This window comes from Rhea pennata, chromosome 1, assembly GCF_028389875.1.
Source record: "Rhea pennata isolate bPtePen1 chromosome 1, bPtePen1.pri, whole genome shotgun sequence".
NCBI classification, from domain to species: Eukaryota; Metazoa; Chordata; class Aves; order Rheiformes; family Rheidae; genus Rhea; species Rhea pennata.
The window spans coordinates 35,551,738-35,623,826 of record NC_084663.1 but is presented as its reverse complement, the minus strand read 5'-3'; positions in this window follow the sequence as shown (position 1 = coordinate 35,623,826).

The following is a 72,089-nucleotide window of genomic DNA, read 5'->3' as shown; positions in this document are numbered from 1 at the left end:
GCACATAAGGCCATATTTTTTCTCCATTTTTCTGCTAATGTGAATTTGTTCCCAAGAATTTTTACAAAAGTCTGCAACAGAAAAGTTTAGCTATTATCTCAAGATGATACTGCTTTGTTTGGGTTTGATCTCATGCCTGTACACGTGAATAACAGATCTCTGGTTAACTTCAGTGGAGCAAGTGTGTGCCCTTTGTGAAGATACGACAGCACACTGAAATGAAATTTTACAAGTTACAGAATTCACGAATTTTATTCCACCAAAAGAAGCCTGACCTTTAAAACAGATAGAAAAGCATAAATATTAAATAACATTGATATTACTGAGTAATCATGGGGAAAACCAGTTAACATGGTTGTTACTTAGAGTTGGCCAAAAAATTCATTACATAAGAAAGGAGTTCAAAAAGTCTCAAATTCAAAGAAAGCTCGGGGAATCATGCTTGTCTGCGATATTCAGAAGTTAACTGTTTCAAACCGGAATCTTTCTGCATTTCTGTAGCATAATTCTGCATACAAGCACATTTACTTGTTTCTTTTAACGAAGTAAAGGCAAGCCCTTTCAGTACACCTGTTAGATTGAGAAGGAGAAAATATTCTGAATTTGCATAATGAATTAGACTGACAGCCAGACTCCTTGTTTTTACTGTTATACACTATATCATGAAGGAGGCTAATAAAACAATAGATAACTTAATAATTTACTACAGGAGATCCATGTCATGTTTTAAATATTATGATTTTCTCTGCTTAGAAACAAAGATTCTATGCAAAATTCTATGCATCAGAATTCATGATACTTAGAATCAAGATTTTCAAAAGTATGTTTTAGCTGGTACATCATCCCTTACATTGGAGTAGGATTTTGGTCTCAACATCTGCTGAAAAATCAGACTTCAGCATGTGAATCCAAAATCTTTAGCTATTCAAAACACTGCATTGGTAGACTTTTGGTAGATTTCTGTCTACCCTTCCAAATTGTACAATTTATTTAATGTTTATTCAACTCATTCACCTTTAGCCATTCAAATGTTAAGCAACTACTCTAAGCTACTCAGCTAAGTTTCTTCAACGGTCAGTGCATACAGAAACCTGTATCTTAGATATGTGTTTTACAATTAAAAAAAAATCCCCCAGAGAAGCTACCTTTATTATTGCCTATAAAGAAAAGCTAAATTTCATTTTAGAGTCCTAATGTAAAGGGCAATGAATTTCATCCCCACACTCTTTTGGGGTTAGTTACTCAAGAGAGACTGACAGCATGTTTCAACAGATAGAGATGAACTCTTTCAGGTAACTAATTTGTGAGATGATTCCAGGTCAGAAATCTTATACATACATTATATGTATAACTTACATACATATACATACATGCACATATTTACGTAAGCATATACACATAAATATACATACACATATATACATATGTACAAAAAACCACCCCTTCCAGATCGAAAGTAGCTTTGCCCCTAGAAAGGCAAAGCTCTGCTGTTACTGCCCATGCTGATATGTTTATATAAAGCTGGTTAATCGCTTTTAAAGATTGTACCTAAACACCTCACTCCATTTGTCTTCAAAGAGAAAAAAAAATGTAATGTACTTTTGTATTTCATCAATGAACTTTGCCAATTTCTCAAGCATAAGAAATTGTCCATAAATCAACTTTTCATGGCATTTCTGCAATTTAATTTCATTCTGAACGGGGCTTCTATATGCAGTGCAAAGATTTATTATCCAGCATAAAGATTAAAAATTTTGAAAATACTATACTTCAGCCCCCAAGAGTTCCAATGAAGATGAAATTTCTCAGATCTTTGAGAAACATCACAGGATCCATTATGCATGTCACAGCTACCTGGGAAAAATGGTATTAAAATATTTTCAATTAACATTGAAAGAAACGTAGCTCTTAGTGGAAGAAAAGGAGGCAGGAACCTAGATGTTAAAGTCTTCTAGCAGTCTACATGAATAATCATCTTGAGGGTATTATCTTATTGTTGGAACTCAGTGTGTGCAAAAATTCATATTTATAATCTAGAAAACATTCGCATAAGTTGGAATTGCCCAACAGCTATTGCTGCAAGTGAAGTCTGGCCCAGGAAAAGTTTCATCTGGTCAACCACACATTGGCAGGCCAGCTCACCCTAAGGCATTTTGTTCCACGTACCGCTAATACGTCTGTATGGAAGAGGAAGAGAAGGCAGCATCCAGATACAGGACTCCACTTTTGATTCATGTTTTCACACATGGAACAATCCAAAATGAACATCTGTATTAACCCAAAGGAAATCTTGACCAAATTTCTGCTCAGATATCTGAGCCATGGTCATTTCTGGCAAGACTTTTATTCTAACAACTGAAATTGAAACAAACATATAGCAAGCTGCACAGCACCAAAAAATGTAAAAAAAGAATTTTAAAAGGAGAATTTAAAATAAATTTATTTTAAATTTTAATTAATACAGTAATTTAATATTAAAATTAATAAATTAATTTTATTTTTTTAATAAAAGCATCATTTTGAAATGATGTTTTTATTGAACTACCAACACTTATGGTTGCTGCAGAGCCACATCAAGTAGGCTTAGGTGCAAACAGTCTAAAGACATTTGGCAACAGAAAATGACAGTGGTTTTATCTACATTTTCTGATATTGAAAAGAAGAGTAGACAGAATTTTTTCTCATGGATATTTAATCGGTAGCGCAATGTAATAATAAAGATAAAAATTACTAAAAGTATTTATATAACATGTTTTATTTATAGATAGAAATGGGTGCATAATAAGAAAATTTGATATTTTTGATATTCTGACATACAAGTAAGATATTTGCTGACTCTTGCAAAACTACTAAAATTAACAGTATGATCCATGTGTTCTGCATTCTTTCATGACAATATATACCATGCACTACAGACAGAAGTTGTGATCTGACATTCCCTGTTAAACTATTGGCCTACTTGGCACATTGTAAGCATTATGTCATTAAATAATCATAATCAAATGAAACTTCCATGAAAAGATAGATTTCCTATTTATCTTCATTTTTAATAGTAGTAAAATCAACTGTCCTGGCATTTAAGTTACACAAGGGTAAATCTAATTCATGTGCTTCTGTAGATAGCCTGAAAATCTTTCATCCTTTGTTTCAGTTAGAGTAGTGTAGCAGAACAAATTAATTATGATAATGTATATGTATGTAGGCACTTCAGAAACAGTATTTCACAACTGTGTTTTTAAATGTTAAAAAATACTGCTAAATAAATTACATTTATACTAGTAATGAGAAGTGAAAGTGGTCATTTGGATCTGAAACTAGGATTCATTAGTTATTAAAAGAGTAAAAAAAAAGGATTTTTAGAAAAAGTGTAGATAGGTAGACCTAACTTGCCTGGAGTTAACTGGAACAATAAACATATATAAATATGAGAGGGAATACTTGTTTTATCAGAAAAAAAGAAAACCTCAATCATCTCAAAGGGATATGCTACAAGAATGTAATACAACATAATGTGATATATTGCCAGAGAAAAATAAAATAGATAGTTGTCTTCTCTAGAGTCCCCTATTATCTGAAGTGGAAGTGAATCTCTGGAAAAAAATTACAGCGAAGAGCTGCAGAGTCTAAATATCTGATGAATTAGAAAATCAAAAAAAGAAATCAAAAGGCAGCTTTCCAAAGTATTTTTAAAGGTTTCTTTAACAGTGAATTATTAAAATTTAAGACAGGCACCTCACTTGGACCCTGTATGGATCAAAAGACAGCCCAAAACTTTCCATACAGAGTTGAGTCACACCTAACATCTAACTACTTGAGATCCTACGCTTATTAATGTGAAGCACCATAGCTTCAACTTTAGAAGCATTTACGTATACCTCCACACCCCCAAATAAATAATCAGAGCTTGTCACTACCGATTGCTTTAAACTTGCTGACAGATGCTGTTGTAATCAAAAACTATTTAAATCTTGCATTCTGAGCAAGATTCCTAGTACAGCATTTTCCAGCAAACACAAATATAAAATTCTGGACTTCTATGCGTCAGTGTCATTTTCTAAGTTTCTCGACACCAGCATGGCAAAATCTCAAAACACAATGTAATTTAATATTATCTAGAGAGCAGATTCAGCTTTTCTTGGTAATACCTTCTTTTGTGATAGGAGATTCTTATGGCACATACAAAAATAAATGCTCTGATCATAATTAGTCCGTATAAGACCTCCTCAGTGCTTTGTAAGCATATGGATTTGTACAAGAAGGACAAACATCTTTGTATACAAAGGAAGAATGATTTGTCTTATGCACTTTTCACAGGAAAAAAAGAGTAATAACAGAAGCACAGACTGTGACATTCTTGCCTTGTTCAGATAAAACCTACCCTCTCTTTTGTACTTCCTCGGTGAAGAGTACTTCCTTCACAGTACTGTCATCCTGTGCAAGACATTTCACTTCTAATCTTCAGTAAGAATTATCTTTTCAATGGTAAAATATATTTTTCATTTCATCATATGATCGCATCTTTCAAACCTCAAAATAAATAGATAAATAAATAAGTAATTAAACAAGGTTAACAACTTTAGTCTTGAAAATTTTACTGTAATAAAGTTTTATATATATTTGACACTGAAAAATGGAGCTCATACGGACAAAATTGTGAAGAACGTTCTTTACAACTATGTAGACTCTCCAGAAACATCATAAACAATATGTATGCATATGTTTATTAAACATCATAAACAATATGCATGCAGCTCAGGCATATGATGCTATATATATATATATATGTATGATATACATATATGTACACACCATATAGCTGAAGAAAATCTAGTGGTTATCAAAAAAAATTAAAAAAAAAAAAAGAATTAGAGAGCTGTCAAGAAAACTAGTCTATGGTGAATGAATGGAGAGAGCAGATTCTCCGGAGGGTGAGATGTCTTATCCTTAGATACCATACTACTTTGAATACCTCTCAATACATCTTTTGAGGCTTTTCTTACTCTGGACTGTTGGGGAAACCAACTTTTACAGAAAATAAATTGAACAATTTAAAAACCACTCTGAATGACTAGCTTAGACTGGAATTTTTAGATGCTTAAAGCTCGTTGAGGTGATCTTTACCTTTGATCTAATAATCATGTGAAGCATTTCAATGTGGTTTTAATGTCTCTAACTCAGCTTGCATTTTACATCCCCTGTTTATTGCTAATGTTGTCAGCTCTTTGCTGAGAGTTATTCCCTAGAGTAATAGAACACAAGCAGGTATTTTTTACAAATACTGTGAAAAAGAAGGTCACTGAGAGTCTGAATTCTGTATGTTCTGAGACTTGACTCAGATGAACTGATAATTTGCATCTGTTGTGATTCTTTAAATTTTATACTTTAGGCTTGACCCACACGTGCTTTAACATTCAAATTATGCTTGAATTATTAGCAACTGTTCGTATTCAGTGATCACTTTAACTAATTCTCAGCAGGCAGCCTTAAACTTTAGTGAACATTTATAGCTTCTTTGAGAATATTAAACAAGTCTATGCCACAGAAAGCAGCACATAATTAGCATGAAAGTAGATATTCTGAATGCACATTTTCAGATTATTTTTCCCGAACTGCAAGTAAATAAGTGGATCGACTCGAGCATTCAGGGAGTGCCTGGCATTCATCTAGCCCAATTTTACTGAACAAGGTGAAGGCTCTATTTGTTTTAGTAAGACTTTCCCAACTGATGAGCAATTTATGAACAAAGGCCATATACGCACTGTTTTATGCTGTGCCTCTGGTTCTGCAACCTCCATATCATTTTCACGTTGTCTTGAATTCCTGACACAAAATAACGAACCTAGGCTTATTTGCAGTCATTCTAAAGACAGTCCCTATCTTTTGGAGTTTTCCACTTACCTACAATCACCAATCATATTTGTTAACTATAAAGCTAACTTGCACATTCTGGATGCTGAAAAGAGAAAGGGAGCCCCAAACTACACAAGAAATTCTTTAGAGTAGTGAGAGGTGCAATATGTTTCTGGGTGGAGATGAAATCTTCTGAAGGTTTAGAAGTAGCCAGTCATGAAGTTAGCGTCACCAATCTTTTCTATACCACCGGCTTCAGGAATAATTTTAAAATACTATCCTAGTGATTAGGTGGATTTAGAGAGTTTAGAGAGTCCCTTTTATTTATTTTGATTCATAGCCAAGTTTCTAATCCTAAATGTCATCCTCAAAAGCGAAAGAAGATTCAAATCAGAATGCTGCAACTGAACCCTCTTGTAACCCATACAATGCATACGCAGCATTTTTCCCAGATACTCTAAACTTCAACAATGTTTGAGATCCAAAATTAATTCATAAAGAGGGATTGATTTAGTAGACTGAGGCCCATTTTTAAGAAGCATTTTCAAGGCACAATTGTTTAGAGTACATGCTATCATCTCTGCAGACAATGTCAGAAATTCCTCTTGGCTGAAAAGTGTCTGAATACCTGCTATGCTTACTTCAGAGTCAAAAAGGGCAACTGGGTAAAATGAAGCCTGGGAAGATACAGCACTAAAGGATACATTAAGAAAGCAGCTAAAAGTTCTCTTGCACAAATCCAGTAGATCTACCAGGATTTGAAATAATGAATATCTATAGAAAAATAGTCTTTTCCATACAAATGGTAATAGCAATATTGGGTGTTGCAGTCACAATCAAGGGAAAACGAAAGAAGATTTAAAGGAAGTAAATCTCTGTAATAGTGTATCATGCTTCTGAGCAGAAAGTGTAAGAGAGTAAGATGGCCTGCAGATGGCAACATTAATGTTGTATGATGGACACGTTTTGCACTACACAGTATAGGTTAGACTTTGATTTTTGTATGTATTGTTAAAAAATGCATATCTAGACAAATCCTTCACACTGCTAATCTCTTACAGCCTGAGCTGTGTAAAATGAGTCCTTTTATTTTACCAGAGCTTCTTCTGTCTGCTCTTAAAAATCCTCATCTCTCTTCCAATGAAGCTTTGCTAAAGGCAAGTTTTTTTTTATTTTGTTTTGTTTTTTTTTTCCAGATAGTAAGATAGATGGTGGTGAATGCCATAAAGGAATCTACAGATATAATAATGAAAATATAATAGTGAATAAATAATGAAGGTATTAAGAAAGCACCTTTTTACAAGGGCTATTATGCATATTTAGAAAGAATATTGCCTCTTCTAGAAGTAAGGTAATTCCTTTTACAACAGCCAAATGCCTACATATTTGTTCTACATTTTCTAGCAATAATGCAGGTAGGAATTTCCTTTAAGCCAAGGCTAAGGACAGGTAGGTTTGTGATAATAGACCGGAGTATTTTACAAGAAAATTAACAGTTTGTTCAGTACATAAAATATAATTTGTCTCAAATTTATAAAATAATCACCATCACCAGTTTCACACTAAGATTGTGGGACAGAAAGCTAAACCAAATTATAATCAGTTTGTGTGCTGGGGATCACAACTTGAAAATATGGAATCATCTTTGCTCTGTAGATTAAAAGAAACTTCTACAAGAAAGAAAGAAACATAAATGGACATAGAACAAATTTTATATGTTAATATTTTAAATGTCACAATAAAATTTATTTACCATGCATTGCCTCTTGAAACAACTAAGGACAGCAACATTTCCTCAGACAGATATACGAGGTGCTGTTCTCCTTTTCATCATGTGTAACAGGTGAGAAAGGGGTGGTTCGGGAAGCAACGTGGGGATATGAATGCAACATCAAAGGTCAGTTTTATGTTAGAGGAAAAGATCGGTTCAGTAACCTGCATGGGTGGGTGGTTCCTTCTCAAATCAAGGTTCTGTTCAAGTATTTTAAAGACATTATCTTGTGATAGAGTGTTTTCTGGGATTTATAGGTCAAAAAACACAAGTCTTTTCTTGCTAGAAATAGAATACCAAGTCTATAAGCTTGGTTGTAGTATCGGATCCACTTCATTTCTGTGCTAAGACAGTTTTCTTAAGTCATTCAAGTTTGATCTGCACAGCCGCTGCTTCAGTTATTAGTGTGCTATAAAGGAACTCTCTCTGGGATAGTTCGCTCCAGGACTGCTCTGAAAGGCAGCGCAGATGAGACTGCATACTATGCACTCCTCCAATATAGTCCTGGTTGACTTTTTACTTTTGGATCCCCTTATGCACATATCAGGTCCTGTAACACATATCTTTCATTTCATGCTGCAAAAATGCTTCTCTAGTGAGCTGCAACACAGTCCATGATGACATTCAAAGCAGACAAAAAAATCATCATTTTGTCATCAACTGTGATTATTGCAATCAACTCTGTCTCTACTGATAGCCTAAGATGACTAGATTTTCCAGCCTCTCTCTCTTTCTCCTTCCAAAGCATGACCAATGTTCTTTAGTTAGAAAAAAAAATGTTTTCCCACTGTAAAACTTATGCAGCACTCTCTAGATACCTGTCTCTTCTTTTGACTCTGTTCTACAAATAATATAAAGGACCTCTGGCTTTGAATACTGGAAACTGCTTCCATCAAAAAAGATGGAAACTCACATTTAAAAAATCATATGTTTCTTTATAAGTTCAGGTGATTGAAATTTTTAAGAAGAATACTTTTCCTTTTTTTCTTTTTGGAGGGTTTGGGTTTTTTTGAAATGAATTTTTCGGTGACATGAAGTAGACATATATAGTGCTTTGGGGCTTTAATTTCCAACTTGAGTCAGCATGGAAGAAGTTTTTTTAATATCTTCAAAACATAGCTATGAGTTTCTACAGGATGTGGGGAGATAATAAGAAAGGAATTCTAAATCTTCTACCAGTAAAGTAATGAAAAGGGTCAGACAAACTTGTGCTAATGAAAACCAGTAGTACTAATAAACTCATTTAGTGTCCATCACTATGGATACAAATACTTAGGTTGTGTTATGTATGCAATCTTTTTTTCACAAATTTGTCTACTTTATGAAATTGTCTATATTTTTGTCATTTGTAACACTCTATTGCAACAACTTTTACTGTTTTACTAAAGTGTAAAAAAAGTTGCCTTTTTTTGTTTCAAGATCTGGTCCCTAGTGAGTTCATCTGATGCTCTTATTTATCTTTTCCAAACTACTCATGACTTTATTGACCTCTAACATATTGTTCCATTCTGTTTAGACAAAAAACTATTCCATAGATCACATTGTTACTTCTATTATATTCTAATTTAACCATATTTTGCTTAAGAATAGAAGGAGAGACAGAACTGCAACAAGTTTATGTACTACCCTAGAGTTCTTTATTTTGATGTCTATTCCTTTACTACCCTAGAGATGTTCTTTATTTTGATGTCTATTCCTTTACTAATCATTCCTAATACTACATTTGTCATTTTGACCTCTTCTCCAAACTGAAGTTGTGTTTTCATAGAGCTGGTTACAGAGTCTAGAAGTGCTTTCCTGAACACTAATAACTTATTTAGATTCTCTCATTCTTTATATTCATAGAGATTGCTTTTCCTCTGCCCATTACTCTGCATTTATCACTACTGAATTTCATCTGTTACTGCTCAAGTATTGTGAACTTCTGTAACTTTTCACAGAAAGAGTTTACTTTTACTGTCCTGCATAATTTGCTATCAGTAAACTTTTTCACATCACTGCTCACCTCTTTTCTAGGTCACTTTGAGTATGTGGAATATATGTGCAAGTAAGAAAATGTGCTGTGCAATGAGTTTGAAAAACCAGCTAGTCTGGTCTCCTCCAGTTTTTATCTTATCTGCACTACTGCAGACATTTCATCATCCAAGTACTGTGCAGGACTTGGAGAGAGACAAAGGCTAATTATTCAATGCATTGGGAGTGTGAGGGCAGCTGGGTGGTACTATAGCCAGAATGAATACATGCAAAAAGTCTTCTAGCATTTCTGGTAGAAGTAGTTGCTCTTTAAAGTTAGATCAGCTGGAGTTAGTAGCCAAAAAAATCCTTGATTAGTGATAGCATTATGATGGTGTGGCTTCCCTTCATTAATAACCATTTTCTTTCCGTATAGAATGAACTTTGTTTTTTTTTCTCTATGCCCCTACTGCTCAATATTATGCCTAAAAGTTTTTTTCTTTTTCTTAACGTCATAGTTAAATTAAATGCTTTAATCATAGTTAAAACATTATCTCTGAGAAAAGTGAAATAAGCTGTGTGATCTCTGTCAAAGGTCTGGGGCTTGTTTGTTTGTTTGTTTTTGGATTGCTGATTGCTGTTTTTTGAAAATTATCAGAACCTCAAAATAGGTAGCAATTTCTTGGCAGTTGTTCCTAAATTGAGGATCATGACGTTGGAAATGTCAGTAGATATAAGCAGAGTCCCTGCAAAAGAACCAGAGAAATGCTAATCGACAGGCAGACAGAATGTTGGAAGGCAAACAGAAGAAAAAGGTTTAGGAACTGCATAATACAACCTCATTTCTGATACCTTTAAGTATTAAATACTTTAAAGAAGAAGGAAAGATCTTATTTATAAAAAAATAGGCATAAACATCCATATTGCTCTCTGATCTCAGGTACATTTACCTGGCATAAATAATAGTGTTTTTTTTTTCCCTTAGTCCTTTGCTTAGTTCATAATTGCACAGCTTTTTAGTTGAATGCAGTGTGTGAGCAGTTTTATTGTCCATGTAGATACTCATCCATTCATGTACCTCTTGAAGTGATATAAACACGACGGAATGCGTTCTTTGATGAGAAGACAAAAATTGATCATATAGAGCTTTGATCTAACATGATGACAATTCAAGGTGCTATTAAAGTAAAACCATGGAGAATTTTTCAATCTGGATTTTATACGAAATTTTATGCTGTTTATTACTGAATGGAACTTACTGAAGGGTCTTCTTCAAAATCATCTATTTCTATCTCCAAATCAGTTAAAATCCTGTATTGTAATTTTCCTTTTCAGATATGTTCCTCATTTATATTATAAAACTTCGCTTTCTAGTTTGCTCTTGATAGTGAGGCTATAAAAAGTTCTGTAACTAGAAGTAACAGAGCTCTACTTTGGTTAAGCCGAGTAAGAGGCAGAGGAAGAGCTATCTCCTTTGTAAAACTGGGCATTGGTAGTGGTGAGAAGTCCACTGCATCTAAGCTAATCTATTAATTTCTTTATAATATCAATTGTATAATGACCAAATAGCAATTACTTAATCTATTTACCTTTAGTGTGGCTTTGTATGATTTTGTGGTGTAATACCTATTGCCTTAGTTGTTTTGAGGGAGGATTTGTAAGTAAGGGATAACAATAACCAGCAGTTATTCTTTTGTAGAATTAACTGTATGTGATCCTAGAATAAAAATGTAGTGCAGAGCGGTGCAGATGGGGAATGATATCAGAGGCCTTGGCAGTGTCAGCACAGAATGAAACCAATAGCAAGGCTTTAAGCAAATTATAAGTGATCAATTACTAGTATTTAAAGCAGCTTCGGAAGTTGGTAAAAATAGTTTTAAGGAAAAAAAAAATAGAGAACAAGGAACAAGAACCCAATATACGTAAAATATAGCATATGTAGAAAAATTAGATGTAACATGAAAAACAAAAATAGCACCAAAGGGACTCTATCATAAAGGAGAAGAAACTCCCAACAACATCGTATTCCTGGTGAAGGACTTGGGATGTTTATAATTTACCTTAAAATCATACCACCTGCTTCAAGTGAAGATTAGCACTATCAGCCTTAGGACTCAGAGAAGCACTGGAAGGGTGAGTGTAACCCCAGAAATAGGATTCAATACTTGAAATTTTGTGTATATCATTTCTAACTGTTCTATTAAAGACACCTTGGTCTGTAATAATTATGTAATTTGGATTACAAGTGTTAGTGTCATTGTAACTAATTTTTTGAATAGGTCGGTTATATTTTAAACAATTTTTTTGGCTTCATATAAGAGGAGTGTTACTTTAGTCTACAGAAACTGCAGAATGTAGTTGATGTGGTGCCTACCTTTGATTGCAATTTGGATGCAACAGCTAGAAACAGCAATGAACTTTAGTCCTTGCATTTATTATATATATGAAAAAGGATATGAAGGAATTTGTTCCCAAAATCCGAAAATGGTGTTGCCAATTTCTGTAAAGTAGCAAGATTGTATGAAGGAGGGTTCTGGCTTACATTAGTGGAGGAAAAATTTTCACAAAAGGTTTTTTTTTTTTTTTAGTTGAGGAAATACTGGAAAAATTTTAGGAATTAATCTCATAAAAATCATACTTTGGGTAAACAAAGTTGTTGGCTTTCTCATCAAAGGAGACTTCTGTTGCAGCTCAGGAGTAGGACCTAACAAGTAGAAAGCTGTGCATGGGAGGAGAGCAGCGAATGATTCCTGTTATAATGGTAGACTCTAGCTCTTCCATCAAATATTTCTGAGAACTGCAGGAAATTAAGATGTACTGTAGCCAAATTCCAGCTATTTCTCTATGTAAGCCCCTGTTGGACCATAATTCTTAATGTAGTGCAAAAGAAATTGACGTTTCTCCCATCTGCTCCTGATCAATGTCATCAAAAGGCAGTCAAAAATTAGAGTAAAAATTAGAAAAGAAAAAAAAAAATCTTTCCTTGTAGAATTCTATTTACTTTTTGAGATTGCTAATAGACACACATGCCCACACACTAGGGCACTGTGGGGATCCAGAGAGGTTGTTCCTGGAGTTGAACCAATCAAGATCTGCTTTGTACCATGTATTTCCACATTACTTGGAAAAAATGAGCTTTAGCAAGAATACAGGTGTGCTTGCCATAGGAATGTGATATATATTCAGCATCTTTGATTTTTTTTTTTTTCTATTTACTTATAGATTCCCACTATCTAGATATGCTGATACCCTTGGAGCAGATAAGAGGGATTTAGTGTGAGATGTCTATTCTGGATCCATTCTTTATTTTTAAGACTGTTAACTTGAATGGACATTCACTAGCCACACAGGCTAGCTGCGTCATGGATTTCAAGATGGGGAAGTCTTAAAGTATATATAGACCTTGGCAACAGTCCAGTTTGAAAGAGTTGAAAATTCTAAAGTTAGAATTATTTAGCAGCTATAGAAAGACTGTCATAAGGGTTATATGTCCAATCAAAAATAATCACAACTTTGAGAATTATATACACTCCTAAAGAAATAAATAAAGAAATAAGTATATCAGACAATTAAATAACCCCATAAGGTATGAAAAATATTTACAAATAGTTGATTAGGAAGGAAGGAAAGCAAAGGAAGGGGAAAGGGGAAAAGGAGAAGGAGGAGAAAAAGGAGAAAGAGAAGGAAAAGAAAAGGGAAAGGGAAAAGGAAAAGGAAAAAAGGGAGCTTGAGGATCTCACAAATAAAAGTTTTAAGATGGCAAGAAAAAGATTTTTACTTTAGTTTTTGTTCTTCGACTGCACAATCATAGAAACTATTCCTGAGATGGATGGAGAATGAAATAAAAATACAGGTAGCAGAGCCTTCATATCCCTGTTAGCATCATTGTCAGAGGGTAATACTGTAGTCCCAAGCTCTTGCATGGCAGCTGCACCCCCATGATGGTGGTAGAGAGAAGTGTCAGCAGGAGCTATGACCCAGACTCCTAGATGTTGTTTCTTAATATCCCAAATGCACCACAATATGGAGTCAGTAATCAAGTCAGAGTCTATTCCTAATCCTCATCACCACTGTTTGTGTATCGTCTTTATATATTAATTATTTTGTCTGTCTCTTCTCTTTAGTACTAGGGAAACATCTGAAGATCACCTGAAAAGGAGATATTAAATCAATTTCATTTATCAAAAGCACAATAAGCTGTTGTGGGCTTCTTAGAACTAAAGCTCTCCACCTGATTTCTGCAATCCTCTATGTCTTGTGTGCTTCTACCAAAAAAAAAAAAAAAATTAGTTTTCTTTTGTTACCCATTGAACTTATTAACGGAAGCATGGACAAACTGTGAGTCACACTGTGACATGAACAGGGAGGAAATTGCTTGAAAGGAAATCACTTATAATGAAATAAACTCACCTGAGATGAAATAAAAGCCCTAATGTACTTCAGAGCATTTCTAAGGAATAATATTCAATTGATGCAGAAGAATGAATCAAGCTATGGTACAAAGAAGATTTACATACAGAAACTGTTCAGAAAAGATATTTTGCATTATGCTTTCCTCCACATTCTGATATTCATCTTTTTGTTCACAGTACAAATTCTGATGTCATAAGGTTTTGAATGTTACCTTCTCAGTGATGCATTCTCCAATGGAATAAAGACTTAACAGTAGAGAACTGGCCAGAACTGGGAAGAGGCTGCCAAGATTTGAATGAGTTGTCCTCATTTTAATAAAATTCTATAATTTCTTAATCTTTGCAGTGTGTCTACAGATGGAAATTTTTCAAGTTTGTGTTATCTGATTGAACAGCACTGTCAGAATGTCAGAAATTCCACAGAGGATTTAAATTGCTAACTTGTGCCCTCGGTGAATTTCTGCCGTCACTCCAAGTAGAATGGAGAAATAAATTGCTTAAAAAGAATTACGGAATGGCATCTAAATAAAAGTCTTAATTTTTTCACTGTTTTTTCTAGTTCTATTCCTCTGATTGCAGTGAACAGCTCAAGTACAGTATATTCCTATCACATTTAGAAACCAATATCTAAATCAAAATTTAATGGACTGTTCCTGTACAGATAGAAAAGATCTATGAGATATAAAAGATTGTATTCATCTGAAGAGAAGGAAATGAATTTGTCTAGTCAAAAGGTGTTGCAAGAAAGGCACAGGAATTGAAACTGATATAAAAGCGCCATGTAGACTACAGAAAACACTTTTATTAATAATATCAGTGTAGTGTAAGTAGACATAACAATTATTTCATCTTCAGCCATATGTGATTGAGATACACATTTTATTAAAACAACAGTTTTATTACTGTCTTTAAAAACAATGCAGCTTATAAGTAAAACATTCAGAAAATTGTGTTTTTCAACACCATAATACCTAATGCTAAAATAGTTTGTTAGTATTTAGAATAAACAAAAAAAAAAAAAATTCTAACTCAAAACCACTTTTGGCATTTGAATCTCTGTTAGTCTCTGTTTGTCTCTGTTCAGAAGCTCCATACAAAGCCTTAAAGCCATTAGCAAGAGAGTACAATATTGCAACATTATGCTGCTATATTAAAGGCTCCTCAGACGGCGCAGCTTACAGAGTTTGACTCCTGCACAAATAGCTGTTCCAGCCATCTTTGCTCTGAGCCCGATTCAGAAGATAGAAAAGCAAAAATGTGGAGCCTAGAAAGACAAAGGCCTGAGCTTCCTGTGATCGTCTGTAATATGTGGTATTCTCTCCCCCTGACCTGAGCCAGAAATCTCTGCTGTCAGCTTTGTGATAGTACCAGGCTGGAGCAGGGAACCAGAGAGTACATCCAGGAAAATGCAACCCTCCCCTACTGTGTGGGAGTACATACAGCACCAAATGTGCCTCCGTCTGCCGTTTTGCGTGAAAAAATAAGGACACCTTTTATACAGGTAACGGGATTTGAGGATAAAAGTATTCCAGCAAATAAAGCTGCAATGCATTATAATACTAGTAAAGGGTAAAATTTTCCAAAGCCTGGGAGAATGCACAAATAAACAAAATGCAAAAATGAATTTACTGTTTGTTTTTAAAATTATCTGCCCACTCAGTCTATCTGAGAGTTCAGTCCTCGCAGACATTGTTAGGATTCCCCCTTTCACATATAAATCCTGTCCAACCCGCTCTGATCGACCAATAAACCTCTACAATGGGAGAAGGCTCAGAGGAGAGGGGCAAGGCTGAGATGCCCATGAAGCTCAGGAATAGTGTAGGGCATGAGTCATTAACCACAGCTGTGGCACAGAAAGCTGATTTTATCTCAACACAAAGGGGACCAGATGATGGTCTTTTCTTTAGATAAACAGCTATGTCAGTTGAGTGCATCTGAAACTACATCCCAGTAGAAGTAGATCAAGTATATCCATCCGTGTAGAAGTAGATGGAAGTACATCCTTCGTCTGAGACTACACTACTACACTCCAGTTGAGTGCATCAACTGATGTAAATGTTTCTTCTCCAGTTTATCAAAGAATGTGAATGCCTCCCTGAGTTAGCCAGAGCAGCATGAGGGGAAGTGTATATGTGGCTCTGCACAAAGCAGAGTATAAAAATCAAACAACTAACAAAAGAATTTTGAAGAGAGCAAGAGACTTGAGCTGGCTTCAACCCCCAACGCCATCCATCCTGCCCAGCATCATGATGTTGAGCATATTGTAGAGATCAGTAATGGGAATCACATTGGTATTGTGATTGAATCGTATATTGCAATTGCTATATTTTGCTAAATGTATACATTTGTATTGTGATTTCAATATATTGCTATATCACTCTGCTGAATCAAAAATCCCGTGTAGCATCAAATATCTCCGAAGTACATTTTCATATTAAACATTTCACTCTCCATGTGTGGAATATCTAAAAGAAACCTGGTCAGAGAATACTGGGCTCTCACATCCACCAAGTACATAGTCTCTTAAAGATTTAGAAAACACAAACAATTTTTTTTATTATCCATATCAGCCTCACACAGCACAGCACAGCACAGTTCCCATCAACATTCATGCAACCAGTTCTGATATAACAATCCTTCTGCAGTGCTACTTGCACTTGTCGTGGTTAAAATTGAGGTAATTGTTTTTCGTGTTCCCCTCATATGATTTTGACACAACGATGATAATTTAAAATATATCCAGCTTCTAAAATGCAAGCCAGTAAGTGTGGAGAGCTACCTTCTCAGGAATAAACGAATATGCTCTTTAATACTTAGTCCTTCATCTGAGACCTATATTTGTGAATGGTTAAGGTGTGTGATGCTTTTAAGTGTATTAAAAAAAAAAGCCAGTCATGATGTACTTTGTCCTATTAGCCACTTGGCCTCAGTCATCTCACATTTGTGAAAGTTTGGTTAAAGTTGGGTGTCTAAATGCTTTTGAGAATTGCAGCCTTCTTCATTAGGCTAAAAAGTATGATCATAATGTTATCTCTTCATTTGTCCATTTATTTTTGGAGATATATGTATTTATACACAAAGAACTGAAAAGATTTCACAGCATAATCAAAAAAAAAAGATGAAAATGGAATGGAAATCAGGAATGGAATAAAACTGTAAATAAAGTTGAAATATCAGACTTTCAGAAACTTACATGGAATTTAAAAAGTCAATACACAAGATTGCTGAAATGTACCTTTATTCTTTGAGAATTCCTAACTCTCCATGATTAGGGAATCTGTGTCAGTGAGTTCCTCTTTACAGTCCCATAACAAGCTCTAAGAGAACGAAGAGATGTTTACAGGTGTTTTGGACTCTGACAAAGAAGTAAATTTACACTAGCTTGGAAAAGACCTCATATATTTTTTCTCTTTCACTCATTAGTATCACCATGAATAGCAAATTTGAAAGCTATAAATAACCATATTTGAAGCTGTAGAACCACAGTAACTTTGAAAGAGTTACTTGAGGTGCAAAAATTCAATGAAATACAAAGACTTTCTTATATTAACTTTAATAAAGCTCTCACTAGGCTCAAAATCTTTGAGAGTTTTAAAAAACCAGATAATATGTTTCCAGTTGCATTTTTTTAAAAGCTCTTGCAGGCTTATTAATATATAGATTCACATACCCATTCATATAATTTGAGGGTCCTATAAACCCAATCTGAGACCAAAGCATATGCAAATTCTAATCTTCAAGTATTCCATCAAATAATTCTCAAATATGATGAAGTTTGCAACTGCTGTACTAATAAATATGAATAACCAGTCAGTGACCACATATCACATGCAAAGTTTTATAACTCCTCAATATTTCTACCATTGTGTCATGAATCATCATTCATTCAAAAACTCAGACATGCATTGTTTGACATTTATTATACACTTATTGTGCATTTATTATGTTATTCTGAGGTTTAAAATGTTCCAGAACCCACAGAAGGAACACCGCCTTGTAATTTAGTGGCCAGCTGAGCTCTAATCTCAAGCAATAATGTGGAACATAACTGAAGCCCAAAACTCAAAATGATGCATAGGACCTACTTCACCGGATTTCCATCAGTGGTTCATGTGGGACACTGGTATGTCATTCCAGGGGCCCTTGAGGCTGGCGTGGGCACCGTGTGAGCACTGGGACAATGACCAACTGGCATCTCCCTGCCTGGTCCAACTCTCCTCGTGGTGGGTCTACGCAGTTACTCAGAGTATTGGTTTTGTTGAGACGAGAGTTACTGAGCCAAAAAATGTGATGCAGAACTCACTCCCTGCTCCTTCTGTGGACCATGGGATAGAAGAAAAGAATAGCTCTTTTTTTTTCCTTTTTTTCTTTCTTTCTTTCTTTTTTTTTCCAGTGAAAGGAGCGTCTAGGGTAAAGGTAAACTGGACAAATGAGAGTGAATGAGATGGCTTTTGTATTTTTAGCAGGACATGGATGTTGCTTAAAAAGAAGTAGAAGAGGATGATACCATGCTGCTCACAGGTGTTAACATTGAGCTAGAAATGACTTTGTTCATGACTGAAAAAAAACAAACAGAAAACAATTTAGAGTTGCCTGATGGAGAAGCTGATATTCTACATTTGTGTTCTAACAGAAGTACCTTGGTGTGGTTTGTGATGTGTTTACAAAGAAGGATAGCAATGCTTTTGGAAAACCATCTCTATGTCCTAAAAAAGATAACATCAGTTATGATCAGAGTTGATCCAAGTGCAAACATTTTGAAAAAATCAATATATTTTAGAACTTTTTGGGGAAAATAGATGCAAGGATGACAAGATTAAGAAAAAAAGGTTCTTTTTTTTTCTGTTTTTTTCCCTATTTCTACTCTTTCATAGCTAGTCTCAAAATGAAAAATGAAGAAAAAGATATAGAGCTGTAGAAAGACAGAAGGTGATTAAAAAAGAAAAGAGAAGTATTTCTGGAGAAGTATGTCACTAAAATTATGAAAATATACAAAGAATGAACGTCTAGTTCTTTCAAATAGAATAGCAGTAATTTAAAAATATTCATACTTCCCTCTGATTTTCTTTTTTAGACAGATATATTTAAGCTAATCGGAAACTCTTTTAGATCAGTACCACTTACTAGATATTCTTGCCTCTGCTCATGACCATCTTGAGCCCAATACCCACTTTCTGATGAAGAAATTGTCCAATAAAATGGCAAATACAGTTTCACCCTGCCTCCTGCTTGTGACATTGCACATACCAAGATATTTGTCTAGGATCTCCTTCTCAAAATATGATGTTGGGAAGCAAAGCTGGAACATGGTTTTGTCTTACGTCGACCACCATATGCTCTTTAGGGCTGTCCCTGTGGGAGCACCTGTTTCTAGCAGAGGTGGTGATAGCTTTCATCAATGGTCATATCAGTAAAAAATTGTGAGGAAATGACAAGTGTCAGTGAAATGCTGAGTTTAATAAATATAGAAAATCAGGTCTCCTAACAAGGCACTTTCCCATTCTTTAATGAATTTAGAAGTGGTATTTATTGATTTCATATAACATTTTGTTGAGCATCTCTAAGAAAATCAGTAAAATTTATTATAGAAATAGAAATTTTAGTCAGCTCTGAGCTATTTCTGTTTCCAGGACTGTGCTTTATACAGTTTGCTGTTTTTGAACATTTCAAAAGCAGAATTTAGCAATTTTTCAGGTTTCATTTAGTAATCATTCTATACTTTTAAGTATTGATGAATGACTGTTTATCATCCCATTATGAAATAATGTACCTGTACACTTTCATTTTATAGCTGTTCTACTACTACAAGTATCTCCCTAAAAAATGTCACAAGAAAAATGTATAGGAAATAAATGATTTTATGGGAGCTTTACAGTGACTATTCACTCATAGTTAGCAGAATGTGCCCCTAGGAAAAAAAAAGAGAATAATTCTCAAGATCTTCTTTACAGATAAGAATAAAAAAAGTTATTGTAATCCCTTTCAGAAGCACCTTATTGTATTGTAAAAATCCAGATATTACAGGAGCTGGGACAAAAGAATGTGGGTGGGTGTTTTACATGTCTTCTGAATGGTACAAATGAATGTGTTGACAGAGCACAAATACTCAGGAAGATTTCAGAGTAAATAACAAATGCACAGACTACCTGTGCTACTTTTGCTCGTGAAATGAGTTGCACTATGGGAAGAAAAGATAAAGTCTGTAGTATTTCAGTCTTCATGAAATTATACGGGCAGTCCTGTGAACTGAAGGGTATGAAATTACATTACAATCTCACTTTGTTTTAAAATGAATAATATAGTAAAAGTTGGGGTATTCGTTTTCATATTCAGTTTTCATAAAATGTGAATCAAAAAATTTCTCTCTATACCTACTGCATGTTGAAGAAACAGATGATGCCAGATAAAAACATATCCTGCAATTTATTATTGTTACGATTATTTAACAGTGACTATATGCAGTTTTTCATAACCCTTTAATTTCCTTTAGCACCTTTACTTTTTCCATGAAAACTTTGTCCCAGACAAGTCAAAATCCAGGGAGGTGCATAGAATATCCAACATGGCCATGGTATTTCAGTATCTTCAGTGGAAAAAGAAATCACTAACAGAGTGAAAAACAGGTGTCAAGACTCATGTCTCTCTCTGCTTTGCGAAATAAAGTTAATGTAGGTTTTGAAAATAATATATTTTCAGTAGTTACAGTTCATTATAAAATAAATAATAAATTAACAACAACTAGGGAAATATAATATATGCAAATATACAAGAAAAGATAGAGATATATAGTAAATCATCCTACGTTTCCCATACGCTGACGATGCAGAACATTCTTCAGATGTTTAGAGCATAATGGTTATAATATGTTGACAGATACATGGATGGAAAAGATATATACTAGTTATAGAAATAAAAATAACTGAAAACAGAATTCGTCTGCGTATCAGGACAGGGGGCAGGTTTAGATCAGTTGATTTAGGCGTTGTGCTACCAATGATAAGGCTGTGGGCCCAATCCCCATATGGGCTACACTGAGGGTTGGACTAGATGACCTCCAGAAGTCCCTTCCAACCTTACTATTCTATGATCTGAAGAATTTAGAGTTTATTAAGACTAAAGAACCTTAAAATTGAGGTAATACATTCATTTTACAGATGTCCTTACAACAGAAACACAGTTCAACCAAACTGCAAAACTTAATCACAAATTACCTTAAATCATCTAAGAAAGACTTAAAACCATCATAATGTGATCATCAGATTACTGATAGCTGGTTGGCCCCTGTGCCAATTCCTAGTCCACAGTGCTGTCCAACGTTAGTAAGAAGAGATATTTAAGAAAATTTATGAGAAATGGAATCGGTAAGGTTGGAATGGTCCTCTGGAGATCATCTAGTCCAATCCTCAAGCAAGTGGCCCGTATGGGGATCAAACCCACAACCTTGGCATTATTAGCACCATGCTCTAACCAACTGAGCTAAACCCCTTGCAGTATTTTAGTTTTCTCAAGGTTTACAGAAGATGAACTGAGCAAGAAAAGTTGCATACTACTTATAATTAGTTAATTAGATAGCTACATATTTTAGCCCAGAAAATGAAAGTAGTATTCCAGCTTGCCTAACATAACAAATGATATATATCTCAGTCAACGTATATACACAAAAAAAGTCCATCTCCAATCTCGCATGTCTTACTGGTGGCTTTTACTTGTAAGTTCTATTACTTTTTAGCACAGGAAGTCTTGCCTCATCCCATCCCCCCAACACACATACAGTTTGAACATTGCAGATTTGGCTTATCTTTGTTCTGATTTATGATTTAAATTCCTCAAAGCCTGCTGTTGGGCTGGAAAAAAGTCTGCTAATAGGAAAGGAGCCTGTCAACTGAAAGAAAAGAGAAGAAAAGACTGCAGCATGAAGAAGTCTTTTGCAAGTGGTTAGGTTAAGAGAGCTGTGAAGTGAACTGGAAAAGAAAAACAGTGATAATTACGGTGCAAAAGTTGAAGTTTTCTGAATGTGACATTCTTATGGCTTGCCAGAAGCAGAATAAAACACTCAAGTCGTAGGGGATTGTCCCAGAAGATTTATCAGCTATGACATGTTACCTTAAAGAGAAAAGGCTGCCTTCTTAGTATGAATCAAAGTCAGAAAAATAAAAGCATTTAAGACCACTTAACTCATAAGCATTTAAACTATCTTTGTTCATTGTCTACTTGAATACATAGTGCTAAAAGAAAAAGCTCATTTATGATACAACTTACTTAGAGTATGTGGATCTTTGTCTCCATCCATAGGAAATGTTTAATGATAATTTCTGGGGAAGGTGGGAGGAAGGAAAGCAAAATTCTATAATCGTCTGCTAACCTGAGGAAATAACATTTAATTGTAACTGTAAGCTGTAAATATGTTGAATTTGTGTCAAAAATGTATGCCGCATCTATGGCTTTTATTACTGACACACAAAATGCCTTACTTTTCAAAGGCTTGCTGGTGCATAGATATTATACTTCCAAGCCACATGAAGAATGTCTCCCCAATTTCTAATGTAGTTTAGACCACCTCACTCTCTCTTTACAGTTGTATTTTATTCCTTCAGGATATTTCTTCTTCTCTTTAACTACAATTAGATTTAAACAATTGCTTGAGAAATATTTCTTTCACATCTTGGCCAGAAGCTTGGGAAAGGAAATATTCAGTATTACACTTTTGACAGGGTTAAGGTATGATGCCTTACAGTTTTCCAAGTTTGGACATAGTATCATTGTCAAGGCTATTTGATACCTACAAAATAACAACAAAGCAAATAGACCCACAAATACTGATTGGCTATGAGTTCCTTTGCTTTGCAGCATAAGAGCTCTAGTGTGTGTATATATATAAATATATATATATATATTATCGTGATGCTTTGTAAATTCTAATTTAAAAAGATCCCAGGTCATGATATTAGTTCTATATTTAAGGATATTCCCTAGGCAAATGTGGTTTCTTAGAGTTTTCTGTGTTCTTCAAGGACTGACAGCAAGCTGTTGTCACAGGAGTTTCCAGAATGAGGTAACTACTCAGATCCCTCAAGCCCCTTCCATGAAGGACTGAACCGAAATATTCAGAACTTGTTTTTGGTTCTGTTGCACCACTTTCAAGTAAACAAAAGGAAAAAAAGGATTCAACTACAAGACACAAGATGATGCTGAAATGTTATTATCCCTTTCCTTCTGAGTCTTACAGCACATGTGGGAGCCTTAGCGTGTTTGTCCCTGAAGTAATGAACCTCAGTGCGTGTGCCAATTCTTTTCCAGCCAACTCCTACAATAAATTAAAGGTGAACCATCAGTCGTGGTCTTCACACTTCTTGACACCCTCAACTCCTTCAGGATCTTAATACCTCCAACTCAAAACCCTGCTATTCCCTTCCTATGTCCTGTTTGCAGAAATACTGCCCGTGTTATGTCGTCCGTCCCTCAAGGGTAGCACTCAAGTCTGTCCCAGGACATGGGGCACTTTCTTCCAGCAAACAGGGCAAAACATGGCCATCCGAGGATATACTCTGTGTACGGCTCACCTCTTCGTTCAGCACTGCCTTTACCTGCGGGCAGCAGGGGAAGGAAACGTTGACAGGAACAAAGAAATATGGCCTTGCTAAAAACAGACTTTTTGCACATGAAGCCAGTAGACTAGAAACAGTTTACTCAGTTTCTCTACCTATAAATGGTGATTGTTGTACTCCTTAATGTGTAATGTTCTTTGCAACCTACCAGTTAAATATGGTAGGTATTCCCAAAATATATAAGGAAGATTAAGGATGCATTACTGTGAATTAGAATAGTACAAAGCTGTTACACATCCATATAATTGACTAGTATAGAGGGCATTCCTTCCCATAAGAAATAATAATAGTAATAATAGCAATAGATAAAAGCATTCTATACATAGAGATTTTTATTTCTTATTAATTCTAGGTATATACATCCTTTATATGATTCCATTTACTTTCTGCAAGAACGACCTGTTTATAGACAGGATAAGCTATATAATAAGTGTCATCATACTATAGCATATTGGTGGTTTAGCTACTAATATTAAAAGCAATTCTAAATCGGTCAGCTTGTAAAATGTTATTTTCATTAATGTAACAGTGCCCTCTATGTTCCAGAGATTGCACTGAGGGTAATAACTTTCTTTGCATACTTAATGAAATTTACTTTTTAATTTTGATTTTTTTTTGTTTATTTTTAAGAAAGGGTGAAATTGCTAAATTACCTTCTTAATGTCTTTTTTTTACTGTCACTATCCATAAAACCATAAACAAGAAATGAAGTAGAATTTTAAATTTGAATTTGTTAATCTCATTGCAAATAGTCACAGATCATTTCTGACATTAAAGAAAAATAAAGATAGAAATGTTTTTGTGGAAAAAAGGATGTGAAAACATTTTTAAACCCTACAATTAACATTTAAAGGACTCAGAAGTTATAGCATATTTGTTTTTGATACAAGACCATAACGAGTGGGTTTATTGCACACGTAAAAGTCTTCAAGACACTTCATGGTAAAAGTGAAGCATATATGAATTATGAGGCACCCAGTTGTACATACCCCCATGACCACTAATTATTTAATATACAGCTTTGGTCAGATTTTACTAAGAAAAGTAAAAACGGGAAAAGTTTCTTCAGATTAGAGTTAACTTGTTAACCCAGGAACTCTGCCTGAATCTTCTCTAACATGAAGAAGAAGCAACCACCGTACCATTTGAGGAGAGACAGTTAATCCAAAAAACTTGCAGATGGAGTGGGGTCCTGCCTTCAAGACATTCTTTATTGCTGAAGGACAGAAGAGCTCTCTGATACATAGAGTGAGATGGAAAGTATCAGAGAAGCAAGTATATGATCTGGAAATGATCCTTTCAACATCAGAGAAGATCTATGAAAACAAACGTATCATGAATGACAAGATGACACAGATCCTATGAAGAAAAGGATGAGCTGTAACTTAGTGCCAAGTAGAAAAAAAAAAAATTGTGACTGAGCAGGTAAGACTACCAAAAGGATTTAAACTTACCGGTTTATCATCTATGCAGTAAGCTACTATCAAAGAACCAGGCTCAGAAAGAGTGCTGCAGATAGCCACTGGTGACATAGACCTGATGGATAGTTTTGGATATTAAGCATCAAATGACAAATCTCCTTAAGAAAGTTGGAGTTTATCTTCAATAACTCCCTTTAATTGCAAGACTGATGAGACTTCTGTTCTCTAAAATCACTGGTAATAATACATGGGCACTGTTAAAAGGAATATTACATCAGAATACAGAGCTAATTCTAGGTGTTCAAGATGTTGGCAGAATTTTTAGGTAGAAAATTTTCTTAGAGGTTATTTTTGTCCTATGAAAGAAAAAGCAGGAAGCCTGAACGTAAACTGCTGAAACTAGATGTAAACTGCTGTCTATGCCACAACTGTCAAGCTTGTTTGGCTGAAGAGAAGTTATTATGGAGCTGTAATGACAGACTATCTTCCAGCGCAGAAGGAGACTATATAAGCATGATTTCTGGCATCTCCTTAACGAAGAGACTAATCTTTGCTGAAGACAGGTTAGAGCAGTCTGTAGCTGAAACAACTTTTGAGAAGATTTCCACACCATTAATTTTCACCGTTTAATAAATCTAGGCATTAGGCTCTGTACAATATCATAAAGTTAAAGATGTTAAATGGATCAAGAATTGGTTAACTGACATATTAAAAGTAAGCCATCAGCAGTTAATCATCACTATACAGGAGAGTGGGGCTCCACAGGGAACAGTGCAATGCCCAATGAGATACAATATTTTTATCAGAGATAGGGAAATAATTATCTAATCACCAGCAATAAAATGTGTGGCAGGCATAAAATTTATCACAATGGTAAATAATAATAATCATATGGAGGCCTTGAAGAGTAATCTGGATAGCTTTACAAGCTGATCATATTCACATGAGGTATTTTTAATACAGTCAGATACTAAGCCATTAATTTAAGAATGGAGGCTACAGCTGCAGAATATTTTTTTTTTCTTGAAAAGCAGAGATTGAAAAGAACCTAACAATCATAGTGGGAAGATAACCAGCTTTCAGAACAATGCTGTAGCAATGTGAAGTTGTCTGCTTTTTGGAAAAGGAAAAGTTAATAACAGCACGTAGCTAATTTTACTTTCGCTGAGAGTGTTTTTAGGATATTCCATATAATTCTGATGTCTAGATTTTTTGAAATAAGGATGAAAGACTGGGGAAGGCTAATGAGAAAAGATCAACAAAAATGATTTAAGAGTTGGAGAAAGTACCTTAAGGTGAAATACAGAACATATCAAAAAGAAGATTGTAAGGTGATTTGATTGTAAGGTGATACTTACAGTGTGTAAGTATCTTCACGGAAAAGGATATATTAGGTACTACAGAGCGCTTTCGTCTAGTTGAAGACATCATAACAAGAACCAGAAGCTGGAAATTGAAACTAGATATTCACACTGAAAATTAGGTGTACATTTTTATCAATTGTGGAAAAAATTGATCAATTCTAGTGATAGGTTTTTTGCATCTCTTGATGGCTTCAAATCAAGACTGGAAGATTTTCTAAGAGTCTATTATATCTTGATCTAGCCAAATAAAGAAAGAATCTGCTTAACCTAAGGCATCCAGCTGAAATTTAAGGGCAAGAAATATTAAAGGAATCAAATAAAATTGTCTCATTTGATTAGAGGTCTTATTAATCTGTATCTTAGATTTAAATTGATAAATTCTACTTGATATTATTGCTTGGAAATCCAGTATAGAGTCATTTTGCACTGTACTGCAAATTTGCTTTTTAGGTGATCAACTGATAGTATGTTGCTTCAGCAGTGTCCTGCAGGATGTTACCACACTGTCAAGAGATATGCTTACTCCCACCAAAGGAAAGGAAAATATTTCCTTCCTCTTAATTTGATGGTTGGATTTTAGCTACTGCTTTGCCCTTCTTCACATGCACTGTCACTTCAGGGTCTATTCTTCTCAGAATCTTGATTTCTGGTTGCTTCTGAGCTTAAAATTCCTTTGTCTCTGCTATTTTCCACTGGAAAGTGAAATATAAATGAATTTTTCAGTCTCAATATTTCTTTGACTATTGAATTTTTTCCTTATTAAGTAAGTTATTGACACTTTCTGTTGTTTTGCCATCCATCAGCTTGCACGTCATTAACTCTAAAGGAGCATGAAAGAGCTGTTTAGAGCTGAAGAGGAAAAGTAAAAAAAATGGACTAGTCAGAAGTATCCCCAAAGGCAAAATATCCAGACTTTCAGCTGTGACTTCTCAGCAGATTTGGAAATATAATTCTCCAATAAAGAAAAGTTTTATACTGGAAAATGGTCCATCAAGGTAATTTTTCAAAGTGGTGCTTGCCACATGTGCTGCTGGCTACACTGGACTCCTCTCTTATATTTGGTTTTTTTTTGTTGTTTTTTTTTTTTCCCCCCGAGAAAACTTCTGGAAATCTTAGGTTTATCTCAATGTAGATCAGCAAACTCCTTTTGTGAGTGTATGAAGTGGGAGACTGTTCAGTTCTGCTCTTCAGTCTAGCCTTGGTGACAAGGTGTTCTGTCAGGACTGAAAAGAGGGAGATCAAAAGTCATTTATCTATTTGAAGAATAGTTGTACAGAGTGCTGTGAGGTAAGGCAGGCCATGTAGGATGAGCCAGAAGAAGGTGACAGGCACATACTTTGAACTGATGAATGGAAAATTAAATAATGCTTTGCTCTGAACAACTTGGTTCAAAGCCATTTTAATAGGACAGTTTCACAGATTTTTCAGAGTCAATCCAGACTGGATCTCCTAACACAGTGTCATCTGTTGACCTGGGATCCGTAACCCTGGACTCAATTTAGGGTGGGCAGGCTGCAAATCCATTTCTAGAAGGTACTATTGTGATACTTAATGCCTAAATGAGTGACCTGAGCAAGAACTGTAATTCAATTAGTCTGGTATGTGTGATATTTTCTGCATACCTTTCTTTCATAACAATCTAGAAAATAAATTTCGTAAAGGTGTTCTAGAATAATATTTCAAAAGATGTTGAAGTCTCTCATTCCTGCTTCTCCCTCCAAGTATCACACTTCACTTTTCAGTAGGAGTTCTAAACATCCACTGTAAAGGTTGTTCTTGCAACAGAATTATAGTAAACTGATTTGTAAGGCACTTTAAGAAGCCATCTAGCCCCTCCAGGACTCCTGCAGCAAGCTCAGCTCTCACTTATTCACTGTGACATTTCTAAGAAATCTCTGTTTGCAGAAATTCCACAAACACCTTAAGTAATCCTTTCTGTTGCTTAACTATCCATATGCTCAGGAAGTTTTTCTGTGGACTGACCTAAATTTCATTTTATGAAATTTAATTTTATGAAATTTAAATTGAATTTAAATTTCATAATTAAATTGAATTTCATTTTATGAAATTTAAGCTATTTTTTTGTCTGATGCATCAGAGACATGGAATACCTTCTTTCTGTAGCAGCACTTTACATGTCTGAAGATTGCTATCTTTTTCTTGATTAGTCTTCTCTGAATAAGCAATCCCAGCCCTTTCAGTTTTTCTCGATATCTTCTTTCAGATTTCAGTGCTTCTATTAGGTAATTTAGTTGGTCAAAGCTCATGTTAAACTATGACACGCAAAACTATGCCTTGAAGTGTGATGCAGTTCCTCATAGGCATGCTAGAACAGTACAGAACAAAAAGGCACTGCTGTTTATGACATTCAGCCTGATATTTGTCTTTTTTGCAACATATTAATGCTTATGTTCATATGACTCATGCTAATCCTTTTCATAGAAGTATCCTTTTTTATAGAACTAATCTTTTTTTTTTTTTTTTTTTTTTTTTTTTTTAATAAAATTAAAACCAAAGAAAGAAAAACAAAAAGGGCTTGTCGAAGGTCACTTACTGGAGAAAGGTCTTGAATCCTAGTCTAGTTCTGTAGCCAGTTGTTCATGCTGTTTTGGAATATGTTTAGTTTCGTTTTCTTTTCAGAATATGTTATTGACATGCATCCTTACAGTCTGCTTTTCTAGCTGTAAAATACTCTGCTAGACCTGACTGCCTCAGAGACACAGCTTGGCAGACATCACATCCTGCCTTCTCTCCTGCCTCGTACTAATCTCGTTGTGTGTTACTCCAGGTCATTCCTAGGGAGCTAGTAAACAATCATTCAGTTTTTTCCTCAAATATCAGATTACAAAGATTAAATACTAAAAAGGTTTCATCTAGCAGAAAGACCACCCAGAATTGTAGTTTATGTCTGGATACAGCATAAGTGAATTCTGTCAATAGTTCTACATTGAAAATATATAGGAATGACATAAAGGCTACTAGAAGTCTAATGTTGCAAGCTAACATAATTTTTGCTGTTGACTTTAATGAGACCTCTGCTCTACTTTATTTTTCCGCCCCTTAATTTGCTTTAAGATCATTTATACGTAGATATATAAGAGAAAGAAGTTCAGAGTCTTGGGAAAAGGTGTTTAACATTTATGAAGTGTCATCTATTATAATCCCATGATTTTTTGTCAGTACCTTCCTTTCTTCAGAGCTACTCTCTACTATTCTAGCCTAACCCAAGGAAACAAAATAGATGAAAAGCCTGACAGTGTTTGCTAGACAACTGCAATATCTCATCTATTTAAATGTCATTTATTAAATTACAGTGGATGGGGTTTTTTTCATATTACAGAGGGTACAGGGGAGAGAGAAAAGAGCAAGAAACTACAAGAGAATTTCATCTGACTGGAAAATTCTGGGATTTTTTTTTTCTTCATTCCCTTACATTAGTTAATGACTGTTTGCACATTTGGGTAAGAAATCATCAGCTTTTATGGAAGTTTAAGTAAAAAAGATTAAATATTTCTAAGACAGAGTTAGGGAACAGGGAAAAATTCCGGTCCCAACCAGAGCAATACTTTTGAAAAGATTTTAGCACTGTGATTAGGGTGCTACTTTGGGATGTAAGAGATTAAGTCATTGCCTAAGATTAGACATTAAGTGCCAGTTTAGATGCTCCAGATGACCTTTATATGTGCCTACCACAGCCTGGGGAAGGAGTTGGGAGGAAGCCAAGCAGAGACTGAAATCAGAATGGATGTGCAGCAGAAAAATATGAGCAAAAAGCCTTGCCATACTGACCCTGGCAGGGTACCCTTTTTACTAGGCATAGCTAGTCTCCTATTTGCGAAAACATAAAGATCTCCAGCGAGAAAGATTGCACTTCAGAATAGTCGGATGGCAAGATATGAATGTAGAATAGATGTCTCCAACTTTAAATCATACAGAGAAGGAACTAGAAGCTCTGTTTCTCATGGCCAAAATACTGTGCTGATAATGGCTGTCCTCCAGAATCCTGCAGTTTCTCTCTTTATTTTATCCACTCTAATTTCAGTTTCAAAAGGTTTTGATTTAATTCTAATGTCAAACAAGAAAAGGCTTTGAACAGCCAGAAAACTGTTTTGCAATGGAAAAGCTGTTTACCAATCTACTCAAAATTAAAAATGTTATGGCTACCTGGCAAATTTGACTGACAAAGGATGAATGCTAAGAGAAATGTACAGTATACATTTAAAAAATACTAGCTATATTAAATCAACTACAGGTTTATTTTATAGGTCTTTATAGTGTCAAGACTATCAATAAGTAACACTGTGATATTCTGTTAGGAAGAAACCACATTGAACTGTAATTATTAACACCTACAACGACGGTATGTTAGTATCTCAGAAACTTTGCTGCTATTGAGTTTTCTGCAAAAATACAGTCCCTGAACAGAGCTTTGAAGAGCTCATGATCTAAACAGATTAGAGTGGAAATGGAAAAGTAGCCTGATAGATGGGACAAAGCTTTGTGCTACTGAAAAAAAAAAAAAAAAAAAAAAAAAAAAAGATCACAACATTTGTTATATATTGTCTAATTCTACTTGTGCAGATGGATGCTGCACAGGCAGTTTCTGTGGCTGTGCCACGCGCACTGTTTCAGCACTGGTGCTTTTTTGATTCCATTCTTCCTCCTTCTCTTCTTTGTGGAATATATGTCCTATGTCTAAAAGCTTCCTCTGGCTGATTAGTATCATATTTCGCATCATCTCAATACCTTTTAGTAACAGCCAGCCTGATGAAGCTGCTTCAGCAGTGAACTTACTTCAGTCTGTCTGCATATATATTATTTTGGATTGTTTTTATGTCTGATTTCATTTTAATGTTTACTGCAATGTTTATAACATGCCTTTGTTTTATCTCTGTTTCAGTTGTGTTCAATGTTCCGTTCCATGTAATATCAGTCTAATTATCTGTGAATTTCATGAATATGCTCTTTGTTCTTTTAGATCATTGAAGATTTGAAATAAGATGAGACATCACTTGTTTCTTCCAGTATAAACATTGCAGTAACTTCACATTTTACCATTCTTCATTAGCTTTTGTTTATATTTCTTCAACCAGTATGCACTTCAAGTGAAAGTACCAGAGGGCTTTTATCTGGGTATATAATGTTATATATTTTGTAATATTTACTCACTGTCAGGTATGTTGATATTAAAATACTCGGCATTATTTATACTTAAATTTATTATAGTCAAATACTTCAGGGTGAAACTAAGATTGCTATTTCATGACAACGCTACTTTAGTGTAATAAGAAATGTATTGTATTTTATCCACACCAGATATAATAGCAGCAAAGCATGTGCATACCACATTCATGTACTAATTTCAAATATCACTCTGTAAATCTATCCAGCTGCATGAAGGTATATTACAGTTACACTATTCTTATTGATATAATTGTTATAGGATTATTATTGCCACAGAAGGAAACATTTTCAGCTCAGATGATCTTAATCTGCCGGTGTTTTTTATGCTCTGTGCAGATAATTTTCCACCCTTACGTGTTTTTTCGCAATTTAGTATTCTGAAGGCACAATCACTACACACTTACACACTAACACGTACAGATTACACACAAAGATGTAGAAGCGAGTTTTATATGTAGATATAGCTCTGCGTATTTGTGTGTTTTTCTAAATTTAGATTTTTTTTGTGTGCACGTCTGAATATTTATATTTAAGATGTATAATATATACTTATGTATAGATAATATATATTTGAACATTTGTTTAGAATATTTTGCTAATTTGTACATATGCATGAAGCCTGAGATTTAGTATTATGCTGACTTCCAAGTAAAAGCTTCAGCAATTCCCAGTGTGGCCATTCAAAATCCTACTTGTTACCTTTTTTACATGCATGACACAATTACAAATACCAACTCTAATTCCATCACATTTCCTGAATTCTTATTACTTTTGCATTTCCAAACAATTTCATTATACTTTTAGGAAGCTAATAAAATAAAATCACCAACCCAAATGTCACCTCTAATTTATTTGCTTTTAAGGACAATTTAAAGAATCAGAGAAAAAAGTCTGATAAGATTTATTAGCAATTATGGAGTTTATCTTAGCAGAAGAACTATGAAAGGGTTTTATTTCTACCTAAATAAGAAAAGAAAAGCTGATGCCACAGGAATGGGTATGTTATATTGTTCAACAAGAGACTACAATGAGGCTAAAAGACGAGGAGAGATCCCAGAAGAGCACAGGCAACCTCATTTTTCATTGTCATACCTTATTAGAGCTAAATGGCATAAATTTAAGAGTAATGTGGATTTTTTTGTGTAGATATGCATTCTCACACAGACGTTTTGTTGTGAGATCAACTTGAGGCTTAGCAGCGCCTGAGAATTTCTAGTATCAAAAATTCCAAGTTGTTTTAAATAATAAAAAATGAGAAAAATCCCAAATTGCTAGTCCTATTGCTTGGACAAATATGTAGAAATACATTAAACAGCAGGAACAGGGAAGGAAAGTATAGAGGTGTGTGTACAAATGCAGAACAGAAGTCAATAGGCAACTGGAAAATGATATAGTTTGAATTTTTGGTTTCAATCACCATATTTCCTTCTCAATGAGTGTTTGAAATTAATTGAAATTAGCAACTAGACTATAACACATAATAACATTAAATATCACTAAACAAGCTTCTAGACTATTACTGCAAAAATATGCCAAATTGCTGAAAAATAGTACTTTCGTACATTAAACACAAAAATCACAATTCAAATGAAAAACTTGCATATTTTTGAATCATATTAGCAGTCCATTTAAATTAAAAAAGCAGAATTTTGAAGAAGGTAAATTACATTACAATACAATCAAGGTAGGTCGCAAGTAGGTTCTACTGGGGAGGTTTTCTCAGAAAGGAAAATAATCAGAAAACCTTAGATGTCTAAGAATAAGTGCTGGTCCCCAGTTGCTTCAGCCCTAAATATCTCAGCCACCTTCACATTTCATTGTTATTTAGCTTAGACGGCTTCCACTTACTGATGTGATGATAGTTACTGTGCTCAGGCTTGCACAAAGTGAAAACTCCAGTTACTAGCAGAACATCTGGTAAGCTGCTTTTCCAGTATTAATGCTTCAGTGCCCAATCAGCCCTTTGAATCATATGAGCATAATTTTTTTTGGATCAGAACCCTACAGACAGATCTATTGTGGCTGTAGGATCCGTGCGTTAACTAACACAGCAATAAAAAGCAGATAGTAATAGGTAACATCAGAATGGTGATGTATAACCATGCGTTCTCTCATATACACTACCTGTTGAGTCTTTGGTATTTATTAACTGTTCTTAATACAGTTTGACAAATGATCAAGTCAGAGCACTGAAATTGAAGTGGTGGGATGAAAAAAAGAGAGGTCTCTCATGTAGGACCACCTCAAGAGGCTTTTAAGTTGTAAGAAAGGGAGATTATTAGCACCTCGGTTTATTACTGGAATAACAAGTTTACTTATATATCTAAAGTCTCAGATAGTATTTTCATATTTAAGATACTTATTCCAAGTTTCACTACCTTGTAAAAATCAAACCAGCTAATCAGAAGGAAGGTAAAGAAAAGCAATCAAAATGAGTAAATGATTAGTAATGACTAACCTGTCTAATTACTGAGTATTGTTAAATCATTATTTTGAGATTTAGAGACGATAGTGTTATACAAATGCAAAACTGTTTATGACTCTGGAGTATGCATTTGATTCATAACTGCTTACCATTCTTGCGTAATATACACTTTTACCAAAGATCAGAGTTCATTTGCATGCTGATGACTTCCCAGTAGTGATTTACTGGTCTGTTTACAGAGCACCCCATCCAGGTATCATTAAAATTAAAATAAGGAAGAAAGTATAATTACTTTAATAGCACTTGAGTGATCTGCTAACTGACAAGGAGCAGTTCCACATGTTTAAAGTCTTTTACTGCATTTCCAAGATCAGCAGAGATGCCTATGTAGCTTACTTCCAGCAAAGAGGCCCTCTCACTGCCTCCTCCCTTGCTCTTGCCTGCATGGTTCCTCTTGTGTTATATGGCTTGTAGGACCTTTCACTGAGCCAATTCTCCTTATCAGCTTGGTGAAAAGAGTGCTCTACAGTTTTACTAGCTTTTTTTTTTTTTTTTTTTTTTTTTTTTTTTGAGCTATTGAAATGAAGTAACTTACAAAAACCTCAGATGAAAGTCAAGGTGCAAAGACTGCAGACAAGACAGAGGAAGAGAGAAGAAAGGTGGGGGGGAACTCCCTCTTTTTGCATTTTTGATCTGCTCAGGTAGTTTACTCCAGCTAGTGAAATCGATCCTATAGGCAGAATTTCCAGTTACCAATGCTTTGGAGCCAAAGCTGAGTTACGTTTCCTTCTTACATTTTTCCATCCCATCAGTGGTGTTGATTCAGAGATGTGTGCTCATGTTGTAAATTAGATACAAGAAGAAAAAACGTTGTGGTGCAATGATGATTAAATCTGTCTTGAATTCTTCAGCAAGACTTCTATGCCACATAAGCAAAGTGCTCATTTAATAAAACTAACTTTTCCAGTTCAGATTTACTCAAGAACTATCCGTGGGTGATCTCGGTACAAGATGGACACTGCGTCCATCTTTTTGAAACCATCACTAAACTGGTTTATAAATCCTGAAAAATCTCCTTATTTCCTGTTTGTTCAACAGTAATGTAATTGTGAATGCATCTAGGAGGCACACTTCCTGGAAGTCTATAAATCTATAATCAGTGAATTTGACTGATCTGGTTCAGCACACAGCAGCACATAAACAGCAAACAGAAAATGCAATAACCTATGCTGGGGACAAGGAAAAGGCTCAGGATGAGCAGAAGGAGGAAAGAAATATCTTACATTGGTTTTAATGTGATGTTGTACTACTATGCGTTATATTCTGGCCATACATCCTTTCCTAGATCTAAGTTGCCTTATGGCCATCTCCAGCTGCTTACCACTGCCTCTGTCCATCCTGGGAGAATTTACTATTCCTCTGATGTGCCAGCTGTGCTGCTGCAAATACAGCTCCAGAGTGTTCTGTCTTAGGCAAATCTTTTATTTAAACTGTTTAGCTTAATCTAGCTCACTTTGACCACAGTTTTGACACAAGCAGCTCTTCTGGGAAATTTAAGGGAGTGATAATCACCAGCAAGGATGAACAGCTGGGAAAGCACCTCTTCCACCAGTTTGTAAAGCACACCTCTTCCTGCATGCTTCAAGGTTAATGTAGCAGTTGTGGTGATTACTGCACTACAATAAGCAGCTTGGTAGGTACCTGGTATGTGTGTGAAGGTGAAGAAACTTTTTCTTCTCTGGTGATCCTGGCAGGTTTGATTCAGACTGAGTACTGAGGAACTGAACAGTGAGAACAGCTTTGGGGTCCGTGAATAAATACTCTGTGTAAAGGCATTGCTAAGGTTGTTACCAAATTGACAAATTGAAATATATGTCAGTGCACTTATTCATCAAGCCAACAGATCAGAGAGAGACAATCTTTATCCAGAAAAAGAAAAGATTGACTAATATATCAATAAGTTATCTATTTTTCTAGCTTGGAAGGCTGAAAGTATATGCTTCTGTTTTTGAACAAGTCAGGTTCTCAAGTTTCAGCAAAAAATATCTGTGGCCTAGAAGCTTCAGTTTTGCTCAAATTCCAAACAAAAAGAGCACTATTGAATAAGTCAGGAAAAGAGAGCATTTATCATTCTTTCTCATGAAATCATAAAGCTGAATGAGACCTCAGGAGTTTATTTAGTCCATGCCCTTCCTCAGAAAGAGTTAATTGTATCTAGATCATTCACATTTGTCTGATCTGTTCTTCTAGATATTTGGATAAATTCTCTAAACTCTCTAGGCAGTCTTTTCTGGTTCAATGATATCATATTGTTAGAAAGGTGTGTGGCACAGGGTTGCTCCAAAATGTATCATCAAACAATTCTAAAAGGGGAGAAGAAGAAAAAAATATTTGGAGACTGAGTAACAAAAACAAGTAAATATAATTTTATATTTGCATCTTTTCTTTTGCTGGGCATAGACTTTTAGCCATCTGTAGACAATAATAATTTTCTAAGTATTGCCAATTTCTCAAGAAGCTGAGGAAATTGGAAGGGTTTTCCTTTTCTCACATTTGTATTCATTCAAGTACTGTCATTAAAAAGTTTTGACAATGAGATGAACCAAATAAAGGCTTAGCACTACAAGGCTTTAGAATGCACAAAAGTAGTTTCTGCCCTATACATTCAGAAGCACCTAGAATTCAGCTATTTTATTTCATCTTTTCTCCTTTTTTTTTTTTTTTTTCCTGTAGAGCTCTAATAAATCCTTCTTTTGTTCACTTAGAAATCAACATGACTTTGGCTGTGAGCTAGGAATGCTCTTCCATAGTGTTCTGAGAGGAACTGATCTGCGTCCTCATAAGAAGCAGAATAACACATCCAGATATAAAGGCAAAACAAAAAACCCCATCAGAGCATTTGTAATAAACTCAAATTCTCTTTCTTTCAAAGACCCTATTGATTTTTAGATATTTCCTTTGGATGATAAGAGATTACTGTGCTCTATTGGGCAGCAGACCAAAGCCTTCATCCTGAGAATGGAGTAACTCAGACATCATTTTTTTTGTGGCTTGATTCATAGCAGAAGGTCTCACGTCAGATCCTTCTGAGACAAAGGGATCATGGACCTGACTTTCTAGTTCATTTCTCTTGAACTAGTACATTAATGAAGAAAGTGAAAAGTGTGTGAATTTATTTTCCATTGGATGTGATTATCAAGACATATACATGCATAAATTTATGTTTTCCCCAAGCTGAAAGCTTCAGTTCCAGTTAAAAAAGACAGACTATATCTTTTAAAAGAATTCTGAAAGGTATTTGATTTGTTTCAGTGTGGGACAAAATTAAATGTTGGAAATTAAAGTTGCAAAAAGTAAGTGTATTAAGAATATAATTAAAATTATATAATAATCAAATAATTAAATAATATTTCTAAAAGTATTATAAGTAGCACAGCAAGAAGCCTATAATTACCATAGTTTTATATAGTAAATTGGGTAAATTTAAAACATTTGACATAAAAAGAGAAAAAAATGCTAGGTATATGTGAGAAGCAACAATTCAGGTTCCCAGATTCCAGCAAAAACTGGTTAGCTGCTGCTGAGTCAGCATTCAAAGCAAAAGACAAAATTTTGTAGAGGATCCAGTGCCTTTGACAACATGTCATTGCAGACACAGGAAATGATTCACCAGGGGTTAAATTCACCAAGTTTCACAGTCTGTAGCAAAAACAGTGCTCTCAATACCCAACTTATGTATGCTGAAACTGTAATTTTTTACCATTACATCTTGTAAAACCCTATCCTCACTAAACCTGGTTCATCCTCTCACATTTTTTAATGTGCACAAACCATTACAAGACTGAATCTCTCAAAGCATGCTCTGCTTTAAGTATGTAGAAGATGGCTGAAGAGAGTGATTTCCCAATTCCTTGCCACTCTAGAAAGGCCAGCTCATAGGCTGGCCCATATTATTGCTTCTCGTATTCAAATCAATAGGAAGATGCTTTCATTTAAGAGAAACTACAAAATAAGAAGAGATGAGACACTGTATGAGGGAGAAAGAGGAAACATTGGGAAATGAAGCACAACCATATAGGAGAAGTGCATAGAGCGCTGACAGGGCAGAAGAAAGAGTTTAGAATCAAAAGCAAAAGCTTGTGAGCTGGGAGAACATGGTGAAGAGTTAAGATTAGCAATGGAGGGTAAACTACTGGCAGAAGTTGTGATTGGTATGAAAACAGCAAAAAATGTACAATGAGTGGCAGTAAACACAGTAGTTCTGTAGCTGCTAGAAAATACTTCCTGCTGGATGAACCCATTATTTTCATATTTCAGCGTTTCTTTGTTATCTAAAAAAAAAAAAAAAAAAAAAAAAAGAGAGAAGCTCACCACAAGGAGTGTCTACTCTCCAGCTTTCTCTACTTGCTACAATGGGTAATATTTTGTGACAGAACTTTTTTCCTCATATGGAAGAAAGCTACAGAAAGATTATCTACTTCATCTGAAACATCCCAGAATGTACACTGAAATCATTTGTCAAGAAAAAAAAGTAAGTGAAGAAAGGAGAAGTAAAATATAACACTAAAATTAATCAGATTTTATGTTTTGAGTTAAAATAAACCTCATACGTCGAATGAAACACTCTAAGCGTACTCTTCACCATCTAAATGATATTAATTTTGTTAGAAAATAGTGGAAGAATTTAATTTTGGACAATACAGTTGGTTTCAAGTCTGAGGTTAAACAATAAACCAAGAAAAGACTAAAATAATCGTCTCAAACTAGTCTTGTGCTGGGTTAAATCCTGAATTACTTTCAGAGTTGAAAGATTGGTGTTGACTGCTGTATCATCCTGACTATGTCACAGTTGCCAGTGCAATTTTAAGTCACCTCATTTATGATGATTTCTGCTTGTGTAATGTCATGGTTCCTTTCTAACAGGGTTCCTGGTTTGTCAAAGACCCAGAGAAGGCCTTGAAGATATGGAGGAGTATAATAGCTTCTGACCTGTGAGTAAGGCACTCACTAAGGCCAGTAATCTATGCGTACTGTACTAGAAAATAATATATTTTTAATAATCCTCTCCTCTTCAATCTGATTTACATTATACATGAATATAGCAATCTACAGATCAGTCAAAGACTAACAGAATAACTTGCTGTCCTCTTCCAAAGCAGTATCAGAAAAAGACATTTGTTGATTAATTTTCTTACTTGCAGTCATTAGCATTTGAAATATGGAGAGAAAAGCTGGGAAGATGGGATGAGAGTATCAGGTGATGGAATGGTAATAATCATATTCTCCAAAAGATGTCCAGATGTCCAGTTTTATGGCTTTTTTATTAATACAATGAATTTCTTTCTAGAAAATCTTGGAAAAATAAGGCCATAAGGTATTTCAAGTTTATAATATAATCTATATTTAAAAATTATGGAGATTCCTACCTCCTCAACTTCTTCCTGAGGTATGTTAGTCATCTAATGAAGGCATTATCCATTAATTTACTAGACGATCACGATCTGCGAGGAGCGTTCTCTTGTTCCCCCTTTCTTTATCTCTTTTAGTAGAAGAAATTTCTTATACCTTCTCTGTGGTCTGTATCTAACTCTTATTCCAGCTCCCAAAGACTCTCAAGGTGAAGATAAGAGTACCTTTTCCTGAGAAGAGCACCAGGGATCTTCCTTAAAATATAAACATAGAAGAAAGGAATTAGTTCTGTACAGACAGTAACAGCTCAGGTTTACAACCTGAGAATCCAGGTTGCTTCCTTTCAGAGTAACATAATGATCAAGCAGACAAATTGACTTCAGATAGATACATGCTCTATCTAATTTCTTCACACTGTCCAGTTATCCCTGTGGATTTATTAAATGACATTAATATGCAGCTAAGTAGGAAGAAAAAGAAATGTTTCTGTATGTAAGATTCAGATAGTGTATCTGAGAATTCTGTATTTTAAACATCATTTTTCTAAGGAGAGGGTGGAGTATGTGCAGTGCATGAGACAGCATAATTGAACGTGAAACTGAAAAAGGAAAAGCTTACATCTGACTTTTTTTCTTAGCATTAATAATAATTAGGTGATGAAATTGTGCTTAGGGAGAAAGTTGAGGTACAGTTGCTACAATTGTTTGACAGAGAACTACATTAAGTTTTAGGAATATATATATGCATTTATATCCATGTACGTGTGTGTGGATATGCACAGGTGTATATAGCTCTAGGAGACAGACTAGCAGTGAAAAAAAATCCTGCTGTGTTCAAAATGATTGAAACTGTTGACCAAGAGGCCTTTTCCAGTCCTATCAGCTGAATGATTCTATGATAAAGAATAAAAATACAAATAACAAGTACATACAATATGTTGCTTATGCAAAATCCAGCCTCAGAACTCATTAGCATATTTGCAGTCCTTATTTGAACAGACTATTGTAAATTGCATTTTTTAAAATAGTTTGCATAGATTCAAAAGAAAAATAGCACAGAAAAAAGGAAGTTGTCAACATCAAGTAAGAGAAACCTTTCTATAAAAACCTGAAAGTGATTGCAAGCGGGAAAAATGTCTCTTTTCCCAGAAGATTCCTTAGAATAAGAAGAAAAATAAAATATGCTTCTGAAATTGAGAGAAATGAGGATGATTTCACATAAATATGAGTCATATCATGACAAAAATTATGTGGATGTGACAGAAAAATAAAATATTTTTTTTGTTTAACTTTTTAATACTAAGACTGCAGGAAGATGAAGTTACCAATTTTTTTTCTGTTAATGAAAAAGCTATTTAAACTTAAAATCTTGATGAAAAATATGTATGCATGTACATCTGTTATTATTCACATACTATCCTTATTACTACCTATATTTTACTCGGTAAAGGCTGAGTATTTAAAACTCTGCATATATTGCATTTATCACTTCCAAGAGGAGGTACTGTTTTTACAGGGAGGATAGCACTGATATACAGCCTTTGCATGTGATGAAGGCTGTCTCTAGGCATCTCCCCCTGCTAAGATGTTTCAATTTGGAGTTCAGGTTTAGAAAAAAGTTAATAACCCCAGTGAATCCCAGATGCTTCTCTGTGATGGGAAAGGACTTCACCAGCAATTATAAGGCACTGTACAATTGTTCCGCCTTCTGTAGGACCAAAGCGCTTATCTGATTGAATCTGAAATCATGAACCTGCCAAAAGCTAGAATTGCTGGGACTTTTGTAGAGAGTACTGCAAATATCAGTGTGACAGAGAGCTGCCCATGTGCAGCTGTGCTGAAAGGTTCTAGAAATGGAATATAACATTACTATTATTTCTATAAATTTACATGCAGATACCCAAATGACCAGTTGTGAAAAATCTGGAAAATTTTTGAGAAATCTAGATTTCTCTGAGAAATTTGGGTTTTTCTAGAAATTAAAAATTATTTTCATGCAAAATGAAGGCTAGGACTTACTGTACAATCATCCTAGTTTACTACATCTGAGTATATTGTACAGGATAGCTTGACACAAGAGATAAGTTGAATCAGTGTGATTAGAGGTTTCCATGAGAAAAGAAATCACAGATAACTGGGGACATTATACAGAATAAGAAGACAACATCAGAAATGAGAAGCATCAAAATCAGTAAAAAAATTCTGACTACAAACAGAAAAATAGGTATATTTGCCTGTATCCCATACAACAACATAGTCATAAATGAGGAAAACATGGCTTCCATTTCCAGATGATATTTTTCTTGCTCTGAGTTCAAGGTCTGTACAAGTTCCCACCTGCAAGTGCTCTGAGATCTTTCTTGGGACTTTGTCTATAAAACTTAGGTAAGAAGGTGAGATTCTTATCTAGGTTGTCCTTTAGAGGTAGAGAGTTCTTGTTCATGGATAGAAGATATTAATTATGTTCCTATTTGTTATTAATGGATGTCTTAGGAGATTTATGTTTTAAACTGTGGTCATACATAATTTTATTACACCTCTGCAAATTACATTTTCTTTATCTAATTATTGTTTCATAAATTTGAAAAGCTACAATTTTTTTTTTAATTTTTTTTCAAATCTTTTTGAGTGCTTTGTTCCCTGGAGTATGTTCTGTGAACCCTTGTGAGTTCTAGTTTATGTTAGAAAACTCACACTTCCCACCTCTTGTTAAACATACAATTCATTGAACCCCAGAGGCTGAAATTTCACCCTCCTGTTCCCCAAGGTCTTTACAAAATGAAAAAACCTACATTAAAAAAATTGGGCTGGACAGAAAAATAATAGAAAAGAACACTGTAATTATTTTTATCAGAAAATCAAAGCTTCCCTTTTCTTTTTTTTTCTTTTTTTTTCTTTTTTTTCTTTTATCCTAAACAACACCATAATCTATAATTGTTTAGCTAGAAGTCTTATTTCGAAGATTAGTAACTTATGACTGCAGTTCTAAAGAGATCTAACCATGTAATTTCTTTGTTTTAAATACAAAGTCTGCATTGGCAAACCATGAATGCATTTTATTAAGCCTTGCTAAATTTCTATTAGTTCTCAGAGCTATAGATTTAACTCAACTTAAAATGAAAAATCATTACCCTCTAAAAAAACATTTCATTGCTTAAATATATAATTAATATGTGATTCAAAATTCCTTGAATCAATCAGCGAAAGGTGACTGTGTTATTGAGGAGTGAGCTGAAGGCATATGAACATCTGAGAGAACAGACAGCTTTTGCAAATCACAATATAAAACATATTCAAGTGATCTAAAGAGTAAATGCAAGTGAGAAAAGCACTGCACTTATCCTGCTGCCATTGTTAACTATATAATATTGCAGAAAATTTGGTCCTGGTCCTGAATGATAGTACAATTATGGATTCCAATTTTCAGGCAGGCATCTTTATTCTTTTTCTTTTATTCAACATATTTTATATGTTCATATACCACTGATACAACGAAAAATCTACTATATTGCCAAATGTGAATATCCCTGGGCTTAGAAGGAGAAACATTAAAATTACTGTGTGGAAGTGAGTATTTGAGGTAATAAGTGTCAACCGTTTAATAGCATCCACTGAATGTCAATGATTTGCATGCAATACAGTGTAAGTATTTATAATGAATATTTTTAATTAAGTGCTATGATTAATGAGTTGCATGTAAATCTGTTTTTTAATCTTTTGGAAACAGATTAAAGTTCCATCTGAAAAATAAATTTCTGTAAGCCTGAATATGTAGTAAGGGCCATTAGACTGTGTTAAACAGTCTCAGCATGCCTCTATTTTTAAGGATGGACTTTGAAAAAGACTTTGAAATTTAGACTTCAGTTCCTCCAAAAATAAGTTTTGATTATGCTATGAATCAAAAACTGAGTTATAATTTCAAACAAAATTTCGGCTGCTATCACATTTAGTAATCGTCTAGAAAGATGCAACAGGTGCTAAGGATATTTATTCCAAATTTTGAAAGAAGAGCAGTATTGCAGTTGACAAAAAGAGGAGGGAAAATAGCTGTAAGAAATGGTTCGTATGTGGTGGGTTCAAATCAACTGAGAAAAGAAAGAAAGAAAAGCTGCTATATGCATCTGAGTATCAATTACACCTCCTTGTCTGATCAATGGCTTGAGTAATTGTAAAGACTGCTCAGTCTAAAGTCTCAATCACAGGAAAGCTGCTGGATAGTGATAAAACATTTTCTAGTCCAGTTAATGTTGGTGCCAAAGCCATATCTGTTTTTTTTTCCAACTTCATTTCTTGATCTGAGAAATAATATTTCTTTTTATACTCAGAATCTTTATATAAAGATTCCTAATCCTGCCAACTCACTTGTGGACCTTTTAACATCAACATACAATTACTTTTCCTCTGTCATTTTGACCTCTGGTGTATTAGAGCTTGACTGCTTTCACCCCTGAGAAAGCAAATAAAAGAGTAAAGAAAAGTTCTTTTGACCATTGTTTTTGGAAAGATTACGAATTCTTGTTTCATTATAGTTCAGGCTCCTGGAAACAGGTAATTAGATGAGAAGCTCAGCTTTCAAAAAGAAAAAAGAAATTTCTGAACTTTTAACTTTTTGACATAAAGAAAAAACTTTAATGTCTGTTTTCAGAGACAGAGCATAAAGGTTCAAACTTCAAGGAGTAAATAGAACACAAAATGTGTTCCTTTTCAGATAATCTCAATTGTATCTTCATTCTAACGTAGATACAGAAGACATATGTCTTTATCAAAATTCATTAAATCTTCGTTATAATCTTCATTATTTGGGGCAGGAGAGCCAACAAATGTTAACTGAACATTGGAACTAAGAATACAGCTTTCTTGTCAATACACGAGTTGTCAAATTCCTGGTCTATAGAATAATGTCAGAATTTTTTTTGTTTGTTTGTTTCAGTGAAAAAGTCATTCATTTGTACTAAGGTCTGCCTTAGTCTTCTTAGGCTGCCTTTATAGTCAGCGCAAAGAAATAAATTCCAGAGAGCAAGTAATTTGACCTGAGATACACGAGTTGAATTGCCCTCTGGTGTTCTCTAAGCCATCAAGTCCTTTATCGACTGTAAAGAGAATGAAGAGAAATTTACTCATCTAATCATGGCAGGTGAGATGGGCCAGCCTGTGAGGCCAAACCCAAGAACAGACCAAACACGAACACACATAAAATTCCCAATTGAGCCAGGACTGCTGGAATTTAGACACTAACGGGGTGTGTTTTTGAATCCCCACTTTTCCTTTGAGTTACTTTTATTGTTAATTCAATGCAGTGTTAATTGAGACATAATTCTTTAAATTTGGAACACACAAAAGAGAACTATTGCACTGATGTTCTGTGGACACAGGATATTTTTCAGTTTGGTATCACATCAATGGAAAATATTAGTGTCTACTAAGTTTCATAGATTATATTATTCTAAATATGCTTTTGAACTATGTGCTGTTAAAGTGTCTTTCAATTTTGTTAAATTTTAATGTGTTTTAAATACTCATTTGTATATAATGGATTAACTGTAACAATGAAGAGCACATCAGAAAGTTTTATGAAAAGTACCTATTCCAAATGCAAGTTAAATGAACTTTATTTTTTTACACTTCATGAAGAATCAAAATATACTTTCAGCATGAACTAATTAGGTATAAATTTTATGTAGATGATAAAGTTTAAACTTTAAAGTTTGAACTTTAAACCCTAAAGTTTACTAATTCTAATTTTTTCTTTCTTTTTTTTTTTTTTTTTTCCAGCATTGTATAGCATGGGCTACAGTCTGATAAAAGAGGACAACAATTTCTGACAAATTAAAATTATAAAGCTTGTTTGCCTTCGGTATGCCGTGCACACACATACACACACACACATTTATGTATATTTGTACATACATTTTATATTTGCAAGACCTTTAAACTTTTTTTTTACATTAAAATACATCCTTATAAATAAAATATTTTAATGGGAAGGAGGTTTAATAGCTTAAGTGTAGCTTGCGGAAACAGCCAAGATCAATTACAAATAATGGAGTTTTTTAATATAAATACTATTAAGTTATCCGACTAAGGCTAAACAAATCAAACACAAAGATAAGGATCAGAGGAACAATGAATGCAGAGGAATATAGTATATGTAACGTAGTAATGGAATCAGTGAAAAGAGAGCGCTCTAAATCTGCTACTCCCGAAACCTTCCGGAGTATGGTGTGAAACCTCCGAAGGAGTACGGTGTGAAACCCACCAGGACGACCCAAGGAAAAGAACTCTCTTCCTCGACTGCCGAGCAAGCCAAGGGAGATTACTGCCTGAAGGAGTTTGGGACTTATTTTGGAAAGCAACTACAAGAGATTTTTGGGGATAGAGCAGAGAGACTTCTGGGATTGCGTAAAGCTTATTATGGGATGATTTTAGGGGATGGTGGGAATGTCTATAGTTTATTATGGGATGTTTAGTGGAACAACTGAAGGTGGTGAAGGGAAGGGATCATGGTGAATTAGGGAGGAACAGATTTTGAAAAAAAAGAGGGAAAAAGGAATAAAAGTCTATGGCTTTGCATAGATGGGCTGATGGTAAAAGTACTTACGCCAGCCAAACCCTGCATCTAATCACATCAGTCTGTCCTATTGAATTAAGTCTTATTTTCTGTGTGGGTGCTGTTCTGAGCCTACATGTGTTCATGTTACGAACTCGGAGTTGCACTAGCTGACGAGTAGGACATGAGGTCTTAGTGCCGGTCACAGGATGTGACCATGAGTGTGAGGGATTCAATGGTTAGGGGCCAGCAACTTGAGAGATTGTGTCCTGGGACTCATTACTGGAGGGACCAACCTCCTTGCATCTCCAAGCTGGACTAGACAACCTGTCCTGATCTGTGATGATATGGAAACAATAACAACCTGCTTTGTAACATACTTCCATATCTACTGTCAAAAAGTCAAATGTTGTCATCAGATAAAGAGGTGAGATAGATTCAGAGGTAATGAGAAATTTACCAAAAAGGCTTGGTTTTGGCTTGAGCATATTTTGAGCCATTGAATTTATCAGGAGGGACGAAGAGAAAAATAGGCAGACATGTACAGAGAGTACAACCACATAACTTTCATTTTTCTGAAAATAAATAAGGCTAAAATTGATTTTCCTGTGGAGTTTAGATATCATCATTGCTGGCTTGTAAATGAGAGAAAGAATTCAAGAATAAGATTTTCATTCATGTTTCTAAATTCTTCCTATTTAGGTGCTACAAACCGTTTCTTGATTTTGTTTTTTGGCTGATTAATAGGGTCTCTTCTTTCATTTGCAGACAATACAAAGTTGTGGGAATCCAACTTCCCCCTCCCTCCCTTACTGTTTCTATACAGGAAACAATATTAAACTTTTTTTAAAAAGAGTATTCTGACATTTTTTCAAATGTAACTAAATATTATTAACTTTTAACACAGCTAGTACACCCAAAAAGCAAGGTTGAAGAAAGGGGTTTAAGCAACTTGACAATTTAGATATTGCTGAGATATTTATCTCTGTCTTATAGGATGAAACCTCTTACTACACTGGAATTGCCACTCCAGGAGTATCTTCTAGCATTGTGTATGTTGGTTCTTATAAAATATAGTGAGAATATTTAGCTGTAACCTGAGCACCTCCAAGGAAAAATTTGCTTGCATTTGAGAGCATTGGAAACTGTATCTTTTTAAACATATTTCCTTCTTTCAGTCACTGCTTTGTGGACCTTTGTGAGGAAATGAAATCTAGATCTGATACTCCCACTCCCATGCTAAAGCTAAGCGTTATATTCTAAAGAACACTTACATGAAAACACTTAATAACAAGATCCAAATAGGAAGTAGGTGAGAGGAAGATGCCCGGCTACACTACGCTTGTGGTAAAGTTACCACAACTTTGGGCTGGGGACCCCGACTGAAAAGTCCAGCACACAAAGCTGTATGTTTAGGATTTAATCCACTGTACTGCATAGTTGCTTTTTGCGTTAGCAGCATGTCTGAAAAATATTAAGTTTTGCTTTGCAAGCATAGTAGGACTCATTATAAGCATAAAAATTTCTATATACTCACTCGTATGCCCAGTTCCCAAGGCCTTTCTTATTAGTAAGGTATCAGATTTAGAAAGCATTGACATGCATGTTTGGATACAGAGATTTAACTCCCTAATGGCATTTTGCAGCTGGAATGTGATTGCTGGCTCTTGGTACTCTATAGCTTAACAGCATCTGAATATTGGTAGTAAGAACCTGCTTCTTTAGAGGATAAGGGTGTTTAGATTTGGAAAAGACAATAGAGACCACCTAAATCATTCAGAATCAAGTTCTAAAGATTTTCTTTATAATTATAACTAACTCCACAAAACAATCCCAGATAAATACGAATATTTTTATTTGACATCAGATTTGCAAATCTTTCAACTACTTCAAATGTATTAAGGATGGTGTTTGTTTATTCTTTTCATCCTTATGCTTTTGTTTCTCCTAATACTTTTTTTAAAAATTGTTTTCAGCTTTTTTTTTTTTTTCATTATAAGAATCCTCTCATTGTTTTTCCCTCAGCTCCAGAGAGTGGTTGCATAAAATGCATAATCAATTGTCAAATAGACATCTGCTCAGGAAACTATTCACTCATTGAGTTTAAAATTGCCTAGGAGATGTGTTTTCAATTCTTTAAAACTCTTATAAGTCAGCTAGAGGTTAGCTGCCAATAATGAATCTTTGAAATATTAGATTCTCTCTCCATCTAAGTGAATTAAGTAGACTTAATAAGTAAAATAAAAAATAGTAATAATACCACCACATGTACCTGGAGGATAAGTTTCCCACTGTTCCTACCTCCTCCTTCCTAGAAAAGATCTTTTTTCAGCTTCTCAGATGACTTGTTTTCTTTCATTCTGACAAATAAATAGATATGTCTCAGTCACCTATTAATATATATTTTCCTTGACAATCTCTAATGGAATTTTTCATCTCCTGTAAAGCTTTCCTATCAGAAGCACTAACACTATATTACCATGAAATACTCAACTTTAATATGTGTAAGCCACTCTTAACATATAACTTACAATTTAATAACATACAACTTGTAATTCAATGACCACAATTCTTTCTCCAAACAGATATTTTATAATAGCTGAGAGAACTAGGTGAGAGAATAAGCATATCTGTTTAAACTAAATTTATTTATTTTCCACATGTGCAATCAGTACATGGAATTACATATAAAAATTTAGAGGGAAGGGATGTACCTCCTGAAGTCACTTTTAGATGATTACAAATCAGTCTGACTTTCGGCCGATGGAAATGTAATAGAAATAGTAAGTGCACTGCTGATATGAATATACTGAAATTCAGATATAAAACAAGATGTGAGTGCAGGTGCCTTTCCTCTGTCAGCACACTGCGATGTCAGTAAAATAGCATAAAGAGTAGTTCTCACCTCAGAATAAATTATTGTTGACTAAGTACATAATTTAGACTGTAGGAAAAAATTAGCTTGTGTTAACTTTACCTAAGCTTTAGGCCTGGGAAGGTAAAAATTATGATTCTATTTTAGAAAAAAATGAACTTCATCACATAGATGTTAGTGGCAGATATATTTAATGTTTTGAGAATAACTATACTTTTATTATAATACACCAATATTACTATAAATGTCCTTGTTATTATATTAAGCTCTTCCACATCAGAAGAAAACATGAAAATATAAAGAACAACCTATTTATATCATTTACATAAATGAAGTATGGGAATTAACTATTCACTTTATCCTATTTAAAAAAAAAAAAGTGTAGATAGATGTTTCTAAGACCTGATGATATACCGGACTATTCTGATTTTTATGAATAATTATTTTTTCCTGAGTGAGACAGAAAATAATGAACATAATTTGACTGTTATTGCTTGTGCAGTTACATTTTAGAATCTTCAAGTCAGCATTTGGTAGAATAAATGATAAGATCTACTAAGGGATATAAACTGTACTTGGGCTGTATATAGAACACAAATATGTGCCTACCAAAAAGCTTTCAGGATTTCCCTTAAAAATAATGATAAGTAAACTAAGTGCATTAAGCACTGTAATGCAGGCAGCCAGAACAGTACCTGCAGTCTTCTGGGTTGGCCTCTCTTAACCAGGCTTCTCAGCCAGCTTTCATTTTGACATGCCAGTGGAATGGAAGTTCGTTTTCCTGCTATACCAAAAGAAATTAGATTGTTATGGCTTAATAAGATTTACTAGCTACTTTTGATGAAAGTGAGATGTTGATATACTCATGATTCCTGGAAATAATGGATAGATTTGCTTAGCAGGGACTGTACTGCTTTTTTAAACTGAAGAACCCAATGACTGAACATTTGTCCACCACCAAAATATGTTTTCATAATGAACTGAAATCAGTTTTATTTCTCAGCCTCTCCTTCAACATATATAGTTGAATATATAGCTCAATATATAGTTCATTGTCTCCAGTCTGACTAATTACGTGTGCAACAGAACAGAAGAATGTTTACTGTATGCTAACATGGATTTGAAAAAGATTATTCAGGCTCCATTTAGATTCACCAACTGTGTGAGTCAGAAATGCAGTAGCCTTTTTATGAAGCAGTATGTGTCGTGGAGTGTTATTACACTGTGAGTGTTTAATCTTTTAATTTTAATCCTTTAATTTTTTCAGCTCCTTGCCACTTGTAAGTGTGCAGAGGAAGGAGTCACTATAGCACAGAGGTGAAGTCTCTTTTTGGAAGAGTCCTTTTACCCAAGGTTTTATCAGGATACATTTGGATGACCTTAATGAAAATGAGCACATCTCCAAGAACATGGTTACCTTTCACAGTCTGTTTGCATCTTTATTTTAAATGTACATTTAACAGCATAACACTTTCCTTCCTCTCTCTCTGCATATTGCCTTCTCAGTGGTAAGTTGTTTGAAGCAGCATCATTCACCAGCTATCAGTATGGTATTTGGCGCAGTGAGGCTCCATTTTCATCTGATGCTCCCTGAATTAATCATAACAGCATTTACATGTAATAAAGCAGAAAAAATACACAAGATTATTTCCAATGGAAGTTATGCATACTTACTGCTTAGTTTTGTCAAAAAGATACTGAACTTACTATTTCACAATAACTATGTATGTAGTTCCTGTCACCCACTGATAACTGAATATACTTTATAGAATTGCAAGTATAGATAAGCTGTGCCTGAAAAGGAAGTGTGGTTGAAGAACTGACATAGTTTTTACTGCTAGGTTTTCTTCAGAAAGACTTGTATCTCAGCCCAGGTTTTCTGGAATTCCACTTTCAACAAAAGAGGATAAACTGTGATGAATTTCCTTTTAAACTTTACTTTTTTTGATGGATATCACTCCTATAACGGTAAAACAGTATATGAAGAACAGAACAGTCTACATTCTTTAGTAAAGCTGCTGTATTTCAAGTTGTTACACCACATTCTATGAGAAATAGTGCAAAAAAATCTATGAATGTGCTTTCCAGGTCAACATGAAGTCATCCCTCAACAACTGATCACTTATGGAACAGAAAAAAAAAACAACCCTTCTGAGACTACCTGCATGTATCTAAGAGCATCACTTCATGTCAAGGTACCTGCAGGTAGCTTCTTAAAGAGTAACTACTTTTCAATTCCCTTAATAATACACAAGCTAAAAGAGAGGCCATCCATTTATCCATAGCTGCTATTGCTCTGCAAAGTTAACGTGAGTAAGGTTATCCACACAAGCGTGAGATTCTCCTTGGACTTTAACTGTATCACCAGCTAAAATGCAAGAATAAAAGAATCAGTGGATTGTCTTTTGTGGTAGATAATATTTTTCTTGTGTGCTAGTGATAAGATGGTAACTTTTTCCTCATTTTTGGAAAACAACTCTCCACTCCTTTTGTTATCAGATGCAATAGGAAAGCAGGGAATTAAGTCCTTATTTTCATACTTCCTCTTGTTGGAATAATCACACATGACTAAATAGATTTGAGGAAAGCATTTTTGATCCAGAATATGTCTATATGCAAAGTCAGATATTTTACCATAATTTTTTGAAACAGCAATAATCCCCTTTATTGGTTAATTTCTTTCTTCCTATTAAAATTACCACTGTATTGGGTAGAAAAATTGTCACTCTTAGACCTAAATATTAAAACATTTAGAAATGTTGGATATTTACACTGTGTCCAATGCAACACAAAGAAAATGATAACAGTCACTTCCCTAAAGAGCCTGTAAACTGAAAGTTAGATAAGAAAATATAGATGCAAAGACAAAAACACACTCAGGAAGTGGTAAATATTTGGCGGCATGGCAGGTAATAGGCTGAGAGAGAATTAGAACATTTCCAACAAAACCAAACATTATTGATAATGTAACTTCATGGACTTCAGGCATTCTGGAGCCTCTTCGTTTCTCACAAGGAAACCACCCCAAGAGTGGTAACAGAAGAGATGTCAGGTCCTCAGCCCCGAAGCAGCCCACGTCACGAGCCTCCCAAAGCCACAAACTACAGAAGTACAAAAGGTTGATTTTAGTGAGAATCAGCATCCTGCAGTTAGGGAACACTATATTCTAGGACTTATCTGAAATTTCCCATCTGGGATTTAGACCGAATTTCAGTAAAACTTACTCTTAGATTCAGAAAGTAAGATTCTTTGTAAGTCAGAGAACTTTTTTTCAGTTAATTTTCTCAACTCTACCTAAGAGTTGTCAAGTTTCCTGGTAGAAATCATAGCAAAGGAAGAGATTCACAAGGTAGTTTTGAAACATATTTTTGGAGAGTGGATATGAGAAGAAGATATAGGAAACTAGGATAAAATATGTGTGAAAATCAAACAAGTAGTAATAGAAACAGACACTTTGGAATCAGAACCAGCAATCAGTCTCTGTGCATTTGAATGGGAAGTGACAAGTAGATTGCCATGTCCTATGCCATACAGGAGGTCACTCTGGTTTTAAATTCCATAAGTTTTAATGGAAGTTTTCTTTCAAGGTGACTGGATGTTAATCTTTTGTTTAAGTCTTATTAAGGGCATCATACCTAAGGTAGCTGCTATATAATGATCCTTAAAAGCCAAAATATGATCAATGCATCAGAAAAGTTACAAGCAAAAATACTGAAAAAAAAGTGTAATATCATTGTTCTATGTCTTTTGATCCATATTCCACAGACATAGTGACACACACATACACACACACACACACATGCTATTTTCAGATGCAAGGTTGAAATCTGTATTAAAGTAGGCTTAAAATGATGTCTTCCATCTCTGTTATGTAAAGAAACAATCATCAGAAACATCAAAGAAATGAGAAACTCTGCTAGTCGTCCTCCTAACTTGGTGTAAGAAATTATTTATGTCATACACTCAAGGCTTAAATATTAATGCAGAAGTAATATTATGGCCTAGATAAATTTGGTTGATATGTTGTAGATTTTATTTGCATTCAAAATATGGAATATATTCAGGCTGTGGGATATCCATTATGTATGCTAATAATTTGGGATACTCTTCTCTGTAATATACAGTGATTGCAGTGGGGCAATACAGACACATTTCAGATTTAGTTCTGACTGCCACATACATTTGTCTTTGTTTAATCACAAGCCTAAGTCTAATCATTATAATGTATAGAAGAAATTTTCTCAAGAGAGAAGATTCTTAATAATAGTCTATTCTTAAAGATATATGGTATGTTAAGATATATACTTATTGGAAATAAAGAAATTACTGCAGTTTTAAAATTGTGCTCAAAAAGTACACCAATGTGTCTTCATTCACTTTTTTTTCCTTTTTTTTTAACTATTGTAATTCACATGCTTTCCTACCCTGTGGTCTGCATTTAATTTTGATAAAACCTGACTCATTTAAATTCTGCTAGTGACATTTCATCAAAGGGGGGAGTGGGAAAAGTAGATTTTTACGCATGTGATTTTTTTCCTTAAATTCCCTCCTCTATCTGTCCACATCCATCTAAAAAGACTTCTATCACATCATAACAAATAGCAGCTGGGTCCCTGTTTAAGACAAGGTTCTTAGTTTACAATTTTAGAAATAATTAATGGTATTAACTATTGGAGAAGAGAGTATATTAAAGAGCAATTGAAGTGATAGACAAATATTAGGGGAGAATGCACTGTACCTGGAAGAGTTTGAAAATACATGAATGTGAATAATAAAAACAGATTATTTTTGTGAGCGTATGGGAGATGGAAAACAACAGAAAGAAGGGAAATTTTTCCATTTTGAAATGAAGGAAGAAAAGGGAAACTTAAAATGAGATTTAGAAGACTTAAGAATGCAGAAGAGGAATATTTTTTCAAAATGTGAGTATAAAAGAAAAGAAAGCAACTGTGAAATTTGGTGAAAATGAACTAGATTCTCTCCTGCTTTGAAGAAAAGCAATGTTAATCCTAAAAGGTCAAAAGAATATGAATATGAAACACCAGTGTGAAAGAAAATCTTTAAAATATGTGGCCTCGATCGTACTATTTTCTCAGTAATACATGCACTATCTTACTAGGTGAAACAAACAGCCCAGTGGGGGCTGGATTCCTGCTGCTCATGTTGAACAGGACGAAGACTGGGACAAACTATGAAGTGTGAAATAAGGAACTTCTAAAAGGAACAGTGGTATTGCATGAGGTAAATAAAACATGATGACAACACCTGTTGAGACAACTACTGAGGCTGAATTAATTGTTAATGACACACTTTATGATGCACTGTTGCATTATCCAAAAATTTCACCCCTCAGAAGTGTTGTTCTTTGCATCTGCTGTGCACATACTGCAGTCAAAGTTTGCAGCTGTGATCTCCTAGTAGTCTAAAGAAAGCGTTCTGTTCTCCGTTTTGACATCATATTCTCCTGAGGAATCTTGGAGCAATGCAGTAATGTAAAAATGGTCTTTTCATGAAGACTTTTATTTGTGTATGGTCCACTCAGCAATTTTTTATCAATAAGAATGTTCACAGGATGCTGAAGTGACATTCCCGCAGTGCATCATTCATAAACTGAAAATGTTCCCCAAAACATTTTGAAAGCTGGTTGCACCCTGAGGAGTCACGCAGGAGGGAAGGAGTTAGTCTACTGGAGAGGAGGAAGACAAAAAAAAAAAAAAAAAAAAAAAAAAAAAAGTAGGCTGTGAAAAAGGTCATACTACAAATTTTACCATCTCCACCAGTTCTGAATACATTTGAATTACTGCAGGTGGGAAAAGGATTTACATTTTAACACTGTGGGTCAGTGATTTAGACACTGATTTTTGGTTAAGAAGAGGATTCACACGTTTATCATTTCCCTGCTTTTGCTAGGCAAGGCTGGCGGTGATCACCCACTCCCAGAGCAGTATGTTCCCAGTATAAAACACCGCCACCCTCCCAATTCATGGGGTTGTTTGCTGCCTTCTTTAGCTGCCTTCTGAGGCTTCCTGAGGTTAAACCTAATTCATGAATTATTAACTTACGGATATCTTGCATGAAAAGCCTGGGATAGGACGGTGTATTCTAATTCTAGAAATTAGATTCCTAAATTTGTTATTTGTGTGGTTTAGCCCTCAACTTTTCCTGTTTCAGTTCATTGTTACTCTCACTCAAAAATATCACTGTTTCAGCTATTGAATGAGTAAGGCTATTTGTCCTGTAAATATCAGGTGTACCAGATATATTCTAGACCTACATGAGGCTTAAATATGACTTTATGAAAGATGGCCTCCTCCTAGCATCCATTTCTGCTTTTACTGATTTCTTTTTTCATAGATACTAAATCTCCCGGGAAATACTAAGCTGATCATTCATAAAACACCCGTAACTCATCTCGACCAATGAATGTCATCTTCATTCGGTGAAGAGGAAATGCATAGGCTAAGATCTTCCACAAAAATACTTATTTGAGCAATGACAAAGACCAAACGTATTCCTAAAGTCATGGTTTACAGAAAAGCTAAGTAAGAAAGAGTTTACATTTCCCGAATAAATTATTTACTGAAAATTATTCACTCAAATTCCTCCATATTAAGGCTTCTAAAATTTCCAGAATATGTGACAAATGGTTTTAGATCATTTAAGTCATGCCTGGATGAGACTGTAAAGCCTCCAGCAACACACAGCTAAAGTGGAAAGAAGTGTAAATACTCACAGCAGCTGCCATATCAAAAAGCAATCACGATTCTCATTGAAACAGGCTGAGCTCTTTAAAGGAATGTTAATCAGAGCTCTTCATACAGAGCATCTCACTGGAGACACTAAACAACAAGTCTTCTACTGTTTACTGTCTCTGAATAGATTATTATAAATGGAATTATTTGTAGGTGAAATTAAATGTACATTATATTAAATAACATTTTATTTTTTAAAAATTGGTGCTTTATTTTGTATTTCTATTATACTATATTTGCACAGGTACCGACTATGAGGTATTGGAATGAAATACCATGTCAGTATGATTAAACACAATCAAGAGTCTTCCTAAAAAATTAAAGTCAGCCCAATAACAGATATAACCTGTGCTATGCAGGCTTCAGTGACACTCTATATCATGAGCTGTGCTGAAGGATCCACTCAGAAAACAGCCAGCTACATCTTTTGTCAGGCTATTGAACACCAAAGTGCAAGACATGTACATAACCTCAGAAATGTAAAGAAATTTCTCGTAGTGCTATGTGGAATAAATCGATGTTTGCTCATCTGAAGAAGAAAATATTTCAGTGGACTGTAAGGCTGTTGAGCAGGAGCTGTGGATGCTGCTGACAACCACAGCCGGAATCTTCCATTTAACAGTAGGCAGAGATATCCTACTCTGAGGAAAGGTTTTGGCTGCAGATAACCACAGTGGAAAGTATTCTCTAACAAAAACCTGAAACTGAGCCAGGTGGGAGCAGCAAGAAGTGAGCAGAGTTTAGCAAATTCTGGAACGTAAATATTTTCTGTTAGGTTGCAGCTGAATCACACACTCTGCAACCCCTTATGCACACTTTCTTGGAGACAGTTCTACGGAAGCTTTTAATATCCCTTTAGATACTTAATTTCTTACTGGTGTCATTTTGAATTTATGTCCATTTATAGTAGTTAAGTATCTAACTATCTTTATGTAGTTAGTCCTAAGTTTCAGTGCTCAGACCAACCTCCAGAGCGTTTTATCCTGTGGTTGAAATTGTCTTGTGGGGGATGACTGGATGAGAAAATGCAGGCATGACCATAAAAAAGTCAGTACTATTCTGTGAAAATTTGCCCTACTCTGTGTGCAAAAAAAGATTCTTCCTACCATCCCTGAAATTGCCTTCTTTTGTGTCTTACAGCTTTTTTTCAATGACAGCTTTAGGATAGTCAAGAAACTCAATATTCTTTCTGAGTCCATTGCCAGAGGAGAATAGTGAACTTCAAAAATAGCCTGCAGTGTGTGTGTATGAATATACATACATATATGTATATTTTTATACATATACATACATATATATATATATATATATATATATATACACACACACACACACATGACAGCCATGAGATTTTCCTAGTCAGGTAAGCTGGGCATCACACACTCCTCTTTCTAGCACTTCTAAAAGGGAAAATCAGAGAGAATTAAAAACAGGTGAAAGCCCATTGACTTTTAGCTGCCAGGACACATATAGGACACATAATAAACAAGCAGAAAGTTCTATAACAAGCAGGGTTTCTTCTTCAGTTAAAATTGTCCTTTAAGTAAATAAATAAACAACGATAGCAACCACAAAGTCCATCAATAAACTTAATCAACAAAAGAAATGTAAAACTAGGTTGGAAGAAAAGGTAATTCAGAAAAAAATCACTTTCTGAAACCAGGTTTTGTCTGCTGGTCCTATTTATCCTATTTGATAAAATAGGGTTATTTTTCTGAGACTGAAATAAAATCTTAACACGGACATACAGGCAGTTTCTTTATATAGACAAATAATGGGAAAGAATAGCAGTTAGAAAATTATGCAAATTTCTTTAGGCTATTTTAAGGATGGACAACCAATTCAGGATAGAAAACACTCTCCACCTACACGAAAGTACATCTTCTCTGAAAGATTCTCTCCTGAGAATGCATCTCCTGTTAGGAAATTCAACAGGTCTGAATTAAACTTAGCTTGAATTTAAATGACCTACGAATAACTTCACAATCACATTTTGGCATACATTTTGAATGCGCATTTTACATATCCTACCTTCATTTCCAACCAGAAGTTAAACAGAAGCAGCAAGATGCTTCGGGAAATATTTTCACGCTGTTTTTGCTAGATGCAGTCGCAAGAACATATGTTCTACTTCTTGCCCCTTGTTTGTCGATGCGGGTCCCGCGGTAGCCGAGCAGACCACCTCCTGAATCGCAGCCAGAGGGGACCAGCTGCACACGCGTAGCCTTCTGGACCCGGGGCGATGCGCACGCAGAGAAAGGAGCTACGTCTTTCTTGCAGAAAGGAGAAGCTGTTTCCATCCTGATGCTCGCAATTGCAAGAATCCCAGGGAAACTCGGTCTTACATGAGAACAGCTATACTAATGTACTTTGGAGTTTAAACCAGCAAACGTAAGAACTAAAAAGAAAAGTACTTTTTACCCAGAACTAGAGTAATTTCTGCAGGTTAAGATACACTGTAGTGCTTTCTTCTCTGAGGATATTGTAGAGGCAATTCTCTTCCTATATCCATTTCCATATCTAGCCTTCTTTATTTGTATATTGTACATCTTATTTCTAGCTGAATGAAAGGAGGAATATTAGGTGAAGAAATCACGTCTTTCCAGACAAAGCTGTGGAAGAATTTTGTTGCTATTCACATTATGTGAAACAACATCTTCTAATTGTTGGTATCCTGTTTGTAAATTTGCTAACTATCAATCAGATTATCTGTTCCGACCTTAGCTCTGGCTGCTTGGCAAAGTCAGGAATAAGTATGCTTTGCAAAAGTGCTAAAAGCCAAGTTAAGAGCCAGTGTAAAAATCCATTTACTGTGCACATGTGCAAGAAAAAAAATGAAACCCTCTCAGAAATTAAATTTTGCAAAATTACATGGAAATATTTTATTTAGATAATTGAAACCTTTCATCTGCATGTTAAGCTTTTTGAAGCTTTAAAAAGCTTAATATATGAAAGCAATTATCTGTAAATAAATAAAGGTATTTTTTGCAATAGGATGGGACTTTCAAAATGCTTTTGACATGATGTTGTTCTTTCCCTAAATTAAATATCAGAAAAAAAGATAGCCCTAAAAACATTGTGAATATGGCATTTTTGGGGTATTTATAAAAATTCTATCTCATTATGATCTATCAAAAGTCATCACATAATAAAAAATGTTGCTGACTTTATATTTATTTTATAATATATATAAATATATTTATTATATAAATATATTTATTTTACCAGAAGAAACCCACCGAGCTATGCTGAAAGAAAATAGAGTTTACAGTGGCATTATCATATAGAATGATAATACTCCTCTGATCATTTTTGTCAGATGGAAAGAAGGCAAAATATTTGGGGAGGAGGTTCCTCTTCAGTTAGCCATTTCCAGACGCTTCCAGTTATTAGGAGCCATATTCAGAACTTCTAGTTGGAAACTGAGTTATAGTATCATGGTCCTTAGTCCAGTAGCATCTAAATTGCAGCGTAAAAACGCAAATGACAGACAGTAATACGAGAATTTATTTCATTACAGTTTCCCAGTCAAACATCAGGGTGTTTGTTTATTCTCCTAAACCTTTTCCTTAAAGGTAAAGTAAAAATGATGGTCCCAGGTTTTTTTCCCTAACTTCTTGACATTAAATGCACCTTAGTCTTGGCTTGATCTGACAGGAAACTCAGAGATGCCAATATCTCACCTGCTATCTGGTTTCCACAGCCAGTGTAACTGGGTGTTGCGACTTGAAGTGGCATTGCACACACTCACTTACCAACAGCACAGCTTCAGCAGCCCTACAAAAATATATTATTTTGGGGCCTGATGGTTAAGGAATACTTCTGGAAAGTGAGAGCCTTGAATATTTCCGTGGAGAGAAGGGAAATGAAGCCACACATCCACTTCCCAAAGAGCTCTCAATCCACTAGATTATTACGGAAAAGGTGGGTGATAGCTCTACTAAATTTATATATACCATGCAATAGATTTATGACGAGGCACTCTCACATTTAAATGCACAGAGAAGATAGAAATAAGGGCCAGTACTGGAAACGAGACCTAAAGCTCGAGAAGAATAGAATTCCTCTTTGTCATGGATTGTGCTGGCAGTTTTCACGTTATCCTGTGAAAGAACAAAAGTTCGGGAAAGGAGAGTGACTGCTTGTTTTCGCCTTCTGCCCAGCACAGACAAATGCCCGGTCCGGGCTGCAGCAGCTTGTTCTAAGCCGTACGGGCTGCTCGGGCTCTCTGACACCGCTGTAAACGCCAGGCTTATTTAAATGCCTCCACGCCTTGTTCCGGCATCAGCAGCCCCACCATATGCAGGCAGCTATGTATGAGACGCATGCAGGTTCAGGTTTTGAAATGACAACAAGCTCAGTCCTAGCATGTATTAAGGACACAAAGAAGCGGGGCTCAGCACTGTTTTATTCCCGAGCTGCCGTGACAGCAGAGGAGGAATTCTGCAGCTTGCACAATCAAAATCGCATGCAACTTGATGACTATTAGTTTACCCTGCAAAATAACAGACCATACATGTATTTAATATTCTGTTCTGCTAAACAGGATCTCAGCATGTGGTTATTGACATTCGCCCGTTCAGCTGCAGGAGTAAACGTTTAAGAAAGGAATTTATTAGCCTCAGTAACGCTGCACAAGCTCTGCTCACAGCCAGAGCTGAGCTGCTGCCCTAATTCCACTCCTCCCAGCTGAAATCGGTCTGGGACTTTACCTTAAACTAACTGACACTTGAGAGAAAAAGCAAGAGGAGATCAATTTGCCTGGTACTATGATGTCTAATTAAAACACCGTATGTGCTGAGAGACTTGTCACAGTTTGTTAAACCTTTGAAGGAGTTGGTGGCATTAACTCCATTTTACAGAAAAATCCTGCTTCAGTTGAAGCCTATTAAAATGTTCTTCACAAAAACCTAATTTCAAATTTAAATCTGGAAATCCTATTAGCTTCTATATGGGTGTTATGTTCTCTAAATTTAAATACACCTGTTAATAAACCTCTTTACTGTTTGCAATACACATTATAGATTTCCCAATACAGTTCTTAATTTATTTCATTTCCTACAGCTGGTGCATCTGATCTGAGTAGTGATTCTATTCCCTTCACAAGTTTCTAGCACAGATTTTCAGATTCCTGGTTGTTTTAGTTTTCTATGCCAGGAGCAAGATAGCAGTTATCATTTCCTATCTGATGTTACCAAATCCATTTCAAACAGGAGATATTTGAAATCTGACGCTGGATTTTCTTGAAATTTCTAGTCCAAATGTGTGGATTCAAGAGATTTTAATAGTTTGAACCGATAGTCTGAGCTGTATAAAACTATGGTAATTTACCTTAACCTTGGAGCACAGGCAGATTTCAAAAGAAATATAGAAATCTAACAATGTTATCCACAAAACACCAAACCAAAGTCTTTCTAAACTGAAAAATGCCGTATTTTACTTGAAATCTGGATTCAGTACTGAATTTACTAGGTAATCATGATGGTTCAGTCTACTCATATCATTCATGTGCCTTAAATTCTGCAAAAAAAGCATAATTTTATTAGTCAAATAATCTTTAAAGTCAGTTTAGTCATCAAAAGCAATGTGAATTAATTCCTTATAAATATATTTAGGCTAATAATTAGAGGCTTTTGCCTCGCAGCTCCATAACGCTCCATGTAACGTACAGCTCAGAGCAGTAGGAGACAAGTATCCCAACTGCTCTTCAGACATTTTTGAAAGTAACTTCTGCAACAAAGCCCTGGGCACAAGGGATTCAGGTCACCTAAGCCTAAGTATAAGTGTCCAGGGCCGTTCGAGGTGACCTAGGGAATCTGAGACATGGCTACGTGTCAGAGAGGTACGACACAGGGTCTGTGGGGAGCGCTCGCCCTTCTGGAGTGGAAGCTGGAGGCGAGGAGGGATATCCTAGGACACCTCCAAAAGCAATAAATGCCTAAGTTTCCAGCTGAATCAAACCCAAATAGGCTTTGTCCCAAAGGATTCTCCTTCCAAACTGAAGCAGAACTGAATCACACAATTACGTACAGTTAAAGTTTGGGAAAGAGAGAATTCTTAAAATTATTTTAAAAGATACACGTATATGCCATGCAGAGAGATTTGAAGAGACGCACTTCAACTTTTTTAATATGCTGTTTTAGTGCAATGAAGCATGATTATCAAGGAAATTCATGACAACGATCTAACCAAATTGCAAATCAGCATTTGTCATTTATTTCCACCCCCGGCTCTAATCAGCTAGACATTTTTTAACTTGAATATGAACCAAAACATTTAAAGTATTCACTCCCAAATTATTCCTCATAGCTTTGTATCCCTGCCAATTAAACAAGCATACATGATTTTTTTTTAACATTTCTGAAATTTATTCATCATACTGTATTTTTTTCCTCAAAGGTGCTCTCAACCTATAGAAAGATTACATGCAAAATGTGGAAATCAAATAGTTCTCTCTGTTCCACCTTAATTTTCAACAAGAAGCTACTAGGTTGTAATATTAGGCAACCATTAGATTTAATTAACAAATTTTTAAAAATTACAACAAGAAGCTTAATCTCTGTATACTTTCCAAATATTTCCAGAAGAATCTCTCTTAATAATTATAATAATTACAATATATTATTATTATAACTTATAATAATATCTCTCATGATTAAATTCCACTTAGTTATAAATTTTAGTCCAATTATTTGCAATGATGGAGATTCTACAACTTCTGTAAGTGTCTGTTCTTGTACTTCCCTATACTTACCATCAGATAGTTAATCTGAATATTCTTCTTGCAATGTGTGCCTATCTTTTTTCCTGTCTGAGTCAGAGACGGGGAACAGACAATTCTCTTCCTCCCTGATGCAGTCTATTACGAACCTGAAGACTGTTATTATGCAGTCTCCCATTCTTTTCTTCTCTAGACAAAACATCTTTTATCATTTCAGTCTCTTCTCCTAGGCCACATTATGTACATCACTCTTCAATCTTCTTGTTTTCTTCTAGTCTCTATTCACTTGATCTATTTTATTTTATTTTATTTTTCCTGAAAAGCAGTGCCCCAAAGTTCACACAGATTGTCTCATTAGGCTTTGTCAGCATGGAATGAGTAGAGTTCATGGATTTTCCAGGCTATGCTCTAGTTTGTGTAATTCAGTAGGATATTTGCCTTTTTGCTCAGAATTCTCTATTATGTCCAGATCCTTTTTTTGAGGGAACATTGCTCAACCTGTTGTCACCATTGAACTACTTAGGCACATTCTTGTGTTTTCATGATAATATGAAATTTTTTATCTTTTCTGATAGCAATCACAAGCAGTTCCGCAAAGCTTCATGTTCTCTATAGATTTAATAAGTTCATTGCCTATTGCTTTACCCAGATCATTAGCAAAAATGCAGAACAACCTCAAATCTGGAAAATAAAACCCTTACTCAATACATCCTTTCATTTTAACAACAACAAAAAGCCTTGTGACCACCGCCCATCTAATTTTGTACTTATACCATAGTCCTCTCACAAAGGCTGCATTTCCCTACCTTTATTAGGAAAAGGGCATGTGAAACCCTGCTGAAAGCTTCAGGAGAGCCATTGCATTAGAGATTTATTACTTCTTCCCATGAGAACAGAGAAAAATGTCACTTCCCACTGGGAGCATTAGACATTTACAGAGGAAATTAGATTGGTTTCAAAAATTGCTAATTATCATCATCACCTCCTTTTTTATTAATTTTCAGTACCTATAAACATTTAGATTAATTTTTCTGATACTCTTATCCGGAACTGAAATAAATCTGAGTGGTTTGAAATTCTGTAGATTGGGATTTTTTCCACCGTTCAGAAGATTGGCACTGTGTTCTTTCTTCCCATCTAAAGATTTTTTCAGAATGATCATTAAAACTTCTGAGATCACATCAGTCAATTTAGAAAGCATTTAAAATGCAAGTCATGAAAAACAACCGATCTGAATGGCATACCTTTACAACGTCACTTATCTAATTTTTTCAGTATCTATTCTAAGCTGAGACCTTCCCCCTCTGCTTCATATTAATTGTACTTCCTGCCTACTCACAGACAAGTGCTTTAGCAAAGGTAAACAAAATGTCACTAAAAATGCAGGTCTTTCTGGCATCATCTGTCAATAAGTTTTCCTCTCTCTAGTAGTAAAACCTACTTCTTGTTCTTAGAATTTCTTTAAAGCACTAATGTCTTTCCTCAGACTTACTTACCATGGGTTCTTACCTGCCTATTCTCTAAATCTTTTTGAAGTCCACTGTTTTTATTTTGCTGATCTCTCTTTACCTTCCAAATGATTAGGAGCATCTGCCATTTTAAGGTCACCTTCATGATCTGCTTTTCATTTTTGTGGGATGACAAGTTTCTCTGTATCAGTTTTTGAATCAAATTTAGAAGATAATCCCATGTATTGCTTTCTCTAACTTCTGTACCAAAAGAATTGTCATGAGTTGATGCCAACAGATAATCATGAAAATATTAATTTTGACAATAAATAATAAAAGAATGCATAAAATAGTTGTTTTTTCTTGAGTTTCTATTTTTCATATATATCTCATAATTTCCGTACATTTTCATTTTTTTCATTAATTCATGTCTTTCATACTTTGTTTCTTGATTTTTAAGTGTTGTGTTTTTAATGGAATAGTCACATAATTTGCTAACTTCACGAGTGAAAAATAATTTTTTTTTTCAAATAAACAATACACCAAGAAAGCGCACTGTGATATTATATCACATTATTTACTTCTCCTTAGGAAATAAATTTCTGAATGCTTAATAAACAAAAATAACATGTTTTTCCCCGCTCAATCAAGTCAGTGCCAAAGAACAGTTACACAAAGAGTTATAAGAAGAGTAGAATATTAAAGAATATGCAGATGTTTCCTTTGTTACTTCTATACTAGAAGTTAATACATAGCACAGTCTATTACCTCCGAGAAATCTGAATCTCGGTTTCAAGTAGTATTTAACAGGTTTATCCCGATGTATAGGTGACATATACTGCAATAACTTTTATCTGGAGTTTTGATCTGAAATCACATAATCTATTTCCAAGGTGTGTCACCAAATTTATGTAATTAGTTGTTTGGTAGGGGGAACTGTCTTCCACACAATTTTTTACTGTTACTGCCACGACCTCTGTTGAATGTCCCCTTATGGCTACTGTAAAAGAAAATAATAATGATGAATATGCAAAAGTCTTCTTGAGCATCTTACATTAAAAGCAGAAAATTCTCTCCATAAGTTTCATTAGAAAATTTATATATAATTAAAAGTAGGAACTATTAATTTAGCTGCATACTTCTTTTTTAAATTTTCTCATCTTCCAAATAATTTAACCTATTCATCTAATTGTGTCACACTGCTCATTTCGATGGTACTCTTTGAATTATGAAATAATATTTCCAGGATGCTTTCTGAGTTACTTTGATACTGATTTTTTTTTTTCCATTTAAGATGACAGATTGAAGTGAAAGCTGGCTTTGGCAGCAGACAGTAGGTATATTAGCAGTAAATAAATAAAAGCTACAGGCAAGTGAGCAACTCAATACTGAAGATTTTGTAGAACTTTTTTCATTTTTTAATAAAATTGTACAGACAGGTTTTCATTCTAAGATTTCACTTTACCAAGTTAGGTCAACTTTTAACACTATCTTGTGGGATGGTGTGCTAGAGACACATTGCAAAGTTCAATGGCAAAGCTGAGGACAAAACCCATGAAGTTTCCCATTGATCTATTTTTAACTAGAAGCAATCTTATTTTTATTGCCAGATAAGTAATTAGATGAAATGCAGTTAAAGTATTTTTGTTCAATATAAACCATTTATAGAAATACCTTATTAGAAACAAAAATAAGTAATAGATTATCCTGCCTAATTTTCTGCTTGTATTCTGTAGGTTGGCTCCTATTGAGACAAATGTTTCCTGATGGCTCATTCTAGGTGCTTTGGAAATAAATGTCTGCAAACAGAAAACATCAGGCAAAATAAATCTAATCTTACAGAACATTACATTAAAAAAATCTTTTTGCATTGTGTTTAGCTTGTTAACATTAATTTTATTCAGTTATTTTAATGATTTCATTAATCTTTTTGTTTAGCTTTATAAATTGACTCTAATTAAAAACAAAATAAAATAAAACAAAACAAAAGTAATCCTTAGTCTTTCTCACTAAATCAATATATAAACCAGTGTTTTTTCTGTAAATAGTATTCCTGGGTTGAATAATCAATATTTCTTTCTTGGAAAAACATGTTCTTTTACTATTGTTTGTTACTATTCGGTAAAAGGAAGACCTTCTACTAACATTTAATTTTATTAATAAATTTTCATTTTATTTTATAGCAATAACAGTATGTATATTTGAAAGAGATAAATTGTAGGTGTAAATGTTATGTTACTCCAAAAAATTTAAAAGCTGATCTCCTACTCTTAATTCTTTAATAAAGGACTATTTATAAATTCTTAGGTACATTCTCTTAAGGCTTTTAACTTGTGTTTCTTCGGTAATTCCTCCAGTTGATTCTTATTTAAAGGGATAATTAAGTATAATCTATTTATTTAGCACATGGCCAAGACAACCAATGAAGAGATGGATGACACTGCAGGACTAACAGTCCCTGGTGGTAATAGATACATCTTCCACTTCTGTTTGGGCCTCTCTTTCATACTTCTCCAAATTATGGGAAGGGAAGCCACATAAATCCAAGCGATTCTGACTTGGAGACAGACTTTAAAAATTCACCTTTTGTGCACAATGGTGACTTCTCCACGACGGTGCCGTCTCCTGAGGATGCTCCCGGAGCTGCCAGCTTCATCGCCTGTCAACTTTGGTTCTGTTTTATTGGCTTGACACATTGCACGATGACAATTTCAAGCCTTGTGTGTTTGAATTGTATCTTTCAGCATATTGCTTCAGGCCTATTGGTTCTAACTTCCCATTAGGTGCTGTCATTTTCCAGTAGTCAGCTATAAAGAAGCACCCTCTGCCCCTATATAACACAGTATAGCTCATGTTTTCATTAAAGAAATCTGCACGAGCTACAAGGACAATGAAGTCCTGCTCTCCTGGCAGAGTTTTATTTGATAATATATAATAGTGAACTGTACAAATGAAAGCCAATTCTGAAATAAAGACATGAGGCTACATTAGGGCTTTGCCCTCAAATAATCCTATTGTTGAATTTAATGTGTGTGATCTTCCATAATACATTAATTTCTAGTTCACGTCTTGACTAATTTTCCTTCACCAAGGAAAAGTATATATTTTAATACAATGTTGTGTATTGCAACTTCCTTTATTCACTGGGAGAAAGTAAACAGTTTCTGTTTAAAAATATGGAATGAATAAACACTGTAAATTGAAAAATATTGCATCACAGCATGTTCTGAGATCATTTATTTTTGGTGTGTTCATGTAATTTGTAGTAATTCATAATTTACTAGTAAACGTAGCCGTGAAGAGTTTGTAAATATTGTAAATTCTGAGTAATATGATTTCACACTGACACTCTCCCACAAGATCTTCCATTTTTGTAGACTAATGTCTCTCTTTTTACAGCCAGGCATTTGTTTTCAAAAGCTTTTGATTCACTTTGTATAAATTTCTGAAAGTTAAAATTTCATTTTTGAAGGGAAAGATGATATGATAGCATTTTAATCCCAGTTTAATTACAATTGAATTCTTATCTTTTTAATCATCCCGTAAATGAGCAACTACGGTTATATAAAAATATGAATGAATGCAAGAAGATATCAGAAGACGTCTGCCTGTCACTGGCTATTAAAATGGTATCTAGGAGCAAGCTCCAGGTGAGATTTACAAAAGGAGAGATTATTCAATGCCTGTCTTGCTTTGGAGGCTAATATTTGGTAAGGTGATTCCTTTACAGTCTGCAGCATAGTCTGTCTAAGGGTACTTTATAGTCCTGAACTTGTTCAGTCAGGAAAATATGGCTGTCTCACAAAATATCTGCTATCACCCATGGTAGGAAAGTCCATCCTGGGACAGCTGGTTTGACCTCCTATTGCATTTATTTAATTCTTATGCATTCTTCACTGTTTTCTCTGTTCTATCTAAAAACACTGGATAGTTTTTTTTATTATTATTTACTTATTAATATCACGCTTGCTTAAAAGCTCAGTTCATCTACCTAGGACATTTTAAAGGACTACTGAAGCCGCTTGTCTAAATAAGAACAACGATTATTTCTGAAGTGGTAAAATCACCCACTGCAAAGAGTGATCCTTACACCTTAGGCCCTGTGGGAGGGAAGATCTCACGTTCACACTCCCGCGGGCTGCCACTTCAGGGTGCGTTGGCTGCGTCCACTCTGCATGGCTCTTTGGCATGAGTCTCCTCCGGGTTTTCCGGGACATATCTGTGACCCCAAGATACAATAACCAGTTGTTTAGGTTATTATTGCAGTTTGAAATAAGAGGAGGAGTGTGTTGCTGCCCACTCAAATGCCATTTTAATAATTGCATCTAATGTAAGACCGGGGCCATAGCAATAGTGGAAAGCGGCAGTTCCTGAAGACCCATTGGAATAACACTGGGGAATAAGAAACTTCCTACTGCGTGTAGGCTGGAGTCCCTGGAGCACATCATGCCACAAGCTGCATCTGGATTTGGTCTCAAAGGGAAATATATGGTTCATTCCAAGTGAAAATAAACTAATATACATGTATGCAGTGAGGGCTATCAGGGGACCAGTCAGGACTGGGGAGCAAAATAAAAGGCAAAGTTGTTTGACAAAATGCACTATCATTATCCACCTCTCATTGCAAAATGCATGCTGTTAGTCACTACTGGAAAGTTTTACACCATATTTTGAATTTATTAAAGCTTATTTTTAATTGCTTTCCAGAAATATGATTGAAATCACAATCGCAATCCTGATCTAAATTTGGGAATCCATCTCTGAGGTGTCTATTGTTGTATTTTATTGAATATAAAAATTGCCATCCCTGCATGTCCATACTTTGCTTTCAGGTCTGCATTTTGTGCCTACGTTTAAACAAAGAAGGAAATGTTGCCCACTTGCCTTGATATTTATTAATTATATGTATACATCAAGAGGTAAGAATATAAATGGACTAATGAAAATGAGAAGAGCTTTACAATATTTGTTATGTGTTTGTTGCTGAGTCCTCAACAGGCAATGATAGGAGGTAAGAGTGATTAAAATCTGTTTCCTGTTGGGTTTACTGTGGGTACTAGAAGTCAAGTAATGAAATATTTAGAATAAGTTTAACAGTTTCTCATATCCCTTGATGCCCTACTAACCATGGAGTCTTTTTTTTAAAACAAACAAACAAACAAACAACAACAAAAAAAAACTATAAATATCCTCTGCTTTAGTTCTGAAGGGTACTTCTCAAATAAATGAGAGTGGAATACACTGCGCACAAATCAGAGAAGAGAATACCAGTCATCAAAATGAGATATTAACTTCCCTGTTAGGGAAGTAAGCAAAGTAACTCCTAAATCTGACACTTACCATTACCAGCTGTCAGAGTTCAGCTACCTCTGCCTGCAAAGATTGCTTTTGTATCTGAATATCTACAATTTAATGGCAAACAATAAAGAGAAATGTTACTTTATTTAGAGAATGAACTACAAAATACTGAACTATCCAGTAGAGAGCACTAAAATGAGTCGGTCAAAAAAGAGACTGTGAGGTTGTAATATGAAATTACAGGCCTAAAAAAAGTTAATTACTTTTCAAACAGTTAGCTGCTACTTTGTTTTAGCAAAGATTAACAAATAATGGACAACATTTCTACCAATCCCTCCCCCCTTTAAGGGGAAAAAAATATCTTTCACAGCTGTAGCATAATGAAGGTTATATCAAGCTTATTATTCTTTAATGATTCATTTTTCCTCAAAATACTGAATATTTTTGTCAAAAAAGACATCTTTTCATTATTCTCCGAAAGTCTAATAAACACTCCCACTTACAGAATACACCTCTTTACCAGCAGGATTGCATGAATTGTCACGTTTTCAATTTTTTTAGAATTTCAGGATGTAAAAAGATGAGGCTTTACTGCCTGAAATAAAACCTGCAGATCCACTTAAAAGCTAAAAGACTCAAACTTCAAAAAGGGAACATGGATTATATGTCACATACAAGTATTAGAAATACAATGAAAGAGTTGTACTTGTGGTTGCCAGTGGGATTTGATACAATAATATGAGTAAATGGAGTCATGTCATTTTGGCATTTTTACCTGAACTTCTGCCTTTAAAATTAAGTTTCTATAGATAGATGCTAGCGATCAACTAATTTATAATTATGTAGTAATGCCGAAAACAATGCATTTAGGGCATTTTTCCTTATTTTTTATTATTTATTTTTCTTTGGAGAAAGCCAGAAAGTCAGGCTTGCTTTCTTATTCTATAGAAGGCTCTTCAAACTAATCAAGAGTGTTAAAAAAAAAAAACAACAAAAAAAAAAAAAAAAAAAAAAAAAACATTTTTCTGTTCTCAGATCATTCAGGAAAGCAGAAACTTTCAACCTTTTTCTTTTTTTTCATCTTAGAAATTAGTCACTAATTAAACCTCCTGGCAACTGGTTGGGTTTTTTTACTTCTCTTACATGGATCCCTCAAAGGTAGCCTATAGATTTCAGGGGAAATGAAAATAAAGGGAACTGATATGCTGAAGCTAGTTTTACGTGGGTAAACTTCATGTGTCCTCATATTAACTACCTAAAACTCTAAAGAAAATTGATTAGTGGTTGCAAAACTGGCTGTGAAATTAGTTTCCTTCTTTAGCACAACCTTCTGCAGTGCTTCTCATTCAATTCATTTTGTGCTGCTCTTGCAGTACAAAGTGAAAATGAAGCAGCAGGAAAACTGTCTGAGAACTTTTCCTACATGAAGGAAATCTGCAGGGTATACAGCTTTTGCGGTGACACCACTGTCTCTTAGCTGCTTTCTTCACAGGCCTCAGCTGGTATTAGGAACTCCATGGACTGGTGTAAAGGGAAGCAGAAGACAATCTGGGAGCCAAAGAAAGGTAACGAGGAGGTGATATAGCAACACAAGCCTCCACTGAAATGAGTGAATGAATTGGTATCCCCGAGGATTTTCAGCCAGAAAGGAGCATGTTTTAAACAAATGCTAGTATCAGAAAATGAGAATCTGCAAGCCTCAAAATTTGATTCACAACAGAGAAAGTGGAGAATCAAACACGTAAAGATTTAACTGTTCCCTCCTCTTAACATCTCAAAAAGTAGCTGTTACCATAGACAGAAAGTGTGATAGGCACCACAGTCCTCCATATTCTTTGATTGCTTAGAATCCCATCATGAATCTTCTTTGAGCCTCCAGGCTCAACACAACAAAAATGAAATCAGTACGTCTTGGCAATTTTCAGAAATTCCTCCAAATATTCACGTAGTTTTTATTATTATTATTATAATTCACATTTCATTTTCAATTCAGAACCTTTATTTCTATTTTCGTATATGGTATAATTGATGATTTACCTGCTTAAATGATGAAAAACCTCAAAGCTTGGGAAATAACTGGTTCCACACGCAAGGAGAGGCAGTTGCACCCTACTTATCTCTAGCAGAACTGCCAGTTTAAGAGTTTTCTACCCTTTTAGGTTTTTTTTCTTTTTTAACTTAGATACTTTCCTTGACCCAGTTCAGACACAATAAACAGTTACAGCAGCACAAGTGAGATTTGATGAATTAAATGGAGAAAACAGGGAGGAAGTAGCAAGAAGACTGTTTTTAGTAACATTTTGCCAGTAGAGAAATCGTAATGTTGGACCACAGTGAAGTTTACTAAATAAAGTAGAAAAGAGCTTTTTATCCTTCAAAGAATTAAGTGCTTGCTAGTAGTTCTGCTGAATGAATGAGGTATTACTGTTATGTCCAGTAAACAAATATTAAAATCCCTAAAAAAACAGAAGAATAGTTACTAGGCTTAGTTAAGGAGGTTCAGTATGCTTGAATAAGGACAAATACACCCTGGGGATTATTATTAATTAATTAATAACAATTCTTATTAATCCTTCCTTCAAGAAGAGAAAACTTGACATTGTGAACTTCATCTCGATAGCCCCAAACAAAGTTATAGGTGAAAAACAAACAAACAAACAAACAACTACAAAAGCAATAACAAAAATCCACGCTATCCTTCCTCAAGCAAATGGATCACTTAGTGCTTAGTGTGCAGTGGGAACCCATGTTTTGGACCAGAAGGATTGAGTGAGTCTCTAGCTTGGCCAATGGTCAAAGAGGGATGGAGATGTTTGGATCTGATCTGAGAGAAGTTTATTTGCATTGTATGCACAATTGTACTTTTTGTCACCTATACCGCACTTTGGAAACTTAAAATGATTTGCTCTTACCTTGTATTAGTTTGTGTTACGGGTTGATAGCAAACTCAAATGAAAGCACCCCCTCTCTCTGACACATCCTAAATCAGGGAACTGGGACATTCTGGCAGTTTGAACTTGCTCCAGGGTGTGGCTCCAGAAAATCCCAAGAATAA